This window comes from Esox lucius, chromosome 17, assembly GCF_011004845.1.
Source record: "Esox lucius isolate fEsoLuc1 chromosome 17, fEsoLuc1.pri, whole genome shotgun sequence".
Lineage (NCBI taxonomy): Eukaryota > Metazoa > Chordata > Actinopteri > Esociformes > Esocidae > Esox > Esox lucius.
The window spans coordinates 35,723,569-35,795,657 of NC_047585.1; the positions used below are offsets into that span (position 1 = coordinate 35,723,569).

The 72,089-nt window shown below is 43.8% G+C and overlaps 2 protein-coding genes across 3 annotated transcripts; both read left to right on the plus strand.

The window, feature by feature from the left end:
- The first annotated feature begins 1,998 nt into the window (after positions 1 to 1,998).
- plekha6 (pleckstrin homology domain containing, family A member 6) lies at positions 1,999 to 58,318 on the plus strand. The gene is given in 28 exon segments (XM_034287264.1): positions 1,999 to 2,067; positions 4,978 to 5,061; positions 7,977 to 8,127; positions 8,252 to 8,356; positions 9,206 to 9,278; positions 18,877 to 18,977; positions 33,610 to 33,725; positions 33,878 to 34,459; positions 36,959 to 37,171; positions 37,173 to 37,485; positions 37,680 to 37,766; positions 38,598 to 38,651; positions 39,145 to 39,225; positions 40,576 to 40,644; positions 40,843 to 40,923; positions 41,653 to 41,802; positions 43,048 to 43,143; positions 43,769 to 43,880; positions 44,203 to 44,342; positions 47,302 to 47,469; positions 49,135 to 49,234; positions 50,612 to 50,700; positions 50,800 to 50,955; positions 51,117 to 51,272; positions 51,378 to 51,511; positions 52,044 to 52,201; positions 53,867 to 53,975; positions 55,534 to 58,318. Coding segments are annotated over 27 exon segments (3,708 nt in total). The 5' UTR covers positions 1,999 to 2,035; the 3' UTR covers positions 53,974 to 53,975; positions 55,534 to 58,318.
- Positions 58,319 to 63,155: 4,837 nt separating this feature from the next.
- On the plus strand, positions 63,156 to 65,719 carry golt1a (golgi transport 1A). 2 transcript variants are annotated; one of them, XM_010880875.3, is made up of 5 exons: positions 63,156 to 63,498; positions 63,738 to 63,829; positions 64,078 to 64,256; positions 64,983 to 65,046; positions 65,369 to 65,719. In XM_010880875.3, the coding sequence occupies exons 1-5, from the start codon at positions 63,474 to 63,476 to the stop codon at positions 65,390 to 65,392; spliced, it is 384 nt and encodes a 127-aa protein (XP_010879177.1). In that variant the 5' UTR covers positions 63,156 to 63,473; the 3' UTR covers positions 65,393 to 65,719. The 2 variants fall into 2 exon arrangements, with proteins under 2 accessions (XP_010879177.1, XP_019910820.2); XM_020055261.2 differs by lacking the exon at positions 63,156 to 63,498 and having other exon boundaries at positions 63,744 to 64,256.
- The last annotated feature ends 6,370 nt before the right edge of the window (positions 65,720 to 72,089 follow it).

Below are 72,089 nucleotides of genomic sequence, written 5' to 3' on the forward strand. Positions count from 1 at the left end.
GCCAGTAGATTTCAGACCAACTGGCCTGATAGGGCCAGTGAGAAAAAGGTTAGCGTTGGACCTTGTTTGGACATAGATTTGATATTGTACTTTTAGAGTCCCTTTATACCACTAGGCAAATATATAGATAGACATATAGATAGAGAGACAGAAAGATAGAGAGATAGAGACAAAGAGGATCACATATAATAAACCCATTCTGTCTTGCCCACTAAATCCCAGGTAAAACACACACTAAGCATTAGCAGATATGACCAGTGATAAGGTGAATACCAGAAGGGTTATTTGTCAGATGAAAGACAAAGGGAGGTGAGGAACACAGTAGTACCATACCGTCCTGGAGTGTGTTTTTCAGAGGAAACAAATGGCAGCAGCATAGACTGACGTGTGTGTGTGTGTGTGTGAGTGTGTGTGTGTGAGGTGGGGATGACATAGAGGGAGATATAGTCACGCCCAGGGAAACAGAGATCATACACAACCCCCTACCTGACCCCAGTACCTCACAACATTGCTGGGTTGTAATGAAGGATTTGTTTGCACGGCTACAGTGAAAAATGTATCACACCAGAGATAGAGGGAGGTTGTGCCTCTTCTGCATTACACACACACACACACACACACACAGAGGCGCACACGCAGAGTTATTTAGCGAAAGTAGTTGGACATGTCAGCCATCAAGTCAGTTAACAATCTCAGGTTAAATGTATATGTATAATGCACCAATGAAGAGAAGAACCCATTTACGCCATTATATTTAAAGAAATTGCCAAGCTTCCGAAAAAAACACCCTGAAATGGAGAGCAAACATGATTAAAAAGCGTCGTACACAACTAACGGCGACATTGTGACATTTTAATACGGCTGCCTCAGCTGGCCCTTGGCTTTGTGTTTTAATGCTGAGCTTCTCTCCCCGTGAAATATGGATCTAATTATGACGCTATGAGTGACTGAGGAGCGACGTCTCTCCTCCCTCCCTCACTCCCTCCAGAGGAGAGCTGAAGGAGGAAAACTGAGGGTGAAGCGGAGGGAGAGGAAATGACGGGCTGGCTTTTACCCGAATGGCAGATGACATGTGTCCTTTTGTTAATTCTCCACACTCCAGGCCCCTTTCCTACACCACAACTGGGATGCTAGTCACTGAGGGGGGGATAACTCAACCTGCCAGATCCACACACCAGCTGGGGATTGTTCAGACCTCCACCTGGGGACAGGCAGCGCGGCCACATGGCTCCAGATTTTATTGCCTCCTTGCTGGGGAATAAAAGAGAAAAGGGAGACAAGGATGCAGACAGAGAGAGAAAGCTGATGGAGAGACAGATAGCATGACCCTGGCTAAACCAGAGAAACAGTCAGCCTGACCCTGGCTAAACCAGAGAAACAGACGGCCTGACCCTGGCTAAACCAGAGAAACAGACAGCCTGACCCTGGCTAAACCAGAGAAACAGACAGCCTGACCCTGGCTAAACCAGAGAAACAGACAGCCTGACCCTGGCTAAACCAGAGAAACAGACAGCATGACCCTGGCTAAACCAGAGAAACAGACAGCCTGACCCTGGCTAAACCAGAGAAACAGACAGCCTGACCCTGGCTAAACCAGAGAGATGCAAAGACAGACAGATTCCGGGCTAAATCAGAGAAACCGTGATATAGAGACAGACAGCCAGACCCTGGGCTAAATCAGCTGAGCCTTGCAGTTCTGTTAGGCAGACAGAGCATGAGAGAAAACGAGAGAGAACAAGAGAGGAGGGGGAGAGGACAGGGACAGTGATAGAGAGCCGGTGAGTGTGTGCAAGCGAGGAGAGAGGGAGAGGAGAGGGAAAGAGGCTGGCTACAGTATGTTTTCAAGGAGAGAAAGAAGGACAGCAATTACTACATGCAGCACCCGTTCAGCGGCAGCGTTAAAGCGTCCTTCTCCTGGCCCGGTCTTAGACAGCTGCTCTCTCCTTTCCCTGTCACTCCACGTTTCTGCCCCCCCCCCCCAATCCCCTCCCCCTCTTCGTCTGTATCATCTGTTATATGATTGATCCGGCGAAGGATGCTGAAGTTCCGCGCGGACCGGAGGGTGAGGTAGGTCGGGGGACGGCGGAGTGGCCGCGGCCGCGGGGCGGTGGGCTGTGCCGGGGCTGTCCGGCAGCGTGCTGAGCGTGGGGGGCGGGGGGGGGGGCGAGGGGAGAGGGAGCCAGAAGCTGGAGGTCAGAGACGACTGCAATGCAGTGCTGCCGGAGAGGAAACCATTGAGATCAGGCTTATGGCTTTAATTGGGCAGTTTTGTGATAGGCTGATAGATTGTGTATGCGTGCGGTTGCCTGTGTGCGTGTGGATCTGGACCACGGCTTGTCTTTCATGTGAGTAGCCTTGCAGGAATGGCTACTGCCAAACTGTCGTATGTCAGAGGTGTTGCTGGGACTGGTCCATTGTTTCTCAGCTCATTCTGTGGTGTTGTAATGTTACGTTGTGACAGTATTCTGTTCAGCCATTTGTCTCTTCCCCAAAGCAAGCAGAGATGCAGTCCCTTTCCATATAGGTTTGTAGGTTACGCATGGACGCGAAGCTCAGTCACAGGACCCTCTGAGACCAGGACACACACACACACAATCCCATCAGCTGTAGCTTGTCCTGTCCCAATGCCCAGTCCGACAGCCAGGCTGTGAAAGGTTTGTAGGAGGTTTGTCCGAGGTTTAGCGTGGTTGGCTGCACGCAGGCAGAGGTGCTCTGGTGTGTGTTGTACTGCTTTGATGTCGTGAGGTGCATGCCTTATGGCTGACTGTGTCCTGGCTGGCTGCCCCTTGTCCTCTTTACCTATCAATTTGTGTGTGTGTGTGTGTGTGTTTGTATAAATGTGTGTGTGCGTGTTTGTGTGTGTGTGTGTGTGTGTGTGTGTGAGGAGGATACACAGAGCCTCTGCCACATGCTCTGGGCCACACGCCACAAGCTTTATAATGAAGCAGTGGGCCTGAGCCGAGAGTAAACGAGACAGAGAGACTGTTGTGGTGGTCTGCCTTGGATCGGTGTTCCTCCACCCTGGTTCTGGAGACTCACAGTGTGTTGAAAACTAGCTGCCTCTGATGTGTTTGTGTTCTCTTCAGCCTTAAATGTCCATGTTTGTGTTAGTCGTCAGCTGGCTTTTGAGCAGAGCATCGTTTGAGTCTCTCGAGGAGGGACTCATGTTTATAATGCAGAGGTGCTGGGTTTGACTCTTGAGGATGGTTGGTAAGGTGTGTTTCTGAAGCAGAGGCCCTGGGTTTGACTCTTGATGAGGGTTGGTAAGGTGTGTTTTTGAAGCAGAGGTCCTGAGTCTGACTCTTGAGAAGGGTCAGTAAGATGTGTTTCTGAAGCCGAGGCCCTGGGTTTGACTCTTGATGAGGGTTGTTAAGGTGTGTTTCTGAAGCAGAGGTCCTGGGTTTGACTCTTGAGAAGGGAGGATCACGTGTTTCTGAAGCGGAGGTCCTGGGTGTGCTTCAGTTGTATAGGCTACATAGGTAGCGTAATCTCCTTCATATTAACACAAGGCTGGAAAAATGCTGCACACAGTGTAGGCTCTGTCACAGTCCTTTCAGTGTGGGGAAAATGACTGCCATGTGCTGCCTGTCCTCTTCACAGGGTCAATGCATGGCTTCAGGCGCTGCTGTAGGCATACAGTAAAGCTTTCCTTGGCTGGACAATTATCATGACCTCACTGAGGACCATGTTAGCTCTGTGCTTTGCATCTACATTATGTATCAACCCAGGCTGTTACCATATTAGGCTACACTGAACTTAACCTGCCAAATCCAAAAAATCGGCTGCCCTTTAGAAAGACAGAGACACTTGCAGAACCTGGATGATTTAGGGGAGATGTGTTCAAGTCCTTTCCTCACGCCATTAAAAGTCAGAGAAGACCCTTGTAAGGCTGTCATACCTAGCAGCAGTCAGTTTTCCTTTCAGACTAGCACCAGGTGAGTTCCGCTGCCATCTTGAAGAGGAACGAGGTGCGTAGTTTCATGTAAAGTTCAAAGTGAAACCTTCGCTGTAAAAATGTGCTCTTATTGTGAGTGTGTGTGTGCACTCGCCTTGCAGTTGTGCGTCTTCGTGTGTGGCTGTGCGTGCTGAGCACCTATCACGTCTTCAGTGTGTGTGTGACATGTGAGTCGGCGTTGGCGTGCATGCGTGCTCAGGACTCTACATGTCTGGATGCGTAACGGTTGACGTGAGTTTAGTGGTGGATGGTGGGAGGATTCAAACGGTGACAGCTGGAATGGAACAAGCACTCGGGTGGCCTTGTGTGTTTGTTGGAGCCAGCCTGAGTCCGCGACCACAGCCGGGAATAGCCTGGTTGATCACAGAGTCCAGGAACGTGTCTGCTAAGGAGACGATCCGTTGTGTCGGCCGCGCAGTGTGAGGAAGGGCAACACAGCGGACCCACTCCACCTCTGGAACCGCCAGCGTTCATCACTGGTTAGGTTACGCTGCTCAGCAGAAACAGGAGAGTCACACACTCCCAGAGCCTTGGCCGTCAGGCCGTTGTAAAATCAATGGAAGGGACACTGGCCTACAGCCCGCGGGAACACTTGTACAACCACACAAACAGAGAAAACCACACCACAGCAGGTATTGACCTGTTCCCACGTCGGCGTTCCCGGCACGACATCCGAGGACGTCGGTCAGCTCTGTCGTCCCGCTGGCCGTCTTGACCGATCCTATTGGTGGAGGGGTCTGAAGTGGGGCCCTGATTGGTTGCGATGTCCCGCTGCCCCCTCGTCCCCCGTGGCTGCTGGATCAGTTCTAAAGCCGCAGAACAACAGTTCTAATGCCGCCGAACCACAGTTGTAAATCCGCTGAATAATGAATGGATTCTGTTTGCTGAAGTTCTGTCTGGCTGCTGGGTTTCTGTGATGTCAGGGCTCAATGTGATGGATCAGCCTTAGATCAGCGGTTTTCATCACGGCTTGACAGTATGGGTCCAATACTCACGTCTCTCTCACTTTTCTTACTCTCCAGTCAACATGACCCAAGCGGACCAGCTGGACAGCCAGTGACCCAGTTCCAGCTGGAAGAGACCGGACCGATACACACGTACATAACGTAAGTGCAATGTTCATCTAACTTTGATAGTTAACCAAACGTAACAAAACGTAAGTGCAACCCAGTTAAAAATATAACGTTACCTAATCTTTACATCAAACCAATGTAACCCTAGACAGGCCACTACACAAATTCCTGACGCCAAATCTTAATCCAGCTTTAACCCACCTGATGGGAGTACAACCCAACCGTAACCTTAGTACAACCATATTGTGTCCATAAAACAAGCAAAAGAACTTCACATAGTGTATATACATTACATCTCATGGTTGAGTACAACCCAGCCACCACTTTGAATCAAGCCCAAACCCTAAGCCTTAACCCTAACCCAAACCCAAACCCAAACCCTAACCCTAACCCTTTCCCCAAACCCTTTCCCCAAACCCTAACCCAAACCCTAACCCTAACCCAAACCCTAACCCTAACCCTAACCCTAACCCTTAACCCTTTACCCAAACCCTAACCCAAACCCTAAGCCTTAACCCTAACCCTAACCCTAACCCAAACCCTAACCCTAACCCTTAACCCTTTACCCAAACCCAAACCCTTAACCCTTAACCCTTTACCCAAACCCTAACCCTAACCCTAACCCTTAACCCTTTACCCAAACCCTTAACCCTTAACCCTAACCCTTAACCCTAACCCTAACCCTTAACCCAAACCTTAACCCAAACCCTTAACCCAAACCCTAACCCTTAACATATACGTGGTCTGACGTGCCAGCATTTCAAGGTAAAATACCACTGTTAATAAACGTCTGCGATTCCCTTCAGTGTCGCTGTATCACTGAGAGAATAAATCTCCCTATTCACTCATAGTTTTTGAGGAGACATGGTGACACACACACATATTGAGAGACACACAAACACACATACATATATACACATGAAAAGATGGAATAGAGAAGTGCCTCTAATCAGACCTGTCACAAAGTTATTCTTCACACAGCACAACGCTGTGTTTACAGCAAAGCAAAGCACTGGAGCCTCCCTGGTACAGTGTGGCATTTATGCTCCTACATTCATCTGCACTGGAAACCCCTAACGTATTTCTTACTGAAATGTTTCTACTAAGTGTAACTCAAAGTTAGATAAATGTTCCCAATAACTTAAAACGTTTATGTTTTACTGACTTTTACTCAGTTTTTACAAGTTCAAAATGAAAAATTTCCCAGCATGCTCTGCTTCAAGTTGATATTTTGGAAATGTTTTATTATCCCTTTTTTGCATGTACTTTACTGATTAATTCATCTTAGCTACACAAACATCAAACACATACATTTGTCTAAAGTAATCCAATCATTTAGTCAAACATGCCCCCGCTACTGAAATGATTGTAACAATTACATAAAATATCCATCTTTGTGTCAGAAGTTCGGGTTCCAATAGGAATTATGTATTCCTTTATAAAGCCAATGCCTTGTGTGTAGCTTTGCAAAACTCCACTGAAGTTCCCGGGAATTCCAGAAATCTCAGCAGAAGTGCTAATTTTTATTTTGAAAATCTGGGAATTTCCTACAAGTTATGAATATTTTTCAAACATGTCTTTCTAGCCACTGTGCTAGGAATTCAGTATGATGTTACACAGCATATTTTGACAGCATCTGAAATGAACAGTCCATGATGACAGCATCTGAAATGAACAGTTCATGAGCTCGTGGTGGGGGGCTTCCAAGACTTCAAAATAAGGATTTATGAATATCTTAAGTATTCACAGCTGAATATTTTATAACTGTTAGCAAGGAATTGACCAAAGGAATGAATGTGTTCAATAACCATGTCTCAGGCATTAACAAAAACAGTCATGGTTGGTAACTCTAGAGTTCATTTAAAGGGCAATGCATATTGGGAAAAAAATAATATTCTATATTTTTATGTACAGTTTACTTGAAATAAATATAAAACAAATCTTAACTATTAAGTTCCAATAAATTGTAATTTTTAAGTAATTACTTACTTAACAAAATTAAGTTAGTTGACTTAATTTTGATTTAATCAGTTTCCACAAAAGTATTGAGTATTCTGAACCTATTAGGTTTTACAGTGTGTTGGTAATATAATAGTAGTAACAGTAATCTCTGACAGGTACATAAATGCCCCTAGGTGTGGTTAGGCTTCTACTCCCTTTTCTGTTTCCTTGCCAAAATCAATATTGTATCGAGCTGATGATGAATCGGATATAAGACATGATGGTTCCTCTAAAGATCCAGTGATTTACTGCAAGTTATTGTTGAAAGATTTAATATGAAATACTTACATATTAGCATTTACTTTTTTCCTTCTGTTCTTAAGGGTAGTTGGCAAAGAACCCTTTAACAACCAGAGTAAGAGTGGCCGTGGAAGGAAAATATTTAAATGACTCTAAGCTCTGATTGGATGTTAGGTTCAACACCTCTGCTCTTCTAACTAGTGTCATGGGATCCATAATGACCAGTGAGTCCAGACCTCAGTTATACATCTCATCATTAGGACACTCTAGTGTTAGATCTGACAAATGTGAGGAGAGATTTACTATATGTGGGATTACTTGTCTTTGTTGCTTTTTCTGTCTGTCATAGAGTCAAGTATGTTGGACAGAAATATGAGTCTAAATCATGGGTATACACATCTATGTACCATGGCTATGAAAATAATCCTACATTAACTTCACTAACTTTGCTTATGTAGATTTTAAGGCCTGCTTTAAATGACTGTCCTTTTAAAGCCCTCTGGGCCAGTAAGGGGAGGGACCAACAGAGGGTGAGTTGAAAAAGATGAGAAAGTGAGAAAGTGTGATCAAAGGAAAAAGTCAGGATCATGACAGATAGTTAATACTGTTTACTGCAGGTATGAGGTCTCTCTCACTGTCTCTGCCTGTCTCTCTCCCTCCTCTCTTTCCTCCTTTCACTCTCTCTCTCTCTCTCTCTCTCTCTGTAGGAGCTGTGATTTGGAAATGAATGGGAAGGCTGGAGGGAGAGGACCCGTGAGTTCACCCACCGACGTCAACTCCAACTCCAACAGCACCACCATGGTATCAGACCTATCTTCCCCAGAGTCCCAGACCCAGGCCCAGCCCTTCACCCCCCGGGTCAGTACACACACACACACACACACACACACACCTGGACATGATAAATCATTACACCCCATCAGGTTTTGTGACAGTGAGCTCTGTTCTGTTCCCAATCTCACTTTCTTCCTTTCCTTACCAGGCATCTCGGACTCAAAGGAAAGCTGCTACGTTTGGGAAGCGTTCCAACTCCATGCGGAGGAACCCAAAAGCAGAGGTGACCAAACAAGGATGGCTATACAAACAGGTAAATCAGCTCTGTAGATGGTAGTAGTATGATTCATGTCAAATAACCCGTAATTGTACATATTTTTTGGGTCCAGTATGTCTCAGACTCTTACTTTGTTTGGGTCCAGTATGTCTCAGACTCTCACTTTGTTTTGTTCCAGTATGTCTCAGACTCTTACTTTGTTTGGGTCCAGTATGTCTCAGACTCTTACTTTGTTTGTGTCCAGTATGTCTCAGACTCTTACTTTGTTTTGTTCCAGTATGTCTCAGACTCTTACTTTATTTGGGTCCAGTATGTCTCAGACTCTTACTTTGTTTTGTTCCAGTATGTCTCAGACTCTCACTTTGTTTTGTTCCAGTATGTCTCAGACTCTTAATTTGTTTTGTTCCAGTGTGTCTCAGACTCTTACTTTGTTTGGGTCCAGTATGTCTCAGACTCTTACTTTGTTTTGTTCCAGTATGTATCAGACTCTTACTTTATTTGGGTCCAGTATGTCTCAGACTCTTACTTTGTTTTGTTCCAGTATGTCTCACACTATTTCTTTGTTTTGTTCCAGTATGTATCAGACTCTTACTTTATTTGGGTCCAGTATGTCTCAGACTCTTACTTTGTTTTGTTCCAGTATGTCTCACACTATTTCTTTGTTTTGTTCCAGTATGTCTCAGACTCTTACTTTGTTTGGGTCTCGCACATCGTATATGTGAGATATTTGTCTTCATTTGTGGTTTTGCATTTTCTTGTCAGCTTTTGGACCATTTTCCACTATTATGTTGTTCCACCTCCCAGTCCCTCCCAGTAGATGTTTCAAACGCATCTCACCTCTGGGTCTTATGCTCTCCTCTGTCCCTCTCTGTCACTCCTTTGTAGGCCAGCAGTGGGGTGAAACAGTGGAACAAGCGATGGTTCGTCTTGACTGACAGATGCCTCTTCTACTACAGAGGTATGCAGATAGTCACCCACACACATGGGGTTGAAGTGGCATCTTATTTTTAGTCAAATTTGCGCTCTGTATCCATATGTTAAACTTTATTTGAACTAGGAAGTCCCACAGCGACTGCTGCCTCAGGCTCACTCTAGTCTGTGGAGTTGTATGGTTTTAGCTGCATTTAAAACTGGAATGCTTTGTCGGAATCAAATACATTATCCCTCACAAGCTTAATTCGACAATGTGTCGAATAACAGTGATGTATACAGTATAATTATTCCTTTTTTCTGCAGCTTGAACTAAATAACAAAGATGTACGCTAGAAAATAATGTAGTAGGCAATAATACATTATACACAGAGATATGAATTATAGTAAAGGTAGGAGAAAAAGGTCATTTTCATCCATGACCAGGCCTACCAGATTCATGTCTTCAGAAAACATGAAGACGGTGTTGGAGTCATACAGTCATGGTTGAACTACGAGTATAGCAGAGAGCACCCGTGTTGAAGGCGGACCTGGCGGATGTGCTTTTGCCTACCCTCACAACCTGGGGGCAGGCCGTCAGGAAGTCCGGGAACAGTTGATGCGTTGAAGCGTGGAGGGCATTTAGCTCATCTGGCTGGCTTTAGTCATCGGTCATCTGGTTGTCCCTTTGCAGTCCAGGATCGTTAACAAGCCATACTACATCCAATGCCAATCAGATATGCCTTGGTGACACTCTGCCTGTTTTATGGCTTGTGGGACATGATGCCTCCTTCGCTTTGTTGTGCTAACATTGGCTGTCACGTTTGAAATGGTTGTGTCGTTTATACTCAATGTCACTCCTCTGGGGGCTCTGTTGCTAGCATGCAATGCCAGGAATGTAGTTTTGAACGGGGAGCAGTCCCTTTAAAAAAAAAAATGGACTCATAGTGTAAGTCTGTCTGATTAAGAGCGTCTGCTAAATGACTAAAACATCAAATGTAATGTAAATGTTGGTTCTGTTGGCTAAGCGGAAGACGGTGTGTTTGGCGTAAGTCACCACGTTGTCAAGACTGTGGACAGTGTTCAAAGTGCTTAAAGACCACACAGAGACCCTTCTTATCATCTGGTCTCCACTCTCCTTAAGGCCTCAAACCGCAGTCGATGTGGTGAATAAACAATGAGGCATTTAGATATTTTGCTGGGCTCGAAATGTCTTTATGTTCGATGTCGGAGCCGTTTGGATTTATTTTTGGCCGTGTGTACACAATATAGAAGTATGTGTGTCATTGTTTTGGGAGGAGATAAAACAATAAGACACAAATACATTGGGCAATGTCAACAGTTATACCACCTAGACATGTACACACATGAACTCCCAGGCACAAACACACAGCAGAACTAGGGAGGCTGTCTCTGCCTGCCTGTTGATCATTCCATGTACGTTCCAATACGTTACCTACCTGGATGAATGGTGACTTGCAAGATGAGGAAGATTAGAGGAGATGATAAGGAGATTATGATATTAATATCATTTTGCTTGGTCTTTTCTCGCTCCCCCTTTCTATTTGCTTTCCAAGTCCCGGAAGGATACAGATGTGTTTCATCGTCTTGTCTGCTCGGTGTCTCAGAACCACAATGTATTACTCATGATAAACCCTCTCTACTGTTTGAACAGAATACAAAACACTCATACTGTAGAAAAGAATACAAAACACTCATACTGTAGAACAGAATACAAACACTCATACTGTAGAACAGAATACAAAACACTCATACTGTAGAACAGAATACAAAACACTCATACTGTAGAACAGAATACAAAACACTCATACTGTAGAACAGAATACAAACACTCATACTGTAGAACAGAATACAAAACACTCATACTGTAGAACAGAATACAAACACTCATACTGTAGAACAGAATACAAAACACTCATACTGTAGAACAGAATACAAACACTCATACTGTAGAACAGAATACAAAACACTCATACTGTAGAACAGAATACAAAACACTCATACTGTAGAACAGAATACAAAACACTCATACTGTAGAACAGAATACAAAACACTCGTACTGTAGAACAGAATACAAAACCCTCATACTGTAGAACAGAATACAAAACACTCGTACTGTAGAACAGAATACAAACACTCATACTTTAGAACAGAATACAAAACCCTCATACTGTAGAACAGAATACAAACACTCATAGTGTAGAAAAGAATACAAACACTCATACTGTAGAGTACAGAATACAAACATTCTTATTTCTGCTGTTGAATGCTAATCATTTACATTTTTACTTTTAAAACAAGATACAAAGCATTGATATTTTTGCTTTTAGAGCAGAAAACAAAATGCTTTTTATGGGAATCAAACCCATTCATACTCTTACTATTATGACTGAATACAAGACACTCACTCTCCTACTGTTATGACTGAATACAAACCACTCCTTCTACTGTTATGACTCAATACAAAACACTCCTTCTACTGTTATGACTCAATACAAAACACTCCTTCTCCTTCCTTTATGACTGAATACAAAACACTCACTCTCCTACTGTTATGACTGAATACAAACCACTCCTTCTACTATTATGACTCAATACAAAACACTCCTTCTCCTTCCTTTATGACTGAATACAAAACACTCACTCTCCTACTGTTATGACTGAATACAAACCACTCCTTCTACTATTATTACTCAATACAAAACACTCCTTCTACTATTATGACTGAATACAAACCATTCACTCTCCTGCTGTTATGACTGAATACAAACCACTCACTCTCCTACTGTTATGACTGAATCCAAATCACTCACTCTCCTACTGTTATGACTGAATACAAACCACTCACTCTTTTACTGTTATGACTGAAAACAAACCACTCACTCTCCTACTGTTATAACTGAATACAAACTACTCCTCCTACTGTTATGAATGAATACAAACCTTTCTTTCTAATGTTATGACTCATTACAAAAAATTCACTCTCCTACTGTTATGACTGAATACAAACCACTCCTTCTACTGTTATGACTGAATACAACACACTCCTTTTCTGTTATACAAGACTACAAAATGTTTACTTTAGTAACTCTTAACAGAATACAAAACGCTCCTCCTACTGTTGTTAAATATTGTTATAATGGCAGCAGAATGTGAAGAACACAGCCTAGTGGTTAGAGCTTCTTCGCAAGTTAGATTGAACCCACAAGCCAGCAAGGTGAAACATTTGCTCTTCTGTAGCTGGGTATGCAAGTTAACCATTATTCCAGGTTGTCCAACCTGACTATGCAAATTAGAATGTACTCCCAGTCACATGGCAAATTAAGGGTTTAAAATAAAAATAAAAAACAATACAAAACACTACAAAACATTTCAAGACAAGTTTGCATAGCCAGGTTAGAGAGGAAACCTAATTGCGTGCCCAGCGAAGTGCCTTGAGGTGATTTCTCTTGTCATAATATCAGATTTCATACTGAGTGTTTAATCGTCTGTTCTGATGAGTGCTGCTGTCACTAGCATGTGTGTGCAACACATCCAGGTCCACCAGTTTTCTTCCGTGGATGGATTGGCACATGCGTACCTCGCTCACTGCCTATGGGGATTGATATCAGGAATTACGGTGATGTTATTGTTCGTATACACGATCATGTGATGGCAGCGAGTTACACCAGAGGAGCAGAACCTAACACCAAGACGTGTATGGGTATTGCTGTGCTTTTTTCTTCAATGAAACGCAGCGTTTTCTGTCTGAACAAGTTTATAGCATACAGTTTTGGGTGTAGGCAAGCAAATTGGCTGTGATACTCAGGTAATTAATGCTAGTCGTTGCTATCGCGCTACTGCTTCAACAACATGTTACTGTAGCACTCATTACTGTATTAATACAATAAATGACTGTGTCAATACATATCCATACAGTAATTGAAAACAACACAAGGACACGTGCTAAAAAAAAATTATGATGCGAATGTCAAGGTTAATGATTTTATGTCAGTTTTGTTGCCATACTGGTTTCTCACAACTGTAGTTTTTATTTTAGCTCACTATAATTATCTTTGTGTAGGTTTGTTTCTTTGTCTGTGTGTGTTCACACACGTGTTACAGAGGCAATAGCGTACAATATGTTAGGGTTTGGTTTATTTGTATTTAATGCCCTTCGGAAGTACATGTACATTAAAACATACTGGTCGGGTTAAAGTAGGAGCCTATTCTTATCAGAACAAATTCCACAGGGTCAAGGTAACTGTTTTTCAAAAGCTTGTGTCAATGCATCCAGGTTTGGACAGAGAGAGAGAGAGAGAAAGATAAAGGGAAACCAAGTTATTTTTACAGCTCCCCTTAGCAACCCTTTAAGTCCTTTCTGTCTTTGCATTTTTTTTTTAAGACCCGAACCACTAAATCTGTCAAAGCTTCATTACAACTGAGAACACCCTCAGCAACTCCTTAAGCTGATGTTGTTTGTTCCAAACCTGACTCTGTTCCCCTCCTTCCCTGTTCTGTACCAGCTGAGAGCAGTAGTGGACAATTAGGAGTATCCCCCATTAAACACGGGAATATTTGTCTCCTATTGGAAAAAGGTGGCTGGTACTTGTAAAACTGGAGTGAAGGCACTACCCAAACTAATCATTTAAAGTATTAAACGATGGCCAAGGTTATACTTCCAGAGCATCTCGGATCCTTCATCTCTCACGTCTCACCCGAGGGCTGGGGAGTAGTAGTGGAATCTGTCGCATGAGCCATGATAAGACGCACCCCTGCTTGCTCACACACACACTGATGAACTCTGACCCCTCTGCCTGTGAGCGGGATGTCTCCACAAGGGCGTGGAGAATGAGCTGTTTTCATTGTTTGGGTGTCAGCAGTTTATCCCCCTAAACATGCTGTTGACGATGCCACCCTAGAATTACACGTGAAAGGTGTGTGATGTGGTTTGTCTTCCTGTAAGCAACAGGAAATGGGAACAGTCTCTTGGTGCCAGTTAGGTTACATGGAACTAGTCGTATTGCAAAACACCCAGCTCAATTCCCGATCTGTACAGACACTTGCAAATCTGAGCCTAATAAGGATGATCTCAAAGCAACTCAAAGAAATAAAATTATAACAAATCGAAAAAGAAGTCAGAAAATGCCCCCACAGGAATTGAAGCATAGCAACCGCTAAAAAATCATTCATATTTAAATGTTACGGTTGTTCTGTGATTCAATAGCTCACTGCAAAGTCACTGTACATTTTCCAAATTCACATTCAACAATGTTCCCAAACTGTCCCTTGAGCGCTGTATTATTATTCTTTTTTATCCATCTTTCATTTCATTTCCTTTCTTTTACTTTCCCCCTTCCCCTCCTCTGGTCACAAGAAATCCTCTGTCTGGATTCCACACACGTCTGACGGCTCGTTTAACTGCCCCCTCAGTCCCAGCTGTGTTGTGGAAAAGAGAGATTGAAGTATAGAGACAGAGATGAGGGGAGCGAGGGGAGAATGTGTGACTTTGCAATTTACTGCCGTGATCACCATGCCAGCAAGGAGAGAGGGGCCAGAAATGGGCAGAAAGAGGCTGGGGTCTTTTGTTGTTGGGACATTGAGGGCGATATTGTCAGAGCGTTCCAGCTGCCCTGGCCAGGGGATGTGGATAGTCTTTGAGTTGTTCTGGACATGTAGATTAGGAGTGTGTGTTTCAATGAGTCCTTCCTTTAAAGACTCAGGCTGGGATTTAAAACTGCAGCCCCCCAGCTTAGGGTTCACGTTTTTTGTTTATAGCTAGACTAGATACCACCCCATCTCCAAAGTCGCCCATGTTCCATTCCCAGCCGACCTCGAGCCCTGACAGTATGATGTTGTCTCTACAATTAGGGACCTCACTAATTATATAGTCAAAGTCATCTCCCACACATAGAAGAGTAGTCTGTGAAGTGGAGAATTTGTTATGTTTCCATCAACTTAAGAGAGGTTGAGCTGCTGCTGTTTGGAGTTGCTAATTGCCTGCTGATCCGCCTTCTCTCTGTACACTGACTGGTGTGTGTGTGCCGTGCACGCTCAGGCGCACAATATAAATACTCGTTTTTTTGTTGAGCCCAACACAATTTTTAAGCAGTTACCAATTCAATGACCTGCTTAAATGTTTCAGGTGTATGTATGAGAGGACACGTGTGGGTGCGGGGTACACCTCCTTCCCGCCACGAGGCCGCCCGTCACCTCTTGACACGGAGCAGTACCTCACCATGCAGCTTCTCCCTTCCTTTGGGAGCGCCGTGCTGTCGGCCTGGGAGCAAGACTCACACACCCACGTATCAGTGTCATCAGGGTGCATTGAACCAGAGGGCTGTTCGGGGCGTAGGATAACAGGCCCTGCTCCATGTAGAGGTTAAATAAGCAGCCCACCGGCCCAATAAATCCCAGACTGTGGAGACACAGACACCGTACTTCACCGATAATCTGTCAAATCCTGAACATCAAATGAGCACCGGGCAAGGTGACCTGGAAAGCTCCATAACAGCAACCAAACAATGTGGATAAAGAATGTGCATCCAAATCACAACACTTGCGTGGTGGCCAAATAGCATGGAGTAGCTAGCAGAGGTTTGACGCTATGGGCGGCATATGCAGCTTAAAGGAAAAAACATGCCTGCATGCTGACGTTGCTCTTGTAGAGGGCTAATGTAAATGACTAAGCATCATCCCAGTTGTGTGGAGGGGATGATGCTCGAAAAAAGGGCTGCCTTGTCCTTTCGCTCTCTAGCGACTCCTTGTGTTGAAATGGGCCCCTGCTAGCTCAATCATGGTTATTTGCCAGGAAATGGGCTCCACCGCTCAGCGTATATATGTGCGGAGCATAAGTACCGGATGAGGTGTGGTGAGAAGCAGGACGGCATGAGGACACATTCTCCTGAACTTGCTGTGGAGTCGCTTTGATGAAGCAAGGCCATAATAACTTGCACGTTGTACAAATAGGACGATTAAATCATAATCCTAGACAAATATTTCTAATTTCATCGACTAACCCAGTGTTGCTTCTGCTCAGTCACCTGAAGGTTGATGCGATTGTACCAAGCCTTTAGAATATCAATCTGTCAAATGTATTTTATAAAGCCCTTTTCATATCAGCAATTGTCACAACATACCTACAGTAGCCAAAAACCCCAAGGAGCAAGTTACAACAGGACTTGATGCACAGTGGTTAGGAACAACTTCCTGGTAGGGTCTGAATCTAATTTTTTTAACCTTTTTTTTACCGGCCTGAAAGAGAGGGCCAAGTATGGGCCCCATAGTTCATTCCCATTGAATGAGCTTCAGGGCTGGCTTGGGGTGACATGAGTAAGCCAATGACTTAAAAGCATTTGACAGAGTACATTATGTCCCAGTGGAGACGAAAGTCCCCAAGGGCAAAGACAGCAAGGGTGGTTAGTAAATCCAGTGCCTTGCTGTTCACATTCACATCCCCAGATAATGCTTCATTAGAGACCCTACTGATGAGAGGAGTCATTAGTAGATACTTACAGGTGGCGACGGATTTGATGTCTCTCACGTAGATCTTTCCACAATAATTAAGCTTAATAGGAATAAGCCCTGCCTCCAGCCATTTGTTTAGGACCAATTCCAAAAAATAAGATTGGCAATTTTATTTGGAAGGTAAAACTTTGTCGTTTGCATAGCAGTGAATATTGACATTGCAAAAAAGTGGTCTCAAACTGAACCTTGTGGAACACCAAAGGGTACCTTAGATTTTTCAGGGGGACAGACCATCCACATATGTACAAACTTGTATCTATCTGATGTGAGCGTGTTTCGATGTTCTGTTTTAATGACTTTCCAGAGTAATATAAATACTTCTAACTGTGGAGCGCGATTTTTTTACCAACTTTCTGGAGGCTAGATTTAGGGCTCTGGTAGTGTCTGTGTACCATGGAGTTTCCTGTTGCATATTTTATTTCACAGTTGTTGCTCTAAAGACCTTTTCTAAGGAAGTTGGGGTCATCAGGCTTCTCATGTGAATATTGAAGTCTGCAAAAATGTGAATACTCTCTGAACACAAGGTCTAATAAGAATTCTGGGAACTCATCGTGGAAGGCTGCAATACAGCCTAGGGCCATGTGAATAGTACATCCAAGCTATTCCTTTAAAGGAGAGGATATTGATCTGTGGTGAAACTGGTATGATACGCCCTTCTGAAGGATTACTGATGATCGGAGAGCAGTAAAAGGATGAGGGTTGCAGGGCATCTCTTACCTCATGTCCAGGCTGCAGTGTTGAGAGAGCGTCAGTCAGGATTCAGACCTCCATGGAATCAGCCAGAATGATTGTTGTTTGACAGGGGTCTTCAAAAGGTGTGTGATTTCAAAGGTGTGTGTGTGTGTGGGGGTGTCCTGTTTGGGAATGGGGGGATTGGGCTGGTTAATGCTGAATGGCTCTGTCAAGTGTTTCACAATCACAACTTCCTATACAACTCCCTTTCCAGGCTTGCCGGACTCTGTATGATCATCCACAATAAAAACTCTTATTTTGTTTATTTGTGAACTATTTAAGCTGTGTGGTTGACCTGTTTCAATAATGGGGTCAAACTGTTTGGGAATTAGCACATGATTTTTAGTTTTGTGTGTCTTTCGATGAATGACTTGCTTTAGAGGCTTTGCCTGGAATACAAAACATGGGTAGACAGGTTTTGCATTGAATGCGACTCTAGGAGGAGAGAGAGAAAGAGGGAGAGAGAGAGAGAGAGAGAGCGGAGAAGGATTGAGGGGTGTGGCGGCTTACCTGACTGTGTTGTAAAACATCTGTGCTCTGATTGGTGTAGAGAGGGCAGGTGCAGTTGGCAGGATACTGGATTCCACAACAACTGAGTCATACAGGCTGATCGCTACCTCAAACACACACACACTTATCCACAAACACACACACACCACACAGAGCGCACCAACAGAGAGTAGTGTATGATTGCACAGACACAACCCCCATGGTTACCCCTCCCTCTTCTCTCTCTCTCTCTCTCTCTCTAAAAAACACACTCGCTCTGTAACCGAGGAAGACGCTTGTTTCTGCGCAATACAGCTCAGCTCAGAGACCGAGAGAAGAGCCGAGTGGGAGAGCCAGGAAAATAGATTGAGAGAGAGGAGGGCAGTATCTCCAGGACTTCCTGCCAGACTCATCTCCAGACCGTCACATTTCCATCAGCTTCTGCGTTATTTAATTCAGCACAAGTGCTTCTCCCACTCCTTCGTTTTCCTCCGCTCCGTTTCTGTTTTTATCATCGACCTCTTGTTGTGTCTACGGAAGGGTGTGCACGTGAGTCTGTGTGAGAGCGCATTTGTTCACCATCACTTTCTACTGGACTGATGGACCAATATGGAACTACATTGCTGGTTCATGCGACAGCGGGACGAGGGTCTGTTGTTCCAGGCACGTTCTATGCCCGCGCTCGCTGAGACCACTAGTGAAGAGGAGAGACTGTGATAGCTGACTGACTGTGTTCACTATTCACTCCTCTTTCCTTGCTGCAGGTGTGGACCCGTCTTTATACAGTACATCCAGTTATCTCTCCTTTGATGTTCAAAGCTTGTGATTTGTTTTTGTTTTGTAAATGTTATGCCCAATCTTTATTTTCCATCCGCCTTCCCCCCCCCCTACCTATCCAGATGAGAAAGAGGAAGGAGTGCTGGGAAGTCTACCACTGCTCAGCTTTCGGATCGGAGGAGTGCAGACGTCAGATAACATCAGCCGCAAGCACGCCTTTAAGGTCAGAACCCTCTGGAATGATGCATGATGTGTAGATTATCAAGCTTGTTTGTTAGATGCATTATGTCACTAAGCCGTGGGTGATAACATGACCTTGACCACACAGCAAATCAAGTGATTTTGCAAAGGTTTACATTTTCTTGTTTAGAATAGCTCCATGGGATATTAACGATAGGCTCCAGGGCAGTGAGGTGACGGGCAGTGAGGTGAGGGGCAGTGAGGTGAGGGGCAGTGAGGTGAGGGGCAGTGAGGTGACGGGCAGTGAGGTGAGGGGCAGTGAGGTGAGGGGCAGTGAGGTGAGGGGCAGTGAGGTGATGGGCAGTGAGGTGAGGGGCGGTGAGGTGAGGGGCAGTGAGGTGACGGGCAGTGAGGTGACAGGCAGTGAGGTGAGGGGCAGTGAGGTGAGGGGCAGTGAGGTGACGGGCAGTGAGGTGACAGGCAGTGAGGTGAGGGGCAGTGAGGTGACGGGTAGTGAGGTGACAGGCAGTGAGGTGAGGGGCAGTGAGGTGACAGGCAGTGAGGGTGAGGGGCAGTGAGGTGATGGGCAGTGAGGTGAGGGGCAGTGAGGTGACGGGCAGTGAGGTGACAGGCAGTGAGGTGAGGGGCAGTGAGATGACAGGCAGTGAGGTGAGGGGCAGTGAGGTGAGGGGCAGTGAGGTGACAGGCAGTGAGGTGAGGGGCAGTGAGGTGATGGGCAGTGAGGTGACGGGCAGTGAGGTGACAGGCAGTGAGGTGAGGGGCAGTGAGGTGACGGGGGATTGAAACAGTTGAATGACGACATTGTCTTACTGTGAGTCTGGAGCAGCAGTGAGATTATTACTCAGGATAGGGGGATGATGGTTTCGTTGAGGTCCAGCTGTAGAAGGGACACGAGTGATGTCACTCATACTGCACATTGAGAAGGGAACACTGTGGACAATTGGGGCAGTGTACACACAGTATATTTACTGTGTGTGTTTGTGAGAGAGAGACAGTGTGCGTGCCTGTGTTTGCTCACACTGTACTTTGCACTGAAGTGTGCATAAAAAATTGGCTTTGACACACAGAGGGATAGAGTGAGCAAAGGAAGGAGAATGACAGTGTTCTGTACCTGTGTCTTTTGTGGTCCTGGCTGTCGCTGAATTGTGAGAGAAAGAGAGAAAAGGGGAGAGAGGGAGAGAAAGAGAGAAGAGGAGAGGGAAAGAAAGAGAGCGATGTGAAGAGGGGGACTGTGGGAGAGAAAGAGAAACAAAAGTCTTACATAAACCCCCACTCAGCACAGCCGCATATCATGTTCATTCATATGATTTATTTAACCCAGCCAATGCATATTCATCACCGTCTCTGATGCTAAATGCTATTTCCCAACACAGTCCCTGATACTAGTCCAATGTGACAGAGCAGCAAATCATATCTGGTACCACAAACAAAAATGATTCCAGATTTGTCCTCATAACAAAATGCTCTCACTGTGTGTTTAAGAAAGGAGATGAGCCGCGCTGCAGTCTAGATTCCAACCAAGTCAAATGCCCCCTTTAAATGATAAGCAGCATTATTTGGTTGATGTGATAGGGCTTACAGTATGAGAGCTGTGTTGTCTGATCTCCAGGGTTTCTGTGTGTTCGTGTTGATATGAGAGTGGTTCTGACAGCCGCAGTCACATGGCATTTGCCTGCCAGTTCTACTAGTCAGTAGACTGTACTGTGTAGGACAAGCCAGAGGTTCTTCAAGTCATTCGACTATAATCTGTTGGACAAGCCAGAGGTTCTTCAAGTCATTTGACTATAATGTGTTGGACAAGCCAGAGGTTCTTCAAGTCATTTGATTATAATGTGTTGGACAAGCCAGAGGTTCTTCAAGTCATTCGACTATAATGTGTTGGACAAGCCAGAGGTTCTACAAGTCATTTGACTATAATGTGTTGGACAAGCCAGAGGTTCTTCAAGTCATTAGACTATAATGTGTTGGACAAGCCAGAGGTTCTTCAAGTCATTTGACTATAATCTGTTGGACAAGCCAGAGGTTCTTCAAGTCATTTGACTATAATCTGTTGGACAAGCCAGAGGTTCTTCAAGTCATTCGACTATATTCTGTTGGACAAGCCAGAGGTTCTTCAAGTTATTCGACTATAATGTGTTGGACAAGCCAGAGGTTCTTCAAGTCATTTGACTATAATGTGTTGGACAAGCCAGAGGTTCTTCAAGTCATTTGACTATAATGTGTTGGACAAGCCAGAGGTTCTTCAAGTCATTTGATTATAATGTGTTGGACAAGCCAGAGGTTCTTCAAGTCATTCGACTATAATGTGTTGGACAAGCTAGAAGTTCTACATTCTAGTACTGTGTATCGCCAGAAGTTGGTTCTAGAATATATTTTTACAAATATTAAGCACTTTTGTTCTTGAAGGCATTTTATCTATGATTCACAATAAATGATTAACAGAAAGGGCGTAATCCTAACTCTACTGATATGAGCTCAGCTCAGCCCATACAATAACAACATCAGACTGTAAATACTTTTTTTTGGAGAGCTCCAAACAGGGAGAGCCACCTGGGTGTGATGTTCCAACCTGACCGTACCCTGCAGCTCCCTCAATAAGTGCAGGTTGAGTTAACAGAAACAGAGGTGTGGTTGGAACCTGGAATAGACCTTATTTATGACCAGGGCAAACCCAGCCATTACAACACTATCTGTCTAAAACTGTCTCCGACGTTATCTGGCCTTACCAGTTCAGACTTGTAAAAGGATATAATGTCACACAGAAGCCTATCAGCTCACAGCATTTTTCAAAAGCAGAATTTCCCCCCTGTGGACTGGAGTAAATTATTAAAGCAGAACACTAGGTCTGGGTGTGGTGTGAATGACTGCTTTACTACCGTCTTAAGATTGAGTTACAGCTTCAGGTGTGTGTGTGTGTGTTTCTGAGTGTGCCTCAGTCAGTGAAGTAAGCCATTGCCTCACCTTCTCTGGCAGAGACAATTCTGTCTCATATCAGGTCTCTTATGAAAGGGTATCTTGGCTTCCAGCAGGCGTTTGTTCTACTTCCTATCGTTCTATTCAAGTCTCCCCTGCCTGAAGAAATGCCAACCAGTTCCACTGCTACCTGATCTCCTCCACACGGAGCACAGGTGCTTTTGTCTGCATTTCTTTTGTGTGTCACTACTGTTGCAGATACATCAACAGTATGGACTCTGTGTGGACTATGCACAGTGGGTTATCTAATAAATCCATAGCTAATTTCCATATTTGTACTTTTCTATATATCCACGTAACAATTCACATTTTCTGTTTCGGTCGGATTGCTTTCCTGTGGTGTGAAATGGGCTCTAATTAAGACACAGCATCTGTACCAAGTTCCCTCCGAGTTGTCACCTGAGTGGGAGATATTTCAGTGTTATCTGTTCTCACAGACATCTGAAGATTCTGCATTCTACTGTGGAACTGCTTACGTGTATATTTGGGTTATGTGACAGAGCAGGAACGGGAGGAGGGGGGGGGGGAGAGAGAGAAAGTGAAAATGGTGAAGCTGAGTGAGGGGAGAGAGAGGGGAGAGACAGATGGAGAGAGTGAGGAAGACGAAGGTGAGCGGGGGCCTGGAGACCTGTGATCATATTACATGCTAAATGGTAAAACTATCACCCAATCCATTCTATCATCTGGCGTTCACACTGTCATCAGGGTTCACGTAATCACATTGTGAAAGGACCTGAGCACGGCCCAGAACTAAGCGGGACGGTGAAAATGCACAACTCCAGAGCCTCATCAGGTCTCTTGGGTTGTTTATATGCTCCCGGAAATCCCCAAGCATTCAAACTCAAGACACTTTCCCAAACGGGGATGGCTCACATAAGGGAAAACCAAAACAGCGTCACAGCATGTCCGGCTCAGGGGGACAAATGGGTCTTGCGTCTTCGCCGGGCAGCCTGCTCCTCAAACTCCCTGAATGCACCTGTTTTATAGGGGCAAGGAGACAGGTACTCACCTCCCTAGGTGTTAGTGGTACCACTGCAGGGTCCTAGGCCCCGCCCCATGCCTGTTCTGTCCATGTAGTATTACCCTTTTCTACACTCCCCTGTCATCCTCAGTAAGGACTGTCCTTATGCATTACATCATTTACATTTTTTCCTTCTAGTAATTTAGCGGAATGGTCTATCCAAAGCAACGTAGCGTTAATTAATTCTGCACTAACTAGGTCGGTCAACCACACATCTTAGTAGTAGTAGGTACACTTACTTCAATAAGGCTATCACTGAAGTCAGTGCTGGAAGGAAGAAAGGAAAACATTTATAATAATACGAACTACAAGCTTCAGTTGACTTAAGGCAAAGGGGGGAAGGGGGGAGCTGTGGAGTTATTTTAGATCATTTTTAAAAGGGTTTTCAGAAGTCATCTGAAAATAGACAAGTACTCTGCTGTCCCGGCTTCAAGGGGAAGCTGGTTCCAGTGTTGCTGTGCCAGGACAGAGAAGAGTTGTAAGTGGGCTGAGGCGGCACACCACAACGGAGGGCCTAGAAAACAGACCCGAACCCAAACAGGCCAACCCAATGCAAGACGCGCTGACGGATGGACGACGCAAGCGCGTGGGAGAGGACAGGCGGATGACGCCCGCCGGGCTGCTTTCCGTGACGCGTGTCTGCTTCTTTCCGTAGGCGTCTAACACCTCGTGGCCCTCCTCGCACTGCGTGTGCCGCGGGGGTCACTATGACGACTGTGGAGAAACGGATGCCACCAGTGGTGGACGACATACCGCCGTAGAATGCGCAAGATCTACACGTGTTTCACATAGTAATATGTGCGATGGGATATTATCATAGGATATAAGCATAGAAGACGATATATTGGCGATATATTATAGATGAATGTGGGGATGTACACATGAGCAGTTTTAGTGCGACTTGAATAGATGCAGGGAGATGGGCGAGGTTTTGAGTCCTGCACTGTGCAGCGGTTCAATAAACACTTTGGACGTGGCTTGATGTGGTGACCGATGTGCTGCTGGTCTCTGTGATGTGCTGCTGGTCTCTGTGATGTGCTGCTGGTCTCTGTGATGTGCTGCTGGTCTCTGTGATGTGCTGCTGGTCTCTGAGATGTGCTGCTGGTCTCTGTGAGAAACAACGGCCAGTTGCAGAGGGACACCCATTTTGGAACACGGGTGTCCGAGGTGGAAGGGGCCAGCTATAATTCTGAAGGGGAGTCATTATTATGAACTGGGTGTCAACACATTTAGAACAGTAAACAGTCATATGTTGCCATACATGTGGCGTAGAGTCTCCTTTGAACCAGGTGTTCAGAATGCCGAGAGTGCTGATAGGCTGATAGCTGTGGTATATAGGGACGGTTGGATGTCTTTGGCCCTGATTTATGGGACACCCAATCATGACGTAGAAGGCCACGAAACCACCACATTCAGAAAGCGAGAAAAGTCAACACTCATGGAGCTTTAGAGACAGTTGCTTAGGAACACCAGGATTAGCAAATATTTACTAGTACATGCAAGTGGCACAGAAAAGGTTATGCACTTTTTATTATCTTACCCGGCACAGCCTGAAGTGGACCAGTCACCTGTCAGAGTCAGGCTTCTCTTCAGGTTCTTCATTTCCCGCTACTGCATCAACTCTTGTTGTTGCTCACTCTTTGGGGGGTTTCTGGGCTGGGAATCGGTATAACAATTTGTGCAAACTATTGTTGTAAAAAGGGCTTTATGAAATACATGTGATTAATTGATTACCTGGTAAAAATTATGTTTGCTTTATATTTACATATTCTGTTGTGAATGTGTGTGTTTTACTGTGTTGGCTGCTACAGATGTGACCCAGTTGTTTGTTGGATTCATTCTATATTTTATAGAACTTCTGCTATCAAAACATGAGAAAGCATACATTAATTAATAAAACATTCTAAAATCTAAAGAAACACAATGTCCACTTGTAAATGCTTGCATGCTGTTGTTCGGAAATTCCATATACAGTATCTTACAAAACTACGCCCCTCACATTTTTGTAAATATTTGATTATATCTTTTCATGTGACAACAATGACGAAATGACATTTATCTACAATGTAAAGTAGTGAGTGTACAGCTTGTATAACAGTGTACATTTGCTGTCCCCTCAAAATAACACAACACAGCCATTAATGTCTAAACCGCTGGCAACAAAAGTGAGTACACCCCTAAGTGAAAATTGGCCAATTGGCCATTCTCCCTCCCTGGTGTCATGTGACTTTTTAGTGTTACAAGGTCTCAGGTTTGAATGGGGAGCAGGTGTGTTAAATTTGGTGTCATTGATCTCACACTTCCTCATACTGGTCACTGGAAGTTCAACATGGCACCTCATGGCAAAGAACTCTCTGAGGATCTGAAAAACATAATTGTTGCTCTACATAAAGATGGCCAAGGCTATAAGAAGATTGCCAAGACCCTGAAACTGAGCTGCAGCACGGTGGCCAAGACCATACAGCGGTTTAACAGTACAGGTTGTACTTGCAGGCTGGTTCATCTCTTGTCGGTTCTATCACAACAATTCACAGGTGGATCAAGTTCATTATAACTCAACAAACAGCAACATAAGCACATGATTTACTAATACCGGGGGCCATGCTTTGAAGAACACTGTACAAATAGAACACATTTAATTTCTATTCACTATGTTTTGTAAGTGATTATGTGTGGGCTATGCCCTGCCCCAACGTAATGTTCTTTCCAAGGTAATGTACAGAGCAGAGGTGTTTATGCCTTATATACAGTATGTCACAACCTTCAGCAAATCAGCATTCATGGATGGACCGGTTTCCAAAGCGGTATTAACCAGTGTGACTGAGCACGTGTCTCCATCCGCTTGGTAAATACCGCAGCGCTGTGCTGCTCTAGCCAGTCTGGCATTCCAAGGCCTGTATTGACTGGTAATATGTTAAAAATGTCTTTCTTGCCCGCATGTCCTGCCGGCTACCTAGACACGTCTTAAGGTTTTCCGTAGTTCACCATTGTAAGAGCATTGCGCTTGTGACACCAGGGTTTGGGGTTCAATTCCCGCGAGGAGCAATTTTGAAAAAGCGAATGCACTCACTTGTGTCTATTGCTCAGGATGAGAGCAATCAGCTAAACAACTTGAAATGTAAAATGTTTCTGTTAGTGTGGACATATATGTTCTTTTGGGGCACCGGTAAGTGTTCTGGTTGACACACAAACTGTGGCCTGCCTTAGAATAGTGCAGATTTAATATTGATGAAGGGGTGTTATATAAGCACAGTGCAGCTGTGGTTTGTCTGATGGCTGTCTCTCTCTGCTGATTGGCTTCAACCACTGAGAACCGACAGTGTGTGTGTGTGTGTGTGTGTGTGCATGTCTGTGCGTATGAGCGTGTGCGTCTGTTTCCACCCAGACCCAGATTCACAGATGTACACAAACAACCCTCATAATAACATTCTGAGCTCCACTTAGAAACACGTAGGTTACACTCAAAACCCAGTCTCTGACCACAGCCCTCTTATAATCACTGCCACAGCCATATATTTGGATAAATATACAGCTCTGATCACTATCATTAGTATAACACACACACACTCACACACTCACCAGACGATGTGTTTCCAGTGACAAGGTATCCACAGGATGGTGGTGTCTGCTATAAACAGATTTCTGTGAGGAGGTACACATTCCACATTCTTTGGGATCTGAGGGCCCATTCCCAGGACATGCTAGAGATACAGAAACATAGATATGCAAGATGTGGATATGGTGGGCATTATAGCAGGCATATGGAGCGGTTGTAGAGCTATAACGAACTGTGCTGTGTGGAGAAACAACCGTAGGGAGAGTTCAGAAATATAGAGCGAGCTGTGCAGTGCAGAGACACACATAGATATATAAATTATAGATACAGTAAGGACAGCTGTGTTGTGGAGCTGTATAGTATAGCATGTCTATATATGGGATGGTATGTGTTCTACGGAATCAGAGATACTCAGAAGTTGATCTATTTCTCATCCTTCTCTGCTACAGTCCCATACTCCCACTTCCAAGCCTGACCTGTCTGTCTGTCTACAGTCCCATACTCCCACTTCCAAGCCTGACCTGTCTGTCTGTCTACAGTCCCATACTCCCACTACCCAGCCTGACCTGTCCTGTCTACAGTCCATACTCCCACTACCCAACCTGACCTGTCTGTCTGTCTACAGTCCCATACTCCACTACCCAGCCTGACCTGTCTGTCTGTCTACAGTCCCATATTCCCACTACCCAGCCTGACCTGTCTGTCTGTCTACAGTCCCATACTCCCACTACCCAGCCTGACCTGTCTGTCTGTCTACAGTCCCATACTCCCACTACCCAGCCTGACCTGTCTGTCTACAGTCCCATACTCCCACTACCCAACCTGACCTGTCTGTCTGTCTACAGTCCCATACTCCCACTACCCAGCCTGACCTGTCTGTCTGTCTACAGTCCCATATTCCCACTACCCAGCCTGACCTGTCTGTCTGTCTACAGTCCCATACTCCCACTGACCCAGCCTGACCTGTCTGTCTGTCTACAGTCCCATACTCCACTACCCAGCCTGACCTGTCTGTCTGCTACAGTCCCATACTCCCACTGCCTAGCCTGACCTGTCTGTCTATCTACAGTCCCATCCTCCCACTACCCAGCCTGACCTGTCTGTCTGTCTACAGTCCCATATTCCCACTACCCAGCCTGACCGTCCTGTCTGTCTACAGTCCCATACTCCCACTACCCAGCCTGACCTGTCTGTCTGTCTACAGTCCCCATACTCCCACTACCTAGCCTGACCTGTCTGTCTATCTACAGTCCCATCCTCCCACTACCCAGCCTGACCTGTCTGTCTGTCTACAGTCCCATACTCCACTACCTAGCTGACCTGTCTGTCTATCTACAGTCCCATCCTCCCACTACCCAGCCTGCCAGTCTGTCTGTCTAGAGTCCCCATACTCGCTCTACCCAGCCTGACCTGTCTGTCTGTCTAGAGTCCCCATACTCCCAGCATTTGCTGTAAACCCTAAAGCTTCTACCTGACCTGTCTACAGTCCCACACTCCCTCTACCTACCTGACCTGTTTGAAAAGAGATCTTGAAAAAGGGATCTTGTGTTCTTATCTTTTTACTCCCCTGGTCAAGCCTCCCCTTCCCCCAGCCTTTTAGACCAGGGTTATGGGATTGTTTATTGCATTACCTTGTTCTCAGCCAGGGACAGACGCCCTTCTTATCAGGAAAATCTGTGTTTACTGTCTGCTGGGACCATTTCTCTGTGGTCAGTGAGACCGTCCATACTGTCCATGTCCTGAAAATAGAGCTGGGGCGATATCAACAAAAAATCAGTATCGCGGTAAGTGGACCCAATTACCTGGATAACAGTACATATCGTTATCGAGGGTACTTCTTAATATTAATTACTCTAATTTAGTTAGCAGAATGTCTAACTGCATTAGAATATGGACAGTTGTACACATAGTCAATGCAATATATATTATCAAGGTATTTGGGTCCATTATCACAATACTGATTTTTGTTGATATCATCCAGCTCTATCTTGAACAATCCTTTGAGCAAACCAAATGTTGTGTTTAACTTTTGACAGCTGATGGATTCTAGCTACATTCATTCAGCCAATCAGAAGTGTCGACGTGTTCGTGTTGACGTGCATGGACCAATATTTATCCTCCCGTTAGCAGCTGGCCAACAGCCCTTTAAAGAGTAGCTATGACTGTTGATGTGATGCTGGCTTTAAGTGGCTTCCTGGGCCTAATTACTGCTGTCTCTTGGACACCCGGTACCACAGAGAGAGATGTGATACCACTGTACCACAGGGCATGTTTGGCTAGCCGGGAACACAGTGTGCTGTATCGTTGCCTCTGTCTCCATGGTGTTCACACACCAGGTTAGATCAGAAGGCACTGGTCACAGAAAGCTTGGGAGTCAGGTTTTACTCATGCACAAGATGGGAAGATTGGAGCTGGCAGAATGGAGGGAGAGGAAGATGAGAGAAGGAGGAGAGGGTTGCAGAGGATGGATGATAAAGGTTAAAGAAATGGGAAGAAAAGAGTTTGGGGAAGAGGAGGGAGTAAAACAGAGCAAAGGAAGGGAGGGAGAGAGGGGTATGTGGTATGTTTGCCATTTTAACAGTCCTGTCTGTTTCTGTGGCCTCCATGAACAGAACAAGATCATTGGTTTCCATGAACACCACTACTCCCTTTAAACCCCCCTCCCCAACATTACATCCCTGCCCTGATTACTGCCACAATCTTGGAGCTAGAGAGGGAGAGAAAGATGGAGGGACATGGGTAAAGAGGATGGAAAAGGAGAGGGACAAATGTGTATAGACAGAGTGAGAGAGAAGGAGAAAATGTAGATCTCTGTTCAGATCATTTGACATTCACCATAATATCTGTGTATTCGGTCCACTAAACAGCCACCGTTCCGGTTCCAGAACTGAATATGAAGTAAAACACGTTTCTCTTCACTACCTAAAGGTGCGCGATGGCTAGCCCTACACGCTGGACCATGTTGTGTATCATGTTAGATACCCGCGGGTACTGATGCTGCTGTTTCCAAGGCTTGCGTCAGCATCCTCTCTCCATTCGGGAGCTCCCCCAGCACTCTCCACCGCGGCAGGAAATGACGCTGAAGGCGTCCTGGTCACGTGACCTTCTGCCTCCTCTGGATGAATGAATCTCTGGTGTCTCTGTACTCTACCAACCGATACTTAACCCCTCCCCACTTCCCTCTGCTACCAACCCACAGCTTCTCCGCTTCAATGGAATATTCACAGGTTCTGATTCCCCTTTATTGAATGTGCATCCTTAAAGTATCGTCTTGTGTCCCCTTCTGTAGTTTTTTAAAACTGATACTCAGTGGTTATAATTAACCACACACAAACACCAAACGATGTCTGGACTACTTATCATCTTCTCACCAGGCAGTGAAGAGTGTTCGCTATGTCCCGGCTATAATTAACTAGCCTGGGATAAATATAGAACTTCGGGAACAACAGCCTGACAGAGACGCTTACATCACACACACACACACACACCATGATGAGGAGATGAGACGAAAAGGAAGGATGTTTTGTGGACAGGCATTGGTCATCATGTCTTAGGCCTTGGCCTTAGTGAATCACTGTGGAGAGACGGGCATAAAGTCATCAATAATACCTTAGATTGTTTTGTCTATCATGTCTAATATATTACAATACCATGTTCTCTTTGTAGAACCCTCATATTCTGTCGAGGGTTCTTACAATGAAATAGGTTTCTTGGTAGAACCCTGTTCTTCCACCAAGACACCATTTAAAATCCTTCATTAATCTTTTAAATCAAATGCTGCCAATTGGCAACCTGTTGACCTAAATGTATGTGAACTAAACCTGCTAGCTGCATAGGAAAAGGTGGCACATTTTGGCTCTTGTAGAAGATTGAGTCACTACACAGGAGGGACTGTTTTTCTCTGGTACCAGTACTGCCGTGTATGTGTGTTCAGGGTAAACAGCCACATACACACACACACACACACACACACAAACACACACTAGCACAAACACATGTGCACCGGGCACACTGTTTGTACCTTGTGAGTGTAGGACTGGTTTGACCACTGCATGGAGGGGTGGGGGTTGTTGCGCAACAGTTTGAGAACCCAAACACACCAGACGGTGGATTTTCTGTCTCGGGGAGTCTGTTGACACCATGTGATGAGTGACTGGAGATCTATATAACCATGTCTTCCCTTGAACACCCACCTTTAGTCTCTGTCTTCACCTTAGTAGTGTACAACTGAAATCTGTTAGGTCTTATTTTTGAAGACAAAACAGCAGAGAAACCAGCTGTGAAGCTGCCAGTCAAAATGTCAAGCTACCTATAACGGCAAGTAGTGTTAAGTCAGTCGGGGGGCAAGCTATGTATAACATCTAGTAATGTTCAGTCAGTCAGGAGCCAGGCGGTGTATTACAGTTAGTAGTGTTCAGTCAGTCAGGTGCCATGCTCTGTATTGTTCTATATCCTGGCACCAGACCAGTTTTCTTCTATGGGCGTTCTTTCTATTCGTTATTATGACTGCGTCTGTGTGTGTGTGTGTGTGTGTGTGTGTGTGTCCCAAGCCTCCCCAGTCCCAGTCCTTCCGGCTGGTGCAGAGCAGCTCTATTCGCTGGCAGACTGTTAATGTGCTGACAGAAGGACGGAGGGCTGGAAAGGTTGTTAACACACACAGGGGCCTCAGAGACAACTTGGCCAATATTAATGTACGCAACGCTGGCACCCACAGCTACACCCTAGTTACAATGTCAATTAGGATGGTGTTGTGGTGAAGCGACCAGTGCCAACATGGGAGGTAGTGCCTGGACACTTAATGTCTATTATCTCCTCACCAGTCAAACGGTAACTCTTGAACTGAAAGTGGTTGAGCGTCCCCAGTTTTTTGTAACGAATTGTATGCTGTGTTCATTCCACTTCTAACACGAACAACCCTTAAGGGTCGACAGTGGCTTGAAGGAACCCGGAAGGGCTTTCACACCAAGATGACTAATTAACTTTACAGAGTCAACATTTGCAATGATTAAGTAAATCTAGTGGCAATTATGTTTCCTTTATCTCCACTGATTAGGGTGGACTTCCTCACATTAGTTTCTCCCTACTGTGTGAGACATTCCCTGCTTCCCCGTCAGCTTGTTGGACTGCGGCCAGCTAATACTCCGCTAACAGACAGTAGTCCTCACATGCCTGCTGTTACTGAAGGCTATCAAGGCCTGATCTCATGACTCTTCCCATGATTATCAGTTGCTGTCAAACACCTTGTGACAATGCCTGTGTTTCTACCCCATGGGGTGGGGGGGCTTGAAGGGCTTTCCGAATGTGTCACTGTGGAGCATGTAGATGCCGCCATAGCTGGTAGATGCAGCAAGGTGGCATCTCGTTAGTGTCTGAATGGTCGGTGGTTCTAATCCCCTTAGCGCCAAGGTGAAAGCTATGTCGTTCTGTCCCTTGAGCAAGACAGTTAACCCTAATTACCCCTCCACCCCGTCATATTCCCTCAGGTTGTTGCTGAAACTAGAAATGTGGTTGTTATTCAAAATTGCCTAAGTAACGGCACAGATAAGTACAGTAGTCAGTGGTATGGGGCCTTTGACATATAGTGCTTAATCTATTAGTATGTTCCTCTTTGTGTGTCATTGCCTTATCTGTTGTGTGTCGGTGGTGACTGGGGTCTTGAAGGTTCAGCTGGACACGTGTCCAAGCTCTGCATCTAACTGACACTGTGTGTACTCGGCTCACAAGCTCACGTGTTTTGGACAAAGTATGCACTGTCTTTCAAATATTTTAGGGCCCCTCAGAGGTGTTTCCATGTAGATGTGCCCTGTTAGCTCAGTAACTGATCCTTAAGTGTCTGTGGACCTGTGATGTAACATGGTATGTACATGGTTCTACTGCCCTCTTCTGTCAGATGAGAGACATTACAGTGTATCGTCCACTTCCATGTTGAAGTGAATAAAACTGACGGGTGACGCAGCTAACTAATTATAGTGCCACCAAGGAAGAGACAAAGAAGCTAATGGATGTATTATTATTACATTTTTTTAAGTATTTCTTTCAGGATATAATTTCATACCAATGAGATATGCTGTAGGTCTCACTGCACCGTGACCTCTCTAGGATCCTCACCCCTGACCTCTCTAGGATCCTCACCCTTTACCCTCACCTTCCCTTGACGTTTGTGTACCATTATGTCATCAATCAATTTGTTCTGAACTCTGACCTTGATAACCTCTGACCCTCACCAATTTCTCCTCTCCTTCCTCTCAAAACAACCTGCGAGGACCCTTGAGCATAGCTGTCCACCCTTGTGCCTGTGTAGAGACCCCAGATGAACTTATTTCATGTAGGTAGTATTCCTCGTTTGTTCCTTAATTCACTAATTCCTCTTCACTTTCTCCCAGTCTACTGGGATTAGGGGGATGGGGGGTACACAATGTTTTACTGTGGACTCATAGATGGGGGACGCTGTTTTGCTACTGCATGTTATTGGATGCTGGACTTGTTACACATGGCTTCACAAACTGCAGGCAAGTCGCGATTGACTGATCTACAAATCAGTTTGCATCATGATTGTACACATTTTATTTGTAGATCAGTTAGCGATTCATAAATTGCCCCACACTATTTTTAGAGATTTGACTCTCTTGAACTGAGTCATTGGCCATTGTCTGACTTGTGAATTCCATTATTGATATCCTTTAGCACTGCAGTGCCATATTAAAGTGATGATACGTCCAATAACCTGAGTGCTACTAACAACTGTGGTTTTGTTATGCATGTGGTAACTACTCACTAATACACCATTCAGCTAAATGTTTTATGCAGTGGTCACTTTGTATAATAACAGTTTAACAAATACAGCTGTTTGATATTCCCCCACAGTTCTGTGCTCTGTATGAAAAGTTGATTGGCCATTGGCAATGATTCAGTGTAACATGCATTGTCAATCCGTGTGACATCCGTGTGTTTTTTTCATTCAAATGCATGGCTGCGATGATGAAGATTAAATTCCTCATGATGAAGGTTCATGTGAAGTAAAGCTCTCTTCTTTGTCTTTTCCAGGTTTGGTACGAGGGGGAGGAGGACGGTGAGGTAAAGGCCCCCATTGTGTTCTGTGTGCAGGCGGAACACGCTGGAATACGGACATATTACTTCAGCGCTGAGACAGCCGAGGAACAGGAGGAGTGGGTTGATGCCATGAACGAGGCTGCACAGGTCCAAATACAACCTTCATATAGGTACACAAACACCTGGACAATGTCCCATCTCAGCAGTCGGCCTGCACTCTCTCCATACCCCCCCCCCTCTCTCTCTCTCTCTCTTTTCCTCTCTCATTCTCTGACTCTCTCCCTAAATAACTCTCTCTCCCTCTCTAACTTTCTCTCCTTAGGATCACCAACTCAGAGGCCACCACACCCACAGCGGAACTCCGCGGTAACACCATGGTAACCAAAGGACCGGAACCACACGCCCAGACAAACATCGAGGAGGATGACCAGAACAATGACCTCCGAGACCCAGATCGCGGACCACGAGAACCCGCCCATCACAAGGTCAATGGGGTCAACAACGGGAAAACGCCTCCACTCTCCCACATGGAGCAGGAGGAGAGGATGGGGGTAGAGAGAGTGGAGAGGGGAGAAAGAGGAGGACCTGCACCGGGGGGTGCTCACCAGCCCCATCACCAGCCCAACGGATGGGGCCCCTACGGCCCCCCAAACGGGCCCCCACACCATGGAAACGGACCCCCTCAGGGAAACGGACCCCCTCAGGGTAATGGCCGCCTGCCCCAGGGACCTCCAGAGGGAGGGCCGAGAGACGGGAGGGAGCAGCCTGAGAATGTAGTGTTGAGACGGGGCTTTGTGCCACGGACCAACCCTGAGAGACAGGCCCAGAGGAAGAGCTCCATGACACAACTACAGCAATGGGTCAACCAGCGCAGAGGAATGGCTGTACATGAGGACCTGAACAGGTAGAGTTGGACAGAGGGCATAAAGAGCAGGAAATATACACAGACAAATAGAAACAGATGGATATAAAAAGTCAGAGGAGAGACAGCGAGAGATGGAGACTAGGGTTGTCAAAAATATTGATACTTTGATAGTACCGCAATACCAAATTTCTAAAACTGTTCTGAGCTTAATTAATTTAGCATTCGGTAATGCTAAAAAAAATGAAAAAAAGAACAAGCATCTGAGCACTCTGTACCTTTATTAAGAAAATTGCGTGTTTGCTTCTTTTATGTAAAAATGTGTTTATTACAAAAAATCCCGAGAGGGACAACATGCACTCCAATTGATAACAAAACAAGGTTGCCAAGATTCAGACAGGAGTGGTTACAATGCAAGGCACATGAGCTCAGAGGCCCGCACTCTTGGAAAAAGAAAACAGCAGGAGTGCTGTGTGGAAATACTTTGCTTATGAAGGTGAGAGTGAATTAATGCATAACCTATAAGTTAAAAATGCCTAATTGAAAAAGTTAAAAATGTCCTAATTGAAAAAGGGTAAATGTGAAATTAAGAAAATTAGCTAGCTAACTCGCTCTGTCCAGTGAAAACCGTCTGTCCCTTACCAAGAGTAAGAGGGATGGAGTATTTCTCAGTATACCATATATGGGCATCTATGTAGGTCAGAATCTGACTGACTGATTTACCCGCAGGATAGCAATGAACACATAGCAAAAAAAACAAAGAATATTTATTTCCTTTGTTTTTACTTTCCTGTTTGTTCTCATGACATGTTTCTAGAAGCCTCTTGTCAAACACTTTCAATGTATTTTAAAAATATATTGGTTGATCTAGCTAGCAAACCTACCAATGTGTTAGTTAAACTGGTTTGCTTGCTTGCTCACTGGTTATCTCTCTCTGTAGCATTCAATTGAAGGCAGACAAATACCATACAGTGAGGGGAAAAAAGTTTTTGATCACCTGCTGATTTTGTACGTTTGCCCACTGACAAAGAAATGATCATTCTATAATTTTAATGGTAGGTTAATTTGAACAGTGAGAGACAGAATCACCACAATAAAATCCCGGAAAACGCATGTCAAAGATGTTATAATATGATTAGCATTTTAATGAGTGAAATAAGTATTCAACCCCTCTGCAAAACATGACTTAGTACTTGGTGGCAAAACCCTTGTTGGCAATCAATGGTCTGACATTTCTTGTAGTTGGCCACCAGGTTTGCACACATCTCAGGAGGGATTTTGTCCCACTCCTCTTTGCAGATCTTCTCCAAGTCATTAAGGTTTCGAGGCTGACGTTTGGCAACACGAACCTTCTTCTCCTTCACAGAGTTTCTATCATGTTTTGGAGTTCTAGTAATGATCATGCTTTGTTATCGAATATTCAGTTACAGTCCAATCAATCTCTTTTTTTGTTCTTATCGGAGGATTTTCTATATTTTATCTTTTAGTACATAACATCATGACAATGAAACATCAATTAAACATGTACCATCAATAATCAACTGCTATTTTATATGTAATAAACCGGACTTCGTCACTCCCGGCTCCGGAGCAAACAATTCAACTCTCAAAACAGAGTGATATGAACTATTGCAAATTTTGTCAAGTAGGTTTCACTTACCTATTTATGATGCTGGCATTTCAGTCAGCTGGAGAGAACTGAAAAGCAAACACTGTCGTCGTGAAGATATTAAAGTCCCATCTGGGTCGCCAAATTGCGCAATTTATCAAAATAAAACTTCTGGTTTAACAGTTTATAATTTCAAGTTTAACTATATGGATCCACGGGAACAATTGGCCCAGCACTGACAGAGAATGAGTACAGAAACTAGCAGAGTATCATCATGACAGATTGTTCTGATTGTGCATTTCAAGTTTCAAGCTTATATTCTCTTCCAACAGTACATATGACTGAATTAGCATTTGCAGAATGTACATACAAGGAATAGTAGCCACTATGAGGTAGTCTAAAAATGCAAGGTGACACAAATAGCTCCAGGAGACACAGAAACTCTTAGAAGGTTGGTTGCCCAGACAACCCGGTCAAAGACTGAGATATATCAATCTAGACAGTTACTATATTGGGACTTTAGTTAACTATGCTCTTCCCAATAAGAAATAGAGCTCTGTTCACCTGTAGGATGTAAGTAATATGTAGCCTGTTTGAATGTGGACAAAAGCATTTCCTTCATCCTCTTCTGTGTCTCCACTTCCTCTGTGTCTCTCTCCTTCCTCTGTGTCTCTCTCCTTCCTCTGTGTCTCTCTCCTTCCTCTGTGTCTCTCTCCTTCCTCTGTGTCTCTCTCCTTCCTCTGTGTCTCTCTCCTTCCTCTGTGTCTCTCTCCTTCCTCTGTGTCTCTCTCCTTCCTCTGTGTCTCTCTCCTTCCTCTGTGTCTCTCTCCTTCCTCTGTGTCTCTCTCCTTCCTCTGTGTCTCTCTCCTTCCTCTGTGTCTCTCTCCTTCCTCTGTGTCTCTCTCCTTCCTCTGTGCCCCCCCCCCCCCCAGTCCTTCTCATTACTTCTCAGTGAATCGGGGGGCACCAGGGGACTACTACAGTGTGTACGGCAGCATTGTGGGCGGCCCAGGCTTCGTTGAGGAGTACCCCCTCTACCCACCTGGCGTTCGCCCGGACAGCATCTGCTCCGTGTCAGCCGTTAGCTACGACCGGCAGGGCCACCCTCGCTGGACCACAGAGGAGAAGAGACGCTCGCTGCGGGACAGACCCCCCCTATACGCACCCCCGTCGTCACGCGACCCATTCGCCCCCCCCACCGGGCCCGGCCTACTACGGCCAGATGGACGCAGCCCAGACCTCCATGAGGCGTCTGTCCATCCAGCCCAGGTCTAGGTCCGTCCCCAGATCTCCGTCCTCATCCACGGGTGGGCCCTACTCGCCCGGCCCTCATAGCTTTGTGTCCCCCGCCCGCTCGCCCTCTGCGCTGTTTGACAGAGGACCTGGAAGGTTACGGGAGGATGTGATCTATGCTGACCCCTCGGTGTACGGGCTGAGAAGGTCTCTGAGTTCACCAAAGGTGAGAGTTTATGTGTGTTTTTGGTGGGTGGGGGGGGGGGATTGTTTGTATGGTTTTTGAGAATGTGTTTATTATGATTGAGACCCCTAGACCACCTGATGGTAGGACGTCTTACTTGGTGATAGTGTTGCTATGCCTTGCTAGCCCAAGATCAAAGTGCTCTGGCAACCTCCTGGTGATCTCTCTAATTTCAGTATGATTACCCTGGAGACAGAAGGTCGCTAAGCCAAGGAATGTACCATTACAACTACCCTGCCTCCCCTTCGCTACACAGCAAAATGGTACGTCCTCCATCAGCGTGTTACACTGTCAGGAGATACAGAGTCCAATGTGGCTTTGTCACTCACTCACACACACACACACACACACACACACACAAATACACATGTTTAGTGGAAACTTGTTCCCCAGATGGCTGTATATCTGTGCTTACAGCCAGCAGTATCTCTGAAGGGTTGCTATTGCTGTGCTTTGCCGCTTTCTACGACAGGTGTTCTTATGTTTATGTCTGTCCTCCCTGTTTCCCTTCCCTCTGGCTGTCTTTCCCTGGTCTCTTTTTCTCTGTCTCTCCCTGGTCTCTTTTTCTCTGTCTCTCCCTGGTCACTTTTTCTCTGTCTTTCCCTGGTCTCTTTTTCTCTGTCTCTCCCTGGTCACTTTTTCTCTGTCTTTCCCTGGTCTCTTTTTCTCTGTCTCTCCCTGGTCACTTTTTCTCTGTCTCTCCCTGGTCTCTTTTTCTTTGTCTCTCCCTGGTCTCTTTTTCTCTGTCTCTCCCTGGTCTCCTTTTCTCTGTCTCTCCCTGGTCTCTTTTTCTCTGTCTCTCCCTGGTCTTTTTTTCTTTGTCTCTCCCTGGTCACTTTTTCTCTGTCTCTCCCTGGTCTCTTTTTCTCTGTCTCTCCCTGGTCTCCTTTTCTCTGTCTCTCCCTGGTCTCTTTTTCTCTGTCTCTCCCTGGTCTCTTTTTCTCTGTCTCTCCCTGGTCTCCTTTTCTCTGTCTCTCAAAACACACTCTTTGTGTCCCTGTGTCTGCTGCTGGTTTCACTGGTGTGTCTACTACTGGGCCTTGCACTGTCCTTGTCTTTATCCCTGTTGATGTAACTGCTGATCCTTGTGTCAGGAGGACATTTTAGACCTACAGCTCCAGCGGAACCTGGAGTACCTGGATCAACAGGTATGTACAGTAGAACCTGAACCTCCAATGTCGACCTCCATAGAGGAACACTCAAACAAAGCACACCTACGTGTAACGTCACAATGTGTTGACAAATTACACAAAAAAACACAATATTGATTCAACCAGTTTGAGTCTAAAAGAAAAGCTGTCTAACTTCCCCACTGAGCTCAGGGTTTTTTGTTGTTCGGTGATAATCCATAAACTGTGTTATGGCCATTCCCAGGTCTGTTGACAGCCTACTTTGTGATGTTTACCACAGTATTCAGATGTGTCGTTGTCCCTGGTGTCACACCTGAACACCAGTTTCCCCCGTTCTTGTCCACAGTCGCCTTCTGTCTCCCCGTCACCGAACCCTTTACAGTGCTCCATGTCCACAGTACCTCGCACGCATTGCACACAAACACCTTTGTCAAGTTAGTCACGATAGAACCACCACGCTGGTCAGGGGCCGGTGCTGGTAGAGAATGATGGACGGTGTGTTTCGCCTCAGGTGACCGGTGGAGATCACCTTATCGGAATGCTAACCAGAATGGTGGAGCGATCCTCCCCTAGAGCAAAGCTCTTCACACAAGTAAGAGAGGAGAGGGTGCCCTAGAGAGGCAGGCTACAGCTGGACATAGAGCCCCGTCAAAACTTGTCCTCAAACAATCCTCCCCATCGGCTAGGATCCACCTAAAATACAAATAGTAAATCAAAACAATGTCACTGACCAATACCAAAAGAATCCCAAAGTCAAAAGAAAAGCTGATGTGTTGACAAATGTGTTGACAAATGTGTTGACAAACCATTTACAAGAGAAATGAGGCATCTCAGAGATTTCAGGGTATATTGGCAATATGACCATGGCTGTATCCAGGCCCTGCGAAGCATCCTACCTAAGAACAGCTGCAAGCCATTGACAATTGGGCACATACCTATGTGCTTTATTGCTTAACTAGTTTAATCAACTGTGTTTGCTAGAGATGGAAGGATGGATACTCTAACCCCTGAGGACTGGCAACAGTACAGGAAATCAGGGCACTTGTAGCCACAGGGCTGCTGGTGAAGAATACAATTGTAGCTGCTTGCGTAGGGTCTCTCTTTCTACAGAGGTCCAACTACTGCCCTCTTCAGGGCTTGTCTAGCCACTAATAATGTAGCATAAGAGGATAAGCTGTCATCTAGACTAGAAAGATTTCCCTCTGACCCCATAGTCTTCCCCAAGCCTGCCTCTCCTCTCTCCATTAGCCCACTCTAGCATGTGACTGTTAGACGCTAGGCTCTGCCCATAGAACACACTTTTGGTTTCATTGTCCCGCCAGTTTGTCTGCCATTTTATTCCTCCTTGTTGCTTCATAGTGCTTTATTGTTATTTGTCTTCCCATACGTTTTTCACGTCATCTCACGTCTTGCGCTTTAGCCTAACAGTGTTTCATAACTTCACTTCACCCCACATCCTTCAACTCTGTCTCCCCGTCATGTTATATCCTCCTCATCCTCCTCTCATACACCATTCAATCTCAGTAATCGATGACATTCATATGACTTCTTGACCGAAGGGAGAAGGGTAGCCTTCTGGCTCGCCCTATTTGCTCTTGCTACTCCACATAACGGAGAATAACAGTTGTTATTTACTATATATGCCATATCTGTATTCATATTCACGCGACGTATGGATGCAATATGTACTATACAGTATTGATGTTCCATGTATTTACTAAGTATGTAGCATGGTGGTTTTCTGCCAGTCCTGCTGTGTTGCTATGTCATTGATTAAATGTCCTATGTTACTGGGTGACCTGGGCACACCTATGGCACGCTGAGTGGAGTGTTGTGTAGGTTGTTTCTTCAAACCTGGCTGTGCCTTACAAAGCACTGGTTTGAACACTGTTCTGGTTAATATGATTTGATTTTAAACAGTGGCCTCTCCCTGTTTACACAGGTGCCACCGTTCCGTGACCTCAGCAGGGATCTTCATCCCACACTGAAGCTCAACGAAATCGAGACCAGCGTAAGGCCGCAACCCGTCATCTGTCTTTCCATAAAACATGTCAAAACAACCCTCTTAAATTGTCCATCTTACAACAGCTTCCTGTCCTCTGTAAACACTCTGCCCTCACAGCCCTGTCCCAGCATCGTAGATTCATGTGTTCTCTGCCACAGTGGCACTTTAAGGGCTTCTTTCATTCTCTCTTAATTCTCTCTACAGAAACTTCTGGGCCGTCTTTGTGAGCAGAACAGAATTCTGAAGGACCAAGAAGCAATGGTTCACAGGTTGAGAATGGACAAGGTAGATAAATACCCCTCACCATTAACACTGAGTATGGACAAGGTAGATAAATACCCCTCACCATTAACACTGAGTATGGACAAGGTAGATAAATACCCCTCACCATTAACACTGAGTATGGACAAGGTAGATAAATACCCCTCACCATTAACACTGAGTATGGACAAGGTAGATAAATACCCCTCACCATTAACACTGAGTATGGACAAGGTAGATAAATACCATTCATATTTAACATTGAGTATGGACAAGGTAGATACATACCCATCACCATTAACATTGTGAATGGACAAGGTAGATAAATATCATTCACAGTTAACATTGAGTTTGGACAAGGTAGATAAAAACCATTCACAGTTAACATTGAGTTTGGACAAGGTAGATTACCTATTATATATGTTGTATGCATCAATTTAGAAAATCCTACAAAAGCATATTTTTGACAAATTTCTAAAATAGTCAATATAAAACCAAAATTTTGGGTATGTGACATGTATGTAAGATTAGATCAACTTCCCAACACACCTCAAAAACCTAAACGTAACCATTAATAGTATGCAAATCAAATACGTAGTCAAATACTAAATAGACCGTGGTTTTGTTCTATGTTTTATGTGGACCCCAGGATGAAACACTTCTGCTTTTGGCAATAACTAATGGGGATTCAAATAAAATCAAAATAGCCAAAGAACGTGGCCTGACAAGTCCCCCATTCCCTTCTGTTCCCAGGACAGCCTAGAGGGGGCGCTTGTGGCCACGCACCAAGAGATGGAACTGTACCGAGGACAGCCGCTGGCTGCAGACAAACTACAGCTCAAGAAGGAGACACTGCAGAACCAGCTCATCAACATCAGAGGAGAACTCTCCCAGGCATCCAGTGTAAGGAAGATTTATAGGGGAGGCAGCATAATTCCAGGTCCTGAATGTTTTTCCAGGGTCTGAGTATGTATTCCAGGATATGAGTGTGTTTTCCGGGATATGTGTATCTTCCAGGACCGGAGTGTGTGTTCCAAGTTCTTACTGTGTTCCAGTCTCTGAGTGTGTGTTCCAGAGTCTGAGTGTGTGTTCCAGAGTCTGAGTGTGTCTTTCAGGTTCTGTGTGTTCCAGGGTATAAGTGTATGTTTCAGGGTCTGTGTTTGTTCCAGGGTCTGTGTGTTCCAGGTTCTGAGTGTTTGTTCCAGGGTCTGTGTTTGTGTTTCAGGGTCTGTGTGTTCCAGGTTCTAAGTGTGTTCCAGGTTCTGAGTGTGTGTTCCAAGTTCTGAGTGTGTGTTCCAGGGTCTGAGTGTGTGTTCCAGGGTCTGAGTGTGTGTTTCAGGTTCTGTGTGTTTCAGGGTCTGTGTGTTCCAGGTTCTGAGTGTGTTCCAGGGTATAAGTGTGTGTTCCAGGGTATAATTGTGTGTTTCAAGATCTGTGTGGGTTTCAGGGTCTGTGTGGGTTTCAGGGTCTGAGTGTTTGTTCCAGGGTCTGAGTTTGTTCCTGGGTCTTGTGTGTTCCAGGGTCTCTGTGTGTTCTAGGGTCTGAGTGTTTGTTCCAGAGTCTGTGTTTGTTCCAGAGTCTGTGTTTGTTCCAGAGTCTGTGTTTGTTCCAGGGTCTGTGTGTTTGTTCCAGGGTCTGAGTTTGTTCCTGGGTCTGTGTGTGTTCCAGGGTCTCTGTGTGTTCTAGGGTCTGAGTGTTTGTTCCAGAGTCTGTGTTTGTTCCAGAGTCTGTGTTTGTTCCAGAGTCTGTGTTTGTTCCAGGGTCTGTGTGTTTGTTCCATGGTCTGAGTGTGTGTTCCAGAGCCTGTGTGTTCCAGGGTCTGTGTGTTCCAGGGTCTGAGTGTGTGTTTCAGGGTCTGAGTGTTCCAGGTTCTGAGTGCGTGTTCCAGGTTCTGTGCGTGTTCCAGGTTCTGTGCGTGTTCCAGGTTCTGTGCATGTTTCAGGGTCTGAGTCTGTGTTCCAGGGTCTGTGTGTTCCAGGGTCTGAGTGTGTGTTCCAGGGTCTGAGTGTGTGTTCCAGGGTCTGAGTGTGTGTTCCAGGATCTGTGTGTTCCAGGTTCTGAGTGTGTGTTCCAGGTTCTGTGCGTGTTCCAGGGTCTAAGTGTGTGTTCCAGGATCTGAGTTTATGTCTTCTACCCTGCTGTCCACAGTCTTTGACTACCACCCGGATGGAGTTTGAGGCCTTGGAAGATGAAGTCAATGCTATTCATGGAGACCTGTGGGAGCAACTGAATGCAGGCGGGCAGGTACACAAACACTCTGGCTTTATCAGGACACCACAAGGACCTTATCATCTGAGACAGCCCTAAAGCTTCGGCTGTTTTCTTCAGCCGTAGAATGGAGCTGATTTCGTAGTCTTACCTCCTCACGACCTCATTTAATCCCAGAGTTTCTAGGCCTGTTCTTTGGCTGATTTCTAGCCACTTAACAAGTTGTAATCGGGGCTTGCTAAGGGCCGGCTTGAAACCGTTCTTTTAATCAATAATTTAAAATGCGCTTGCATCCCTCATCAATAATGGATTAACACAAACAAATGTCCATCATGTCCAATGAATCATCATTCTTTTCATGATATCATCTATAATGTAGGAGGTATAGTGGGCGTGGCACATTTCAGAAGATATGTCAGTTTTTCTAGAAATCCTGCTTTGAGGATTCTGAGTGTCCTCCTTACTTCCTAGTGTTTCCAAGAATCAAGGTCCAGAGCCACCTAACTGTACATTCTCCACCATACCCTGACGCGATCTAATGGAGGATTTTACCAAAAAATATTTATTTTCAAGCTATTATGTAGTATTTTAATTCATTTGTTCTTCTCTAACATTGTTCTCCTTTCCTTGTCTTTGCTCCCTGTATCCTCTCCTCTGTCAGAGTGAGTTGGTCCACAGACACATTCAGAAGGAGTTCTGGAGAGTCCAGGATGTGTTGGAGGGACTCCACAAGAGCAACCCTTCCCGAGGCACAGACACAGCCAAACACAGGGGTACGCATTCACCCCCCCCGAAAAACATCAACAACAGTCAGTCAGACCTCCAATACTGACACTTCAACATAGCTATTTATTTCATATTCACTCTGAAATGCAATACAGCAAGAGTAACTACATAGATGTAGATGAATGATAAATTAAAAAATGAGTCAACATGACTACATTGATGAACAACATGCTAACTCCCCGCTCCCTCTTTATCAATCTGTCCTCTCTTCTTCATACCCCAACCTTTCTTTCTCACTCCTCCTTTCTTTCTCACTCCCCCCTCTCTCCCTTCTCTCTTTCTTCTCTTTCCCCTCTCTCTCTCCCACAGTGGCCAGTGGGGCGTCGGGTTCCTTTAGCACCAATAGTCCTGCCAGTCCCCTGAGCTCAATAAGCCTCACCAGTCCACTCAGCCCCTTCTCCCCAGTGCCCGCCTCCCAGGCCTCCCCTACCAAACACCTTGGTCCTGAGGTAAGCACCGCCCCCTCCCACCAACCACTCACCCGTCTGGGTCTCCACCCAGGTCTCCAACCTAAAACCCAACCAGTTCCTCAACCTAACACTCAACTGGGTCCTGACCAAAGTAGTCTGCCAGGCTCTGAATCAAAAACCCAAATGGGTTATGATCTGAATAGACCCGTCTCTGAGCCAATCACCCAACATGGTACTCAAGCTAACACCCGCACCAGCCCTGAGCCAAACACCAAAGGCTTCTGTAGCCCTTCCTTCCCACACAACAGGCCCAGGTCCCTCAGCCCTGCAAGTGCCCTGTACTTATCCAGCAACACCTGTTCGAAAATACACACGCTTCCCAGTATCGCCCAAGCCATACAATACCCTGTAGAGAATAAAGGCACCCAGCAAGAGATGCATATCTCTGAAGCCAGCTGGCACACCTGTAGAACTCCTGATGAAACCCAATCCAGCGTAGATCCCAGAACCGACTTGAGCAGCCCCAACCCTGGCCCCAGCCGAGCCACTGAATCCAATAGTGACATAACGCATCCAGAGCCTCACAGCCCCGAAGACAGTTCCGGAGGTCCACCCAGTCCCCCAACCAAACCGCAAGTCGTTGGCTACAGGAAAGATGTTATCCCAGACCCACCTTCCTATCAGGCTAGCTATCCCGACTTCCTCAGGCATCCACCTCAGCGCACCCACCTGTCTGTCCCAGAGACCCCGCACTCATCTCCCTGCCGAAACCACTGTAGCCCGGATGCCCGTACAGGCCACCCACCTCCGCGACCCAGGAGCAGGGCCCTCCGTCCTGAGTCGGAGGACAAGGTCCACTACCTAGCCACTCCGTCCCAAGGGCCGTCCCATCCACGTCCTCGCTCACGCCCCCTCACCTTCCCCAACAACGAGCTGTATCCTAGTGACGGGGGTTATCCCACAGGCCACGCCCCGATGTCACCACACAGCCATCCAAACAACAGGCCGTGGGTCAGGGTGTACAGGCAGACCCATCTATAGCCATGGCGGACTGTAGTGTACTGGCCTGCCACTTATAACGTCATGGTGCTTTGTACGGGGATGCAGCCTATCTGAATGTGCCAACAGCAACGAGTTAAAGCCGGTGGTTTGAAACAATGTGTTATGTTCTCTGTGGCAGAGTGTTGCACTTTTATTCAGCTTGATGGTTCCTCACCCTGAAAGAAGTCAGTGGATCAATAGGAATGCAATCCATGTTCCAGGTTTCTGCCATAACACACCTAGGTAGTCAAAGTGTGTTCATTTTTCGCATGGCCAAATCCCTTTCAGCTAACAGCAAACCAAAAATATGGTTAATTTCAGGTGATTTTGGTTTAACAATTTTGACATGCTCACGCCCTAATTACCTACGTTGAGTTTTAGTTAGCGGTGGCTAATGATGACATTTGTAATGACTGTTAAAAGAAAATTGAGTCATGGATCTGTTTATCTATGCCCATATTGTTTCAAGGGTGACAAACAAATAATTCTATATCTCGTAAATAGTCAGGGTCCAGCCATTGAAGTAACCCTCTATGAAGAATGTTTACAAGGAAAAGTTAGTCCGGAGTTTTCAACCGGCTTGAAATCTTGTTAAATTGTTATATAGAGCCATTTACATCAGTAGCCTATTTCACTACTGAGAAATCAGAATCAATTATAGCTCTTCTTTTCTTTTGCTTTCGTGGATCTAAGGAGCGTGTCATTGGTTTGAACGGCCAGGCAGCCTCTTTGTTTCTCTCCGATGACCAACACAGAGGCTTCATGTATCTCCTGATTCAGTTTTCCATGATTTGGTTAGAGGCAGATAACACGATAGGCTGATGACAGGTTATTTAAAGCATTCTGGATCATCGATGGCCAAAAACAAAAAGGCATTCTACAGCAGACCGTAGCACTGTCACTTTCAAGTCATTTAGATAAGATAAGAACTTGAAAGGGTCTCAGTTAAATCGTTTCACAAGACCTGCCAATGCTCACACAACCCTCCAAAAACCACATGACACGTGTATTTTTCTACTGAATTAAGTAAGTGAACAAAGCCAACTGTTTGTCATAAATAGTTTGAAGAAAATCTGTTGGGAGGTGGAGTAGAAATACTGCATATTTTCTCTAAAAGTTCCTTCATGGCTTCTTTGGCCATGTGGAACGTGGTGCTGAGTGATGTAGGCCTGAGGGATGATTGGATGGGCGTGTGTAGTCCTGACCTAAACCTCAACCCTATTAAGAAGGTTCTGTAGTATAACCCTGTTTAGCCTCCATCGCCCAACTTCAGTCCTTCTGGATCAAAGTTTCTGTTGGTCTTCTTCTAAGGTGCTTATTTAAAACAACTGATATCAAGGAACATGATAGAGCTAGAGATTAACTGAGCTTTGTTCTATGGTCCAGAAGACACTGAGGCACTCTCTGGCTGAAATTGGATACTCCTGTTAGAAAACCCACGTATACCTGTAGTGTTCTGCCTTCCCAGATATCAACCAACTTCCTCTCTTTCTGTTCGGAATGGAGCTCATACTTTACGCTCACATCAGAATTGTAGTCTTCAACCTCAGAGAATAGAAGCCTATGTTGTCGGCATTATTATTCCATGTATCACTGTGTTGCATAATTGTAGCTTATAGCAGCGTCTGTACTGAAATTGTGGTGCTTCTTTCACTCTTATAATTTCCTATTCAGCAGCAATCAGTGGCTTGTTTCAGTACTAACGGTCTGATTTTAGTTAATTAGTGATCGCATCCACGCTAGCTCTCAGTCCGGGCTTCTCACTGGACGCCTGTGACCCTTCACCCCTGAATTCCATTGGGGTCAGGGCTCCATTCCTCAAATCGTCCCATGATCCTTCTGCTCTGCACTCCGCCTGGCTTTGGTCACACTCCTTGATGCACAGCGCTCTCTCTTCCTCCTCCGCTTGCTCCTTCCCTGTCTTCCTCTCCTTATTCCTCCCTTCTTGTGGCTCTAGGACATTGGCCCACCCCGGCCACCACTTCCAAAATCCTACTACCCCCTGGAGTCACCCCCGTCCCTCCCCCCCTCCGTTCCCCCCCTGCCCTTCGACAGCTCCGCCTGGCTACGCAGCCTGGGCCTGGACGACGGTTACCTTGACGACGAAGAGTCCCACGGCAGAAAGGTATTTGGTGATTTGAGGGTGGGAGGGACTTCCCATTCCTGCCACATCCTCTGTCACGGACCTAAGCAGGTTGATGTTCCCCATAGCTACTGATTCAGAGACAGATTTATTGTTATCCCTCTAGTGGGTGACATGATGACAAGGGGGTGAGTAAGCTGTTCCTCGATCTGTCGCTAAGTGAAACATCTACCATAAGCCAAGTTGGTTAACACTTTATTTTGATAGTCCAAAAAGTGTGTCTGTAGTTGCTCTACATATTATTTTACTCACTATGATTACATTGTAAATACCTATCTACTAATCCTAACCCTTTATCCTGAACCTAACCTTAACCCTTACCCTTTAATTACTTCTTCTAAAGTAGTTGCTTATCAACATGTTGTCTATTGACCATTTTCTGATCATATTGCTCTGTGTAGAACATCAGCAGATGGATATTGAGATTTTCAAAATAAAGTGGAACCCCTGGTTGTAATCCATTCAATAAAAAACACTCCAAGTCCATCCCTGAAATGCTCCCAGAACCCTCAACAGCAGATCACAAACAAACTACATTCACCACCCCGTCATCAATCATACTCCTGTTATCCATTCCAGCGTCGCCCCATCATCTGCTCCACCGTCCCCCATCATCCTCTCCACCGTCCCCCCATCATCCTCTCCACCGTCCCCCCATCATCCTCTCCACCGTCCCCCCATCATCCTCTCCACCGTCCCCCCATCATCCTCTCCACCGTCCCCCAATCATCCTTTTCACTGTCCCCCATCATCCTCTCCACCGTCCCCCATCATCCTCTCCACCGTCCCCCCATCATCCTCTCCATTGTCCCCCATCATCCTCTCCACCGTCTCCCCATCATCCTCTCCACCGTCTCCCCATCATCCTCCCCACTGTCCCCCCATCATCCTCTCCACCGTCCCCCCATCATTCTCTCCACCGTCCCCCATCATCCTCTCCACTGTCCCCCCATCATCCACTCCGCCTTCCTTCCTATCATCTGTCTCTTCTAATTCTACTCTTTCCTCCATTTGTGTGCTCTCCAAAAGCACCTTCACTAGTAGTTATTGTTCTACTTAATGACTTGACTTTGGTCCTCTACAGACTTCTGTGAAGCATTGGACATTAGTACCATTAATAATAATCATAATAATTAATGATAATATAACTACAGAAATGATTCAATATATTTCAATAAAATGCATGGAGCTGTAATAAAGAAAGAGCATTTAAAGCAACAATATTAAATAAATGGCCAGCCTGGGTGCTTTTGGATGCTAGGGGCTCAGTTCAGGGTGGGTGGCAGGTAAGGTAATGAGTGGAGGTGTGTTGTCTGTTGTTGCCAGTCGCTGTAGTGATGTGGATGTGTTGTTATTGTGCTTGTTCCTGTGCTGTGTCTGCCCGGTAGTGCGCATCTTGCACGTCCTATCTATGCCAGTCACTGAGTTCTGGAACCTGACTATATCTTGGAGTAACACCATCATTGCTACACACACTAACAATTATTATCTAATGCCTTTTGTGTTCGGGATAACCACAAGGTCCATATCGACGTAACTGGCTCTGATGCTTCTGCCTGATTGGTGCCAACATTCTCCCGGTGGGTAAATGCCTTAACGCTGATTGGCTGCTAACGTTTTTGCTTGTTCTCCTGCTCTGTGTTGCAGCACAAGTACAGTTACCGGCAGGGTGTTTCCCCGGGAGAACGGACCAATAACAATGAAGTTCAGGATCTTGATCAGGATCGACAGGCCAACATGAATAAAGGTACGGTGGAATCTGGTTTTCTGCCAACAGTAATATCTTATCCAAAGCAACGTACAGCGTGCCAACGTTTTCGTGATGGACCCTGGGTAATGGAGTTCTGGCATGTCATTGGGTCTGCAGAGCCAGTAAAGATGACAATAATGCAGGTGACTGGGTGAGTGGGTACAAATATGTATTGTTCATAACAGGGGCATCTCCGGTCACTAGATCTGTAAAGGAGCTCTCTTTTTTAATGTGTGACCTGTTTCCTAAATGTGCTGAATTTGTGATTCGCACAAGAAGATGGAGGTCAGTGTAGTGGTCAATACTGAATACGGTTGCAAATTGCTTTTTTAATGAAAATATTGAATTTGAATGTACACCAACATATATATTGCCTTGCAAAAATATTTAAACCTTTAACCAATTCCCTTATGTATCTCTGAATTACAAATGGTGTGATAAAATGTCATTTTATTCAATATTTTATTAACTCTGACTCTCAAAATCAGTTATTAGAAGATTACATACATTTCATTTTGGGTAATGTTGCGAACAAAAATTAAAAACTGAAATATGTTTCATGCAAGAATTTTACCCCTATGTAACTATTTGGTTGAGCCTCATTTTGCAGAAATAATTGCTTTAAGTCTTTTGTTAAATATCTACCAGCTTTGTGATGTCAAAGACATTTTGCCAATTCTTTCCTGACATATTTTCTACGGGATGTTTGTGTTGGTTGAATGAAGATTTTGCTTTTAGGTGGTACCTTTAGAGTTATAGCTTCTTTCGGACCAGCCTCCATTCCAGGCCAGCGTTTTGAAGAGCTTCCGATATGCTGGGCTGATGCACAATTGTAAATTATTTTGATCCAGACAATTCGACTGCAATTTTAACAGATCAAAGGTGTCGTGCTATTAGAAGATATAAGGCCAATTTCTTTCTTCTGTGTGAAATTGGATCTTGCATAGAAAATAGGTTGAATACATATTCTAGCAAAAAAAAAATCCTAACAAATATTACATTGCAAAATTTGTTTTTCCTAACAAATATATAAAATATCATCAATATCACATACCGTGTTTTAAAATATAATGAACAGCGCAGAACAGAGTTTCAATGTACCATTTACAATTCAGTCACATTAAAGAATTGGTAAGGGGGTTTGAACACTTTGTCAAGGCACTGTAGTTTAAATTTAAATTAGATTACTAGTTCTCAAGACTGTCTGTACCTTATTAAAGTAAATTATCTAGATGATAACAGACTGAAAGATAAAATGGATCCTCTGTGTGTCTATGTCCTATGGGGTGTCCTTTGGGTAACAGCAGCCATTTGTAGCTATTGGTATGCAACCTTTGTAACCTCTGACCTACTTTTTGTCTCTGTGTTGTCCAGTGGGAATCGTTCCACCCAGGACTAAGTCTCCCATGGAGGACCAAGGAATAAACCGACGCAACGGCAAGGTGCCAAATGGAATCTCCAGGGTAGGCAGCATGTCATACAGGTCTTAATGGAGCCGAACAGGCAGGACGCTGATTAAATGCGTGACCAGGAATCATGACCTTGTCGTTCCTGTCTCCTAGGAGCGTCCTAAGAGTGCAGTGTTTCCTGCAGAGGTCAAGTCCAAGATGAGCATTGAGGAGCAGAACGAGCGTATCCGTAGGAACCAGAGCAGCTCGGTCAGGGACAAGAGGCGCAGTTTGAACTTGGGCAGCCAGGGCGGCGCCAACTACAGAGTGGTAGGCAATTCCTTTCACTCTGCATGTGCAAGTACATGGATTAGCCAGCGATACGTACACTATGCAGACCCCTTGGCTATCCCTCACTGCCTTGCTGATTGGCCGTGTCCTCAGCCGAGCCTTCCCACTTTCTATCCTGATTGATTATTCTGTTTGCCCAGGTGAGGCGGAGGTTGACGGCCCACGAGGTGGACATCAAGGACCTGGAGGCTGCTGTACGAGGCGAGGGGGTGCCGGAGTCCCCTAGAGAGGAAATCGCTCGCCTCAGACGGTTACAGATGGAACCAGACCACTACGACCTGGACATCAGTAAAGAGGTAAGGTAGAAATCATACTGCTGACTGCATAGTGAGTAAACAGCTGATGAATAAAACAGTAGGTGACCAGACCCCATCTGTGACCGTGGCATGATGTGTCCTCAGCTGGCTGCTCCAGACAAGGTTCTGATTCCAGAGCGTTACCTGGATGTGGAACCCAACATGCCTCTGAGCCCGGAGGAGCAGAAGGAGAAACAGAAGAAAGTAGAGAGGATTAAGACACTCATTGCCAAATCAAAGTATGTACAGACTACTGTCTTACACATGGTACTACCTTGTAACACACGGTGCTACTGTATTACACACACAGTACTACTGTATTACACACACAATACTACTGTATAACACACACAGTACTACTGTATGACACACACGGTGCTACTGTTTTACACACATGGTACTACTGTATTACACACAGTACTACTGTATTACACACACGGTACTACTGTTTTACACACACGGTACTACTGTATTACACACACGGTACTACTGTTTTACACACACGGTACTACTGTATTACACACACGGTACTACTGTATTACACACACGGTACTACTGTTTTACACACACGATGCTACTGTATTACACACACGGTACTACTGTATTACACACACTCAACACGTTCTCTCCTAGCATGGTCCTCTGTTTCACATCTGTATTAGTATTAACAGTTCTCTTTTCTCTTTTCCCTACTCTTCTTCGTCACTCTCGTCCCTCCCCTCCACCCACCCTCTCTCCCTCTCTCCTCTTCCATCCTCCCTCTCACTCCAGTCTCCAGAATGTGGTTCCCCTATTGGATGGTCCGACTGAGGGGGGTGGTTCCTATCACCAGGGCAACCCAGAGACGCAGCTCCAGGAGCAGGAGAAGAGAATTGAGATCTCCTGTGCCCTGGCCGCGGAGGCCTCACGACGCTCCCGGCTGCTCTCCGGTGAGGACGCCTCCTCTGCCGCCCCCACCTTGACCACCCGGTCACCACGGTTACCACCCTCACAGTTACAGTTGCCCACCCCGAACCCAGCCCCATCGCCCCACTGCCACTAACGGGGTCCCCCAGCGGAGAGAGGCGACGTGTTGCTGCAACCCCCCCAACCCCCACCCCCCCACCCCACCCCTTTCTTCCTCACTTCTATTACACACATTTATTCCACCAATCAGTCACTTTTGGTCTGTTTGCAGCACAACTCTCCAGCATCAGAATTATTTTTTTGGGGTTTAGACTGAAGGTGATCACTGTCAAACTGTCTTATTGAAAGAAAAATATTTTTGCTTTCATGGTCATGAATTCTTGAAATTCCAGTTCAACCCCTAGTTGCACCTCATTGTCAAATGTGTATTCACTGATTAACCACCCCACCCACTTCCTCCACCTGGCCTGCCACCACTAAACCATATTAAACCAAGCAGAATGAAAGAGAGGAACTTGAATCTGTGTGATAAGAACGTATCTTCATTTTATAAAAAGTTTTCAGTTGCAAACCGAACTATATATATATAAACATGTATATTTAAAATGACTATTTTGGGCGTCAACTACAAGCACATAAAGAATGAATATATGGCCCCTGTGTAAAAATGGGTGAACCAACCCGTTATTTAATCATTCCCGGGTCCCATCCATCCCTGTTTAAGGATCTGTATCCGCTCCAACAGAAAAGGTCTATTAAACCTTGTCCATCCTTATCCTCATCCAAAACAATTACAATGTATCCTCTCAGTTACAGAGCAAAACAGAGATCTGAACTCAGATGTAGAGTCGCCATGTTGACACCAGACATTCCAAAAGGATTTTATTCCATTCCATGTTGCAAATAATCATTGTCCTGTTGTGGAATGTCTAGTTCCAGCGGGGAAAACAAAATACCAAATGTCTGTGTCCTTCACAGTATTCACCACCAACCTACTGCTCCTTTGTCTTCCCAGATAGTCATGTAGTATCTGTTTGCTCAACACCACAGCACAACCTCACCACTGACTGTACATCACTGTCACAGTCTCAACCAACTAAATCTCAGATGACTTCATGAAAATGTATTGAACCTCAGCCTGTCAACTTCAGGTGTTGAGACAAAGGAGAGACGGATGGGTTTGATGTGTCCAATATGACCATTATATTATTCAGCGACATTATTCACCGTAATGTCATGAAACCATCTAGTTTTAACGTATAATCACCCTCGACTGGATAGATCTGCTTATGTACCAGCACCACAGAGCTCAAATCAAAGTGGTATCACAGTATATTCGTCACTCTGGTGTTTCCTCCAGAAAAAGTCTTGATGAATGAATTACCTTAATTATCAAAACATCCTTCCGATATGGCCTGTAGTAGTTTGGATGAAGGTTTTGCAGATCCAGGTACAATGGGCCTCAGCATCTGGCTTCCTCGGTTCCTCAGAGCCGCCATGTCCCCTGTAACGTGCTGCGAGTGATCCTCATGCATGTTCCTCGCTCGACCCTTCCCCTTCAGAATTGCTTCACACTTTTATGTTGTGCTATGCAATACCTGTCAAAATGTTGGACACACACGTGTCCAAACTCTTGACTGCTGCTGTATGTTTCGCTCATCCTCACTTCACGCCTCCATTCATTCCAGCCCAGTGTGCTCCCAGTCCCCCTGCCTCCCCGACCAGCCTGGCCACTCCCCCCTCCTCCGCTGACTTCCCCCGACCCCGCCCACATCATGAAGGTGTGAGTCTGTGAAGGTGAGTTCCCGCCCACCAACCACACCTACCTACCCCCTGACCAACCCCGCCCCCTCTCTCGTCTCCTCCTCCTAACTCACGACCTCTCCGGCACCTCCTTGGTTTGGGCCGAGCTCTCTGTTTTTCCCTCAGGTGATCTTTAACATCGCTCTTTTATTGCTACTTTTTACTGCTATATGCTTTGCAAAATGTATTTACTTACTAAAAAGTGGAGTTTGCTCTCAACGGACATCGTACCAAAATAATTGTATGTATCTCACTAAAAGGCCTTTTCCTAGATATTGTTATCCTTTTAAGGTGTGGAAAAAGATGGACCTATACAATTACAGCAGTGACCTATCTCTTTAAATGTTTTGGATGCATACCATTAAACTTGGGATTGTCTGTCTGTCACTTTTGTACTGATATAAAACATGGGGAGGAAGCAAGTCTGAAGAGATGCTGCTGTTAGAAAGAGTGATGACAGCTGACACAGACATTAAGTTGTGCAGCTTGCACTTGAACACAGTTTTAGATAATTGAATAACTAATCTGTTATTACCAATAGCTTACAGCGTTTTGGCCAATGCATGCATCTCGTTGCCCTAGCACCGTAACACCCTTCCTTTTACAGGGATTTACATTGACCAGAGCACTGTGGTGGTAGTTTGTGCCAATAAGCTTTGAATGAAACCATGCTGCTACGTTCAACACATTCCTAGCAATAAATCCCAGTAAAGATAAATAACTGTTTCCCGTTAGGAGGCTAACGGCCATCACATTCAGCACCCCGTACCTTTAACAGTTAAGTGTAATCACATCGTATGTATGAAATGAGAATCAAGTACCAGAGTGTCTAATGAGTTTATATGTTTAGGAGTTGATACTGGTTGGTTACAAGTATTATCATAATAAGTTGTTTACAAAATGTTCTTGCCAGTCGTGGTCAAAAACCCAAAACCCACAAACTATCCAGATGTTTTGCCTCTAATACGTTTATTAATTCTGTCAGAAAAGGGTCCTGTCATTCTTGGTCAATCGCTGAAAAACCACACATTTTCCTGATGATTTTCCCTGCATTAGGTTTGGCAAAAACAACTTAACATAGCTGTATTACTTTTCATCTTTGGCAAGGTCTCAAATGGTATTTCTCAAAGCCAAGTGCACAAATTGAACGCAGACACAAAATGATGGAACAATCGAACCATGCCGAAAAATGTATGTTGGCTGGTGGATGTTGTGATACGACTCACTAATCCTTGATGTGACATCTATTGACTCTTCCTTAATAACTATAATTTAAAAATAATCCCCAGATTAACAGTGGGACCTCCTGTGCTTAGCAACATTCTTCAGCATCCTGATCCGGGCTGGCCTGGAACGGTTGGCCATTATGACACAATACAAAGAGCTGCCCTGTACTTCAGAAATGATACTTATAGGAGTTCAGATGTGTTTGGACATGAACGATTCTCTCTCTGTACCTCCCTTTACAAAATTCCCACTTTCTCTACATCCATTCCTCCCTCTATTTTTCTCACTTTCTTTCTTTTGTCTTGCCTCCGCTTTTCCTCTCTAGCTCAAGCTCTGGCTGCCGTCACGTTTGATGGAGCATCCTTCTGAGGATCTACTGGAACATGAAATAAAATCCCAAAGAAACTGCTTTTGTTTATTCAACCTCCACAAAAAGTCCCCAACAGAAAGTAGCAGGACGTCCAACTGAGGACATTTTCACGCCAAACAGATGATTGATGGAGAGAATGAAGGGCCACACCTCCCACTCACCGGTAGGAGGGCGCCATGAAGGCACCTTCCTTGGTCAGCTACTACTCTTCTTAGCCCTGGCCGGGCAGAAACAACTGCTCTCCCATGCTGTACAGACAGTGGAACAGCGTTTGGCCAGGAGGCCATGGTTAGAAGGATCACAGGGACATGAGACCCAGGAGGATGTTAGAGTATCGTGACTGATCGGTTCCGGGGGACATTTATCGTACGTGATGCACAGTTCGCTGGTAAGATGAACAGGGAATCGACGGCCGGAGCTGGACTTTAGTTGAAACGACTGGGGAGAGGAAGGTTTTTAGTGGTGCCGAGAGCAGTACAGAACCAATCAGAGAGCAGTACTGAACCAACGAGAGGCTGACGTGTTTTGTATCACAGGGAAAGGTCCCAGGCAAGGACTAGGAAGCACATGGAAAGTTGTTGAAGAGCTACAAAGATATGAGTGGAACAGTACCAAAATAGTAGGAAGAGCATCAGAAAAGAATATGGCCTCATTCGAGCAATGTAGTCTCCTTGACCCCTAGGTCGTTATCTCAAACTCAGTTATACAATCCTTTATGTTTGACTTCCTGCCATTGTCCTCAGAAACCATTAGTTGGTGAGCTGTCTTGCATAGACACTGCGTGTGGCACACTCAACGCATACACACACACACGTACGCACACACACATATATACACACACACGTATACACACACACACACACACACCATCCTTCTTCCCCCAACCTCATAGTTGCAGGGCACAGGTGTACAGCTGTGGTGGAATGAGCCACCCTCCTTTCCATTCAAAATCTTATATCCTGGATGAGGAACCTGCCTAGTGCAGAATGAACCTGGCCTCCCAGCCCTGTACCCAGGCTGGCCTAACCTCTGTGTGTCTGTCTAGACTGTAGCTGCTTCTCTAGATATGAGTACAGCCCATATACCTGGAGCATTAAAGCCATTGGCCTCCTCTTAGTCATTGCTTAGTCACTGATAGGACCTGACTTCAGTGGTACATGGATAGCTGAATGTGTGGATAAAAATATAGAGATACATTTATATAATTATACTATATGGTTCTGTGTGTGGAATGACTTCAATGGGGGGAAAAGTGACCTTAGGGTGGCGTCTGTTGAATCACATCGTGACAAGATGGGTTATCAACCTGCATCCCAGACACACTACGTATCAGGAAGCCAAATGCATTTCTCATCCTTCTGATCAACACATTTTTCAGGGTTACCTCAAAACACGACTTGTTATTATTTTTTTACCTGTTTCACCTGATTCAGATGAGACTGCTAGGCAGAGATAGAAGCATCCTGGCCAGGTTTACGAGAATTAGATTCTGTGTTGGAGGATGTTCCAAGACATTGTAATGTGCCACCTTCTCCTCCCGCTCCTCCTTGTGTCCTCCACGCAGGTTGTTGACCCATCCTAAGCATTTGTATTTGTCTGTTGATAAGGAAAACCTGTCTGTCCGTCGATCACTGTCAGCCAGCGTCTCCAGATTTGATCTGACACATCTGTGAAAATGGAACACTTTCTATTGCCTGTCTTCAATCACTATCCCCTCAAAAATCGTTTTCTTCCACCCCTTCTACTGTTTCTGTTTCATTGTCATTCTGGCTCAGTGATACTGTTGGTTTTGTACAGGAAGATAGACCTCTTTAGATTCAAGCCTACAGGTTTGATGGCGGGTTAAACATTTGTATACATAAAGTAGATTATCAATAGAAATAAATAGAAAAAAGGGTCTGATTGAAATAGCTATATATTTTCTTGTTTTGAGAAAGGGAAAGGTCAAAAAGATGCAGTACATATTTTTTTAGACGCATGGGTATTTGATGACTCAAAGTTAAAACCGATAGGTAAGACTTTTAAAACGTAATCAGGAATGTTTTGAATTTTTCACAATATTGACGGGAATTGATTCTTGATGAAATATTTTTTTTTTAATTTATTGCTTTTAGGAAGGCCCTGGTTGAACATGACTTTGAAAATATAGGTATATTTTGGATGAATTGGAATCAGATGTGTTGGTAGAAACAAAACAGCCAAATGTGGTGTGTCTAATATTTGATAACAATGTAGCATTTACGGCTAATAATGATATGGAGAGATTTAACACATTGGTCAGTGTACATATTTCCAATTTTAACTATGTATATCATAATAATAACAAAGTGTTGCTATTTTGGAGAGAATACACAAACTGCTTGAACTATGCAAATAAAAAAGTTGTAAATCATATGCTCGCTTTAGGAAAACCTTCTTGCAATAAAGTGAATGTTTACACATATATATATACACTATGTGTTTCTTTTAACATACTTTCAAAATATCTCTGCCATACTTTCTAAGAAAATGGTAATCGTATTCACAGATGTTGTTACTGTTGCTTTGATCTTGTTATGGGTGTGGAGTATCACTGCCAAATTAATCATACTACTGAGATTGTTTACTCACCTTTCTGTCTGTTATATTAATAGACATTTACTGAGAATATCATAAGGACTCTATTACCTATATCATTAGGACTTTGTTCAATTCTATCGTATGTGTGTCTGGATAAATAAACCTGAAGATATCATGCAGACTTCAACTGTCCTTTGACTGTCAGTATTCCTTTAAAACCTTATTTTCTGCATTTAGGATACATTTGTCAGACATATGATCAACAAGTTGGGTTAGAGGTCCATGGTCATTGACATGGAAATCCTTCAGAGCACTCATTGAGAATGCTGTGCAATGGTCAGTGCTACTACACTTCATAGGAAAGTTCTTCACAACCCCTAATAAATGACATTTTGGTTAATGTAAGCTAACGCTATTGTCTATGTTTGTTCTTCATTTTATTGTTAGTGGTAGAGATTCAGAACCTAATATAAGATCGAAGGGAGTATGCTAGCTTTGTAGTAAGCAATCAGTACTATTTTTAGTAAGCAATCAGTACAACGACAATGTCATTGTCGTTGTAGACCTTTTGTCTTGCTAACGTATAGAATATTTGTCCTAACTCTTTTTGGTGTATCAGGGTTCCTCTAGATGGCGCTATATTAAAACACCACAATTACCTCTAAAATCATTTTACTAGAACTCTCTCTCACAGATGAATGCACATTTTTTTTCCTTCAGATTCTCTCCAGCCGAGTTGGATAAGGTAGGCTACTTGTTGTGCATCGACACAGTCCCGCTGCTTTGCCAATATTGTCCTCTGTAAGGAAACCACAACCACCTGTGGCCTGCTTCATAACTCAAAGTTAGGGAGTGTCAGGGTTAAACTGACACTCCTAGGGTTTGTACAATGTCCAGTATACACATGATGCTGGGTATCTTGTTTCCCTACCAAGACGGGGTGGAGTATTTAGCTTTATTGAAAAGGTTACAACACTTCCAAGAACAATCCAATAGTCTGAGAAAACCCTAGTAAAAAAACAAGTATAACACCGTGTATTATTTTGAAACCCTATGAGTTACTTAAGTACTGTACTACACTAAATAGTGTTAAAGTGGTATACTATTTAAATTGTAATAAATATACTTATCTCAAAGGAATCACCCTCAAAACTGGATGCAGTTTAGAATGACATCTTACATTTATAAAATTTGCCCCTTTGGCCCTTATTTTAGCTCTAGAGGATGAGTGAACCACTTTGCTCACTTGCTGGCTTCATATCACTCACCTTTCAATGCAAACTGTCATTTGTCAAATGCCTGGTGGTTGTGAAGTGTCAAATGAGCACAAGAACATTTCTGTGTCAGACTCAAACCTCATATTTATTAGGTTCTGTAGCTAGTTATGTAACTCAGCAGCGAGGTAAAAGTCTCTCTCTCCATTGCTTGGGATGTGATGATATGGGTGCAGGGTTAGGGGCTGAGGGTGTAGGGTTTAGGGGCTGAGGGTGTAGGGTTTAGGGGCTGAGGGTGCAGGGTTTATGGGCTGAGGGTGCAGTTTTAGGGGCTGAGGTTGCAGGGTTTAGGGGCTGAGGGTGTAGGGTTTAGGGGCTGAGGGTGAAGGTTTTATGGGCTGTCTATTTTGCGTTACTTACTTCCTTCTTTAGTTCCAATTCACATAAAGTTTATGTTAACACAATCTTCCAGCATGAGCCACAGTAAACATTAAATATTTTGTCAGTATGCGCTTCCCAGAAATATTTACACTGCAATAAACATTTAATGTAAACTGTAATTACATTCAATCTGTTATACATGACATGACATCAATTGTATTTATTGCAATCAAAGAAGGTATACACATATAGTGAAAGCTATACAGTTTCAAAAAGCTGAGATAGGTTTGACATCTATGGCCTTGGCCGGGTGCCACTACAGTAAAGGGCCTGTGTGCACAGCCTGGTTGTTGCTGGTCGAAACCTTACTCACCACTCAAAAGTGGGACAGGATTTTGTTGAATTCTCAACATTTAACCATTTAAGTTCAAATGGGAAAGCTACAGTATGTCAGATTTATTTTACTTATACAATATCTTAATTTGTATTATTTTACTTCATCTAATGGCTCCACCAAAGTATTTAGATTGCAGATGGGCTCAATGGAGCCTAATGTGCTACTCTGGACTTTTACTGCTTTAGCATTTTTATTTAACCTTCCCCAGATCTAGGCCTCAATGCAATTCTATCTTAGAGGTCTACAGAGAGTTCCTTGGACTTCATGGTTTGGTTTTTAATCTGACATGCACAATGACGTGTGGGACATTATACTGTAGTCAGCTATGTATTTTGAATTAGCCACAAGTGGAATCCAATCAAGTTCTAGATACAACGTGCGGAATTAATATACATCAAGAGCCTGAATATCCCGAAATACTTTATTTTAACATTTCCCGATGAGCTGCAAATTATGAGGCTGTATACAAATAATGGAAACATGCCCCAAGCCAGCCCCACGCCCGCCCCATGCCTGCTCAGCTATATCTTATCGGGACCTCAACTGCGAAAGGATTTAAGGGCCCCTGAGAAACCACTTGTGAAAATAGCCCAAAAATAAGCCTATAAAGAAGATGCCCTCGGAGAAGATCATGCAGCTGGAGAGGAGGAAGAGTTGGCTCCAGATAATCAAAGAGCAACTACAAGCCTTTCTGCCGTCACGTTGGCTTGACCCCAAAGATGTGGGAGTCAGGGAAAAAAGAGAGTGAAACAGTGTGGAGAAGCTGCTGAATGAACGACCACCCAAGCCCATTCCTCCCAAACCCCCCACTGGGATGCCACCCCAGATACGAAGACCCCTCCACAGCAAAGTGGTCTGTCCTTTGATATTAATTCTACCACGTCTCCTCCAGTTCCACTTCTATTTGCTTAAAACTCACACCAGGGCCCAAAATTTGTGCTCTTTTGTCCATTCCCTGTGCCCCACGTCAGGCAATTGATAGGACAGTATGACTAAGGAATGATTGAACAGTTGTGCCAAGTCGTTTTCCAAATGTCCCAAAGAGGCTGACGAGGGAGCAGTTGGTATCAGCTGTGACCAAACATTTTGATTTGATTTGACATGATTTTATCAACTGGGTTTTGTGTCTTCTGGAAGTTGTATTCACTGATTTGCAAAATTGGGCTTACAGTATCATGTGCATTGTATGTGATAACTTTTTTGAAAACAAGATTTTTTTGCTGCCAGGGTGAAAAACTTGAACCAGAGACTTTTATATAAGATTTGTTCTGACATTTTGAAAATAGGACAGTATGACTAAGGAATGATTGAACAGTTGTGCCAAGTCGTTTTCCAAATGTCCCAAAGAGGCTGACGAGGGAGCAGTTGGTATCAGCTGTGACCAAACATTTTGATTTGATTTGACATGATTTTATCAACTGGGTTTTGTGTCTTCTGGAAGTTGTATTCACTGATTTGCAAAATTGGGCTTACAGTATCATGTGCATTGTATGTGATAGCAATTAAATATGACTTATGTTATGTTGGAAATCAACTGGCCCAAATTTCACTAAGACCATCTTATCAATCAAGAACAACAAATAATTCAGAAGATTCATTTTGAAATCAACCAAAGTTTGAAAATGTAGCATTGTATTCTAATTTCCTGTTTTTCCTTAGGTTGAAAAGAAACAATAGTATCATTGATTTTGACCTATAAAGTAAAGTTCCACTGCCATTTGGATATATTTAGGATATGTCACTCATTCACTAGACAGGACATAGTAGTACTCACAAGGTTATTATAGTTTTGGAATGTTATAATAGTTTTTATTTAAATTCATTTTTCAAATGTTTATTTACAATTCTGTCTGGTCTCAATTTCTTAGACTTGATAAGGTTTATTTGAAACCACAGATTGAGAAGTTGTTTCACTCAAATTCCAGAAGTTTTTAAACCAGCTTGTTTGAGCTGTAATACAGTATGCACATACAGTATGTTTCAACATATATTTCATATTGTGTAAATTATGTAGTGTGTGCTGCCATATTAGCCAGGGCACACTTATAAAAGCAGGGAAAATCTCAATGTGATCTCACAGGTTAAATTTTTTGTGTCAGCAAATGTTTCTTCAAAATGTGTATATATTGTTCAACATTTATGGTGCCTTCACAGCTGTACAAGTCACCCATGCCATGTGCCCTAATGCACCCCCATACCATCATTGATGTTGGCTTTTGAACTGTGCACTGATAACAAGCCAGTAGTCCCTCTCATATTTAGCATAATTGATTTTAAATCTTTATTTGTCAGACCACAGGAAAGTTTTCCACTCCACCTCAGTCCATCCTAAATGAGCTTGGGCCCAGAGAAGGCGGCAGTGTTTTTGGATGTAATTATATCTGGTTTACTTCTTTACATGGTAGAGTTTTAACTTGCAGTTGTGGATGCAGCGATGTACTGTGTTCACAGACAATGTTTTTTGAAAGTGTAGAGTCGTGAAGCCGGCCATCTTTACCTCTGAACAACTCATTATCTCTAGTAAGCTCTTTTTATACCCAATCATGTTACTGACCTGTTGCTAATTAACATAATTAGTGGTGAGATCTTTTTTAGCATTAAACAACTTTTCTGTTGCCCCGTCTCAGTTTTTGCCGGACTGCGTAAGCGAATTGTGTTTAGTTTTTCTTTACATTTTACACAGCATCCCAACTTTTTTGAAAACAAGATTTTTTTGCTGCCAGGGTGAAAAACTTGAACCAGAGACTTTTATATAAGATTTGTTCTGACATTTTGAAAAACAATTTCAATGATTAAGAAGATGGCCTAATCATGTGGTTGAAATGTCTCCTTTGTGTTAATTTTTTTTAAAAGCTATAATTTTTTCTAGGCTGGTTGAAAATATATGAAAATATTACACATATGAGGGTTTTTGTAAATCAAAATGTGTTTAAAACATAAATTCGACCTCAGAATTCATTGGGAAATTGAGTTCAAACAATGTTGATTCAAACATGTTCAGAGAACTCCTGTATTCAAACTATGGGAATAAAAAAAAAACACTGATTGAACAGGATGCACACAAGGACCAGGTTTTAATAAGGTTGTTGTTGGGAATCAAACCAACTGATAAACAGGAAATAATAGAAATCCAAGTAGTGTTAAATGACTAAAGAACTAATTACTGAGCGTGATTTCATATTCTAGTTAATGTTCACCCATCAGGTAGGACTGTGACATCATAGTTCAATGGTCACAGCAGAGAAAGGTCCACAGGTCTGCACACCAATCGCAAAGAGAAGTCGAGAGAGAGAGAGTGGGAGAGTGAAGGAGAGAAATTTCAAGGAAAGACGAGTGAGGACATCATGGTTTCAATCACAGAGACTCAAAGTAAGCGGAGCATGAAAGCCTTCTATACAATCAGTCTTTTATTTCAACACAACTCAGTGAGACTTTAGTGAAATAACATGTGATTCATGTCAACCAGACATTTGACATTTATTGTAGTTCAAACAGTGCTTGAGTCATTTTGTCCGCTTGGATACGGTGCGTTTGTTCTTTGGAGTCTGAATGACAGAATGATTGGTCTAAAGATTGTGTGATGTCTCATTGCATGATTTTTTTTCCAGAGATTGGTGTTGGTCTCACAAGCTTTGGCCTTTTCTTCCTGCTCTTTGGTGTGCTTCTGTACTTTGATTCTGTCTTGCTGGCGTTCGGGAATGTGAGTAATAATCTTTATCAGACACTGACACTGTGTTGCCCTCTGACCCCCATGCAGTGTCTGTTCAAAACATTTGAACACAAAACACTGAAATAACTGTAACTCTCTAATGTTTTGGAATGAATACACATCTGCACTGTACTGGAGATATCTGTTCTGACCAGCATGGAACTCTAACGGGCCGAGATACTGACAGTGATAGCAGGGCAGGGAGGAAAACAGTTTTGCCTAGTTGTTCTTTCCCTCAGGTCCTGTTTCTGGCAGGCCTGGCAATTATAATCGGCCTGAGGAGGACGGCCAGCTTCTTTTTCCAGAAACAAAAGCTCAGAGGCTCCACGTTCTTTCTGGGGGGCATTGCGTTGGTGCTGTTCCGCTGGCCAGTTATCGGAATGGCTGTTGAGAGCTATGGCTTTGTCCTCCTATTCAGGTGAGTTAAAAAAACAGCACACTTTGAAAAGTGAACTTGTAGCATTTCTGCCTGTCTGCCCATCCACTACAATGCCCTAGCAACCCGCCTGGATGGCAACAGTGCTCATGGCGTTTCCTGGTGGGCAGTTTTTAAGGCGATTCTCAACGTCCTGGTGACCTGGACGGATGTCAGATTTCACTTGTGGAACTTGTGCTTTTAAACTAGTGACTTCAAAAAGCCTGCCTCTCCTTTTTTTTTCTCGTCTTTCATGATGAAAGTTAAAAGGAAAAGCGGTATCCACTTTCCCAGTCCTTTCGATAATGTTCATCTTCAATGTAAAAGAGACCAAGGAAAGGAGGGATTCCATTTAACACTGCTGGGAACCACTGTCATGCCCAGTTTGCTATAACACAAACACCCCTACCACATGCCTTTATATCACATCCTTATCCAACTACCTAATGTGAAAGACTGGTCATTGAAAGCTGGCAGCCAGGACCCCACCACGGGCCACTTTCTAAGACAAATATTTGCCTGTGGCCAAAGCACACGAGAAAGCCTCAATCCCTGACAACTTAGATGTTTTACATCTTCTTGTGGTTTCTAAGAGAAGACGCGATTACATTCATTATGTGAAAGCACAGTTGTCTAGGGGAAAAAGGTTTGAAGTCCTTTATTTCTTAAACCATGGGACAGGATTGCTATGTTGTGACAATAACTTCAGAATCGTTTTTCTAACCCTAGGTCCTTCTTTCCTGTGGTGTTTGGATTCCTTTCATCATTGATGAATATCCCCTATTTCAATGTGGTGAGAGTAACAAAACTGTGACTAATCCAGATTGATAACGTTTTATACACATACAAATACATTGCAATTAGCAGGTTAAAAAAAAGCAAAATAAAATCTTCCTTCAGTAAAAATAGGAGTGTTGCAAAAAGCTCAGAAAAACAATGAATATGTTTTCCAATGCTTCTTGGCGTTTGAATAGACACCCCAGATGTTTTAACCGGACATACCACTTTCAGAACCACTCTGTGGGATTCTGTTGTCGCCCAATAGCACTGCTTGATGAAAGACTACAACGTTGTCCTGTTTCTTTTTCTCTACTTTACTTTTTTTTGTCTTTCAGGGAAACATGTCCTCTATGGTCTGAGGAAAGAGAAACGTCTCATTCCTAACCTAATTACACGACAACTTCCTAGAAAGTGGTAATTCTGTGAGGAAAAGGGTAGAGGGAGAGAGATATTATATTGAAAAAGATAAAACAGAAACTTATGAGAGGAAGAATATAAGAAATGAATAAGAAGAGAAGTGGGCTACAACATGAGACTGACAGAGGCTACCTCATCAACATGAACAGATCGTCACTCTTCTTGTTAAAATATTAACATGAAACAATGAAATCAGGGAAAATGTGTTTGCTATAAGTGGCTGCCATTCCACTATTGTATTTATATTAAAATGTTTTTCATTTACAAGTTATATGTTTCATTTTGGAGATCATCTACTTCTTTCAAACTGAAACAAAGTTGTTGTTGGTATCAGTGTAACATTTATTAATAGACACAGATGTCATCAATTACTCAGAATGTCACTAGTGCATTACTTTTTCCACTCATTTTGGGGGGAAGGGGAACGGACTAGCAACTGCAGGGGAAGTTTGCAACATTCAGACCCCTATTGTGCTATTTAAATAGAGTGACTATTATTAGTAGTATATTACTGCTAGGTTTCATATTCATCAAAAAAATTTCCTTTGCCATTTTCCATTATTTTGTTTAGCATCCAGATGATCTTGACATAAAACTCAATTACACTACATTGTGTACCGAATAGGTAGAAATAAAACCTTCACTGGGGCCAATTCATTATTCAAGGGATTCATTTCTAAGGAATGTCAGCAATCAAAAAACTGAGACTCCAACGGATGAAGGTGATGAAAGGAGAAATATAGATGCGGGGGTGGGGGGGGGGGGGACCACACCAGGTTACACCACAGGGAAGATGACGCAGGCAGAGTGACCCTACAAAAGCCCTCTTGGGTTGGGTTGTGAAGGCCACACGGTCGGCGTGGTCCACATAGCTTTCCTACTCGGCGACACAGGTAAGCCCATGTTATTTTGCCATGGACATACATTGTTGTCTTTATTCACCCCATGTACTGTGCCTGGGTGCCTTGTCACATGTTGAATGTTCTCCATGTCATAGTGAATGTAGTGGCTGTGTGTCTCTTTTGCACCATAAAAGTGGTGAAGCTAAACCCTTATTGGTTCAGGCAATCTTATATGACCTCTACTCTGAGGAGTCAGCAAGTTTTTTATCCATGCTGTATTAGTGGATCCATGTGTTTTACTGGAGCAGAGCACGGACGGCCGAATCTTTTTGGTTCCAGGCCTCTATAATCACATTGGCGTGATTGAATATGCTTGTGTCATTATGTGTGACATGATTCCCTTTGTGTTTGTGCTAAATGCACCATCTTTGACCGTGTTCAACAGAATCTTGCAAACCAGGTGATATGAACCATTAAAGTGAACGCATTACCAGAATGCGTCATTAGCAGTCTTTTTGCAGAGGTGGGGTGCCCTAAGGAGATAGACACCACCAAGATGTCTGTAAATATCGAACCGTTTGTGACACAAATGCATGGTATGCATCAATCTAAATGGGAGCCTGGGGAACATACCTGTCATTGGCATTTTCACACAGAGCCTTATATTAACACAAATCTGTCCAGAGTTGTCAGTAGTGGTTGTCTTGTCACAGACAATCACCATGACAAAATAGTTGGAGCTGCAAACTCCATTAGAATCAGTAGAGTCTGTCGAACATGTGGATTTGTGTAGTTCTGCTGTAAGATGCCCACAAGCCATGCTATCCACTGAAAGCTAAGATATGGAGTCAGTGTAAAATCATACTCATCAAGAGCACTTAGAAAGACATTTCTTAAAAATGACCAGTTAGAGCTACAACAAATATTCAGTGGAGGAGGTGGTGTTAGTTTTGCTTTAGATCACCCACAGGCTGATCTACACTGGCACAGTATGCTGTGGGAAAATCCCAAACAATAAAATAATTTTAAATCAATACTTTCCCCCTGTCTTTTGGATTAAATAAGAAAATGAGTAAATAATTGTCATTGTCATACCAAATCACTTCCCATATATTGTTTTAAAAAAGCTACATACGTCCTAAAACTCTGTATCAAAATACATCTTCAAACAATTGTATGTGTTACCTGGACCTGTATGTATTAAAAAGCCAGAAGAACAAGCCATGGCCCATTAGCTGAGGCCAGAACCTCACTGAACAAGTGGACACTTTAATCAGAGCTACTGTATATGTCTCAGAGAGGAAACACCTGCTGGACAAACCTTTACGCTTCCCCTCCATTGAAATTAACATCTGGAGATATTTGGGCTATAAGAAGGGAATACTATGGTCAAGAATAAGGTGTTAAAACAATTATCTGGCTACTGAAAATATTCTGTGTACCTCCGAAGTCTTCACTGGAATTCTTCACTATTTGTTGTGCCTAATCTTTTCCTTCCACTTCACTGTACAAAATAAATCAAGAAATATCATTAGCCAATAAAATGTCCTGTGCTCACTTAATATATTTCTAAAATGGTGTACTTCATCATCGGCACACAGATATGCATTTGGACATAGCAGATGTATTTGGACTTAGCAGAGAGCAAACAGGCGACTTGAATTGAATGTACATCCAAATAGTTTAAGCAGTGGGTAGTTGATGATGTCACAGCCCTTTGATTCTCCTCTTTGAAGTTTCTGTGCAGGAGTGTGAGCGTGTGGGTGCACGCAAGCTTACAAGTGTGCATGTGTTTGATTATCCTTGTGTGTGTCTGACAGAGAGAGTTCATGTTTTTGTGGGGAGGAAAAGGAGAAGTAATTCCATATTGGAGATTTAAGTCAGCTAAAGGAGTTTAATACCCCAAACTTTCCCTCTGTATTTCCTATGATGTGTTCATGTGCTGTTTCATCTGTCATCTCCTCACAAAGTGGAAGTGATAGGAGTTTACACTGAGGTCCAGCTGGCAAGTTGCCCAGCAACCACAAAGGTCCCTTATACTTTAAGTTGCCTTTTACATTCAGACCCTTCAGTCATACAGTACAGTCTCCATTCTCATAATATATGTTGAATTCAAGAAGGGAAGGACATGGTATGTTTAAGCCATATCATTTACTGTGCTTTATTTTGAGTATATAACTTTGTTTAACCTAAGGACTATTACAGTATGATGTTGTCTATTAGTCCTGTCTTAATGTACTGGACGTCATAAATGTGTTTCCTTACAGACAAAGTTAGCAGGACGGTGGGTTTCAGGCTAGCACAGTCGCTGACGCTAACGAACAAACATGCTGCAGCTCACTCTGGTTCTGATGTTAGCTGGTTCGCTAACAAAGGCCTTTCCAGCTAGCATGCTCAGATACCCCTACTACACTGAAGGTACTATACACGTGTACATTCAAAGTTATCTAAATATATCCCCTAAGATGACATTGTCTGCGGTTTCAAGATGAAGTTTATGTTTTTGATGAGAGCTACTTCATTTCAATATAAAACTACTGCATTTTACCAAAACATTTGTTTTGATTTTTCCTTAATTTACATAAACATTAAGAGTTACTAACCTAGGCTTGAGTTTTAACTGTGATAACAGTTACAGTTGGATTTACAGAACAGTACAATCTTTGTTTCCACAGGGGAGAGACCAAACGACACAGTGCTAAATGTCCTGAGAGATTTATCCAGTTCATCAACAGAGGGACCATCCATTGACAAACTTCCTGATCTTTTAGCCAATGACATAGACAATGTACAAGTAAGGGCAGAGCTACCAAGAGGTTTGTGGTGGTGGTACCGAGACATGACCCACCCACAAATCAAGAGGCGTCAGAATATAGAGGGGAGGTCCTTGTACAACCATAATTCGTTCGGCCTACGTTATGGAAAATGATGGCTATTTGGAGGTGCTTTAAATCTCTCAACAATGTGTATATTTGATCATATTTTAAACAGTGCCAGTATATATTATGTAAGCAAAAATGAGACAGAAATCCTCGGTCTACACATATAATATTTAATGTATGAATAATTTTGACAGCTATTACATGTTATTACTTTATTATTCATATGAAATTAATTTGATATGACTTTATTACCAACAGAAACTGTTTTGTTTAACCCACACAATAGCTGTGAACCATACTAGATGTTTTGCAACATACTATACATTTAAATTAAATTGCCTTAATGATATGTTCTGATAACAATGATAGATTTCTTTATTTGACCAAAAATGGAATAAAAAAATATCATCAATCACAACAATGAATCTCCACTGTTATCCAGCAGACTTCAATGCTCTTGGTTTATCAGTGCAACATAACATGGTTTCCTCTGCACAGAACAGTCTGCTTATGTTTTACAGTTTCCTCAAAAAATATTTGGATAGTCACAGTATTATTTTACTCTTTGAATTACAGCAAATTATATAACTATGAGGTTAGTGTCAGCTTAAATTTTTTAATATTTTAATCCATATCGGATTTAAACATTGCAACATTGATCAATGCTATCAACTCTGTTTCTGTCAACAAAGTAACAGAAAATGTCCAAAATGAAAACCAATACTATAGGGTATGTATTAAGTTACATTTTCCTTGCACGGTTTCTAGTATTGTGACTTCACCTTTGGCTGCTGCCTGGTTCCTAGTGTCAGATCCTCTGGCCAAAACAAAGATTATGTCAATTATTCGCCTGGATGCCTCTGAGGGGTGAATAGGAGTACATGTCAGCTGTCCCGGGAGGAAGGCAGTCGAGAGGTCTGCTTTGGAAATGTGGACAAACAAATAGCAGAAGAAGGGGGTGAGAAAGATGATGGTTTTGATGATGTGAAAAAAGAAGAGGCATTTGTAATGATATGCTGCCTGGCATATTTCTATCCCAACTTTGTTTTGGGAAGATTTGTAGAATTTTGCTTTCACTCTGACATTTTACAATTTGTATGTGGATCAGACACAGAAAAGCAGAATGAAATCCTTTCCAATCACGCTTTAAACCTAAGAGAGATGTGAATTCACTCAAGAGGGTCACGCTCTGCTAAGAAAGAAGGGATAGAGATCTACTCAGCAATCACTATAACACTGAGAGTGGGACGCGGGTGTACAAGGACATCATGCTTTCAATCACAGAGTCCAACATGTGTTTCCTGTCGACCTTGTTGACCTTGTGTAAATTGATCACTCTGCTACATCAGCCAGTTGACCTAGCATATGAAGTTTGAACTGGAACAATGGGGGCTCCAGGTTGAATGAATACTAGTGGCTAAAACATGGGGCTGAATCAGCAAAAAAATCGTATTGGTAAGTCTGCCAAAAAAACAACAGACCCCATTTGTTGCGGATATGGTCGAAGCAGGACATTTATGTTCCACATTTTTGTCTTGAACTGCCATGAGAGTAGTTTGGCTTGACTGCGAATACGGTTAGTAGTGGTTTTCAAACTTGCCGTCTTTACCGCTGAACCCTAGTTTTGGTTACCTCATTAAAACCATATAAATGCCTACTATGAGTGTAACCCAGCCACATTACTGTAATATAATGTTTTAATCAACAATATGGAGCGGCACTTCTTTTCCTGTGAGCTTGGAAACGGCTGACTCAACTGAGTGCACCCAATAGTAAGCACCAAGACTACACTCGATGAGCTATAGTACTGTGCAAATTCGTTGGCCTCCTAAGAAAACTGTTAAATTGTGTTGAAGCTATTTATTTGGCCAATCAATGTTTATTCGCTTTCAACCACTATATATATATATATATATATATATAGATAGATAGATATATATATATAGATATATATGTATAGATATATATGTATATACACTCACCTAAAGGATTATTAGAAACATCATACTAATACTGTGTTTGACCCCCTTTCGCCTTCAGAACTGCCTTAATTCTACGTGGCATTGATTCAACAAGGTGCTGAAAGCATTCTTTAGAAATGTTGGCCCATATTGATAGGATAGCATATTGCAGTTGATGGAGATTTGTGGGATGCACATCCAGGGTACGAAGCTCCCGTTCCATCACATCCCAAAGATGCTCTATTGGGTTGAGATCTGGTGACTGTGGGGGCCATTTCAGTACAGTGAACTCATTGTCATGTTCAAGAAACCAATTTGAAATGATTCGAGCTTTGTGACATGGTGCATTATCCTTTGCTGCATACCTCGGCTGTAACGAGATGTTATTTCAGTCAAAGTTGCTCTTCTATCAGCTTGAATCAGTCGGCCCATTCTCCTCTGACCTCTAGCATCAACAAGGCATTTTCGCCCACAGGACTGCTGCATACTGGATGTTTTTCCCTTTTCACACCATTCTTTGTAAACCCTAGAAATGGTTGTGCGTGAAAATCCCAGTAACTGAGCAGATTGTGAAATACTCAGACCGGCCCGTCTGGCACCAACAACCATGCCACGCCCAAAATTGCTTAAATCACCTTTCTTTCCCATTCTGACATTCAGTTTGGAGTTCAGGAGATTGTCTTGACCAGAACCACACCCCTAAATGCATTGAAGCAACTGCCATGTGATTGGTTGATTCGATAATTGCATAAATGAGAAATTGAACAGGTGTTCCTAATAATCCTTTAGGTGAGTGTGTGTATATATATATATATATATATATATATATATATATATATATATATATATATATATATATATATATATATTTATAATGAAAACAGATAGATGTGAATATAATAACATTTGGAAGGAAGTCCATATGTTGTCAAAAAGGCAATTGATATGTTGTAA

Excerpts from the sequence above, each read along its gene's own strand:
- golt1a (XM_020055261.2), top strand. The coding sequence starts at position 63,949 with ATGAATACACATCTGCACTGTACTGGAGATATCTGTTCTGACCAGCAT. Across the intron at positions 64,257-64,982 it reads GGCTTTGTCCTCCTATTCAG|GTCCTTCTTTCCTGTGGTGT; the intron begins GTGAGTTAAAAA and ends TTCTAACCCTAG. Across the intron at positions 65,047-65,368 it reads ATATCCCCTATTTCAATGTG|GGAAACATGTCCTCTATGGT; the intron begins GTGAGAGTAACA and ends TTTGTCTTTCAG.